The sequence below is a fragment of the Dermacentor variabilis genome, chromosome 9 (genome assembly GCF_050947875.1).
Source record: "Dermacentor variabilis isolate Ectoservices chromosome 9, ASM5094787v1, whole genome shotgun sequence".
Classification (NCBI taxonomy): Eukaryota; Metazoa; Arthropoda; class Arachnida; order Ixodida; family Ixodidae; genus Dermacentor; species Dermacentor variabilis.
In genome coordinates this window covers 32,105,838-32,177,926 of record NC_134576.1, presented here as the reverse complement: position 1 = coordinate 32,177,926, position 72,089 = coordinate 32,105,838, and the positions used below count along the sequence as shown (strand labels likewise).

Genomic DNA, 72,089 nt, shown 5'->3' with positions numbered 1-72,089 from the left:
CATTTGCAGGGTACCTTATTCGATTTTGTTACTGTTTCTTTTTTTGCAATGGGCCATGGGACGATTCATTTGCAGGGTACCTTATTCGATTTTGTTACTATTTCTTTTTTTGCAATGGGCCATGGGACGATTCATTTGCAGGGTACCTTATTCGATTTTCTTACTATTTCTTTTTTTGCAATGGGCCACGGGACGATTCATTTGCAGGGTACCTTATTCGATTTTCTTACTGTTTCTTTTTTGCAATGGGCCACGGGACGATTCATTTGCAGGGTACCTTATTCGATTTTGTTACTGTTTCTTTTTTTGCAATGGGCCACGGGACGATTCATTTGCAGGGTACCTTATTCGATTTTGTTAGTTTGTTTTTTGCAATGGGCCACGGGACGATTCATTTGCAGGGTACCTTATTCGATTTTGTTACTGTTTCTTTTTTGCAATGTGCCACGGGACGATTCATTTGCAGGGTACCTTATTCGATTTTGTTACTGTTTCTTTTTTTGCAATGGGCCACGGGACGATTCATTTGCAGGGTACCTTATTCGATTTTCTTACTGTTTCTTTTTTTGCAATGGGCCACGGGACGATTCATTTGCAGGGTACCTTATTCGATTTTGTTACTGTTTCTTTTTTTGCAATGGGCCACGGGACGATTCATTTGCAGGGTACCTTATTCGATTTTGTTACTGTTTCTTTTTTTGCAATGTGCCACGGGACGATTCATTTGCAGGGTACCTTATTCGATTTTGTTACTGTTTCTTTTTTTGCAATGTGCCACGGGACGATTCATTTGCAGGGTACCTTATTCGATTTTGTTACTATTTCTTTTTTTGCAATGGGCCACGGGACGATTCATTTGCAGGGTACCTTATTCGATTTTGTTACTGTTTCTTTTTTGCAATGGGCCACGGGACGATTCATTTGCAGGGTACCTTATTCGATTTTGTTAGTTTCTTTTTTTGCAATGGGCCACGGGACGATTCATTTGCAGGGTACCTTATTCGATTTTCTTACTGTTTCTTTTTTTGCAATGGGCCACGGGACGATTCATTTGCAGGGTACCTTATTCGATTTTGTTACTGTTTCTTTTTTTGCAATGGGCCACGGGACGATTCATTTGCAGGGTACCTTATTCGATTTTGTTACTGTTTCTTTTTTGCAATGGGCCACGGCACGATTCATTTGCAGGGTACCTTATTCGATTTTGTTACTGTTTCTTTTTTTGCAATGTGCCACGGGACGATTCATTTGCAGGGTACCTTATTCGATTTTGTTACTGTTTCTTTTTTTGCAATGGGCCATGGGACGATTCATTTGCAGGGTACCTTATTCGATTTTGTTACTATTTCTTTTTTTGCAATGGGCCATGGGACGATTCATTTGCAGGGTACTTTATTCGATTTTCTTACTATTTCTTTTTTTGCAATGGGCCACGGGACGATTCATTTGCAGGGTACCTTATTCGATTTTCTAACTGTTTCTTTTTTTGCAATGGGCCACGGGACGATTCATTTGCAGGGTACCTTATTCGATTTTGTTACTGTTTCTTTTTTTGCAATGGGCCACGGGACGATTCATTTGCGGGGTACCTTATTCGATTTTGTTACTGTTTCTTTTTTGCAATGGGCCACGGGACGATTCATTTGCGGGGTACCTTATTCGATTTTGTTACTGTTTCTTTTTTTGCAATGTGCCACGGGACGATTCATTTGCAGGGTACCTTATTCGATTTTGTTACTGTTTCTTTTTTTGCAATGGGCCACGGGACGATTCATTTGCAGGGTACCTTATTCGATTTTGTTACTGTTTCTTTTTTTGCAATGGGCCACGGGACGATTCATTTGCAGGGTACCTTATTCGATTTTGTTAGTTTCTTTTTTGCAATGGGCCATGGGACGATTCATTTGCAGGGTACCTTATTCGATTTTGTTACTGTTTCTTTTTTTGCAATGTGCCACGGGACGATTCATTTGCAGGGTACCTTATTCGATTTTGTTACTGTTTCTTTTTTTGCAATGGGCCACGGGACGATTCATTTGCAGGGTACCTTATTCGATTTTCTTACTGTTTCTTTTTTTGCAATGGGCCACGGGACGATTCATTTGCAGGGTACCTTATTCGATTTTGTTACTGTTTCTTTTTTTGCAATGGGCCACGGGACGATTCATTTGCAGGGTACCTTATTCGATTTTGTTACTGTTTCTTTCTTTGCAATGGGCCACGGGACGATTCATTTGCAGGGTACCTTATTCGATTTTGTTACTGTTTCTTTTTTGCAATGGGCCACGGGACGATTCATTTGCAGGGTACCTTATTCGATTTTGTTACTGTTTATTTTTTTGCAATGGGCCACGGGACGATTCATTGGCGGGGTACCTTATTCGATTTTGTTACTGTTTCTTTTTTTGCAATGTGCCACGGGACGATTCATTTGCAGGGTACCTTATTCGATTTTGTTACTGTTTCTTTTTTTGCAATGTGCCACGGGACGATTCATTTGCAGCGTACCTTATTCGATTTTGTTACTGTTTCGTTTTTTGCAATGGGCCACGGGACGATTCATTTGCAGGGTACCTTATTCGATTTTCTTACTGTTTCTTTTTTGCAATGGGCCACGGGACGATTCATTTGCAGGGTACCTTATTCGATTTTGTTACTGTTTCTTTCTTTGCAATAGGCCACGGGACGATTCATTTGCAGGGTACCTTATTCGATTTTGTTACTGTTTCTTTTTTGCAATGGGCCACGGGACGATTCATTTGCAGGGTACCTTATTCGATTTTGTTACTGTTTCTTTTTTTGCAATGGGCCACGGGACGATTCATTTGCAGGGTACCTTATTCGATTTTGTTACTGTTTCTTTTTTTGCAATGGGCCACGGGACGATTCATTTGCAGGGTACCTTATTCGATTTTCTTACTGTTTCTTTTTTTGCAATGGGCCACGGGACGATTCATTTGCAGGGTACCTTATTCGATTTTGTTACTGTTTCTTTTTTTGCAATGGGCCACGGGACGATTCATTTGCAGGGTACCTTATTCGATTTTGTTACTGTTTCTTTTTTGCAATGGGCCACGGGACGATTCATTTGCAGGGTACCTTATTCGATTTTGTTACTGTTTCTTTTTTTGCAATGTGCCACGGGACGATTCATTTGCAGGGTACCTTATTCGATTTTGTTACTGTTTCTTTTTTTGCAATGGGCCACGGGACGATTCATTTGCAGGGTACCTTATTCGATTTTCTTACTGTTTCTTTTTTTGCAATGGGCCACGGGACGATTCATTTGCAGGGTACCTTATTCGATTTTGTTACTGTTTCTTTTTTTGCAATGGGCCACGGGACGATTCATTTGCAGGGTACCTTATTCGATTTTGTTACTGTTTCTTTTTTTGCAATGGGCCACGGGACGATTCATTTGCATGGTACCTTATTCGATTTTGTTACTGTTTCTTTTTTTGCAATGTGCCACGGGACGATTCATTTGCAGGGTACCTTATTCGATTTTGTTACTGTTTCTTTTTTTGCAATGTGCCACGGGACGATTCATTTGCAGGGTACCTTATTCGATTTTGTTACTGTTTCTTTTTTTGCAATGGGCCACGGGACGATTCATTTGCAGGGTACCTTATTCGATTTTCTTACTGTTTCTTTTTTTGCAATGGGCCACGGGACGATTCATTTGCAGGGTACCTTATTCGATTTTGTTACTGTTTCTTTCTTTGCAATGGGCCACGGGACGATTCATTTGCAGGGTACCTTATTCCATTTTGTTACTGTTTCTTTTTTGCAATGGGCCACGGGACGATTCATTTGCAGGGTACCTTATTCGATTTTGTTACTGTTTCTTTTTTTGCAATGGGCCACGGGACGATTCATTTGCAGGGTACCTTATTCGATTTTGTTACTGTTTCTTTTTTTGCAATGGGCCACGGGACGATTCATTTGCAGGGTACCTTATTCGATTTTCTCACTGTTTCTTTTTTTGCAATGGGCCACGGGACGATTCATTTGCAGGGTACCTTATTCGATTTTGTTACTGTTTCTTTTTTTGCAATGGGCCACGGGACGATTCATTTGCAGGGTACCTTATTCGATTTTGTTACTGTTTCTTTTTTGCAATGGGCCACGGGACGATTCATTTGCAGGGTACCTTATTCGATTTTGTTACTGTTTCTTTTTTTGCAATGTGCCACGGGACGATTCATTTGCAGGGTACCGTATTCGATTTTGTTACTGTTTCTTTTTTTGCAATGGGCCACGGGACGATTCATTTGCAGGGTACCTTATTCGATTTTGTTACTGTTTCTTTTTTTGCAATGTGCCACGGGACGATTCATTTGCAGGGTACCTTATTCGATTTTGTTACTGTTTCTTTTTTTGCAATGGGCCACGGGACGATTCATTTGCAGGGTACCTTATTCGATTTTCTTACTATTTCTTTTTTTGCAATGGGCCACGGGACGATTCATTTGCAGGGTACCTTATTCGATTTTCTTACTGTTTCTTTTTTTGCAATGGGCCACGGGACGATTCATTTGCAGGGTACCTTATTCGATTTTGTTACTGTTTCTTTTTTTGCAATGGGCCACGGGACGATTCATTTGCAGGGTACCTTATTCGATTTTGTTACTGTTTCTTTTTTGCAATGGGCCACGGGACGATTCATTTGCAGGGTACCTTATTCGATTTTGTTACGGTTTCTTTTTTTGCAATGGGCCACGGGACGATTCATTTGCAGGGTACCTTATTCGATTTTGTTACTATTTCTTTTTTTGCAATGGGCCACGGGACGATTCATTTGCAGGGTACCTTATTCGATTTTGTTACTGTTTCTTTTTTGCAATGGGCCATGGGACGATTCATTTGCAGGGTACCTTATTCGATTTTGTTACTGTTTCTTTTTTTGCAATGGGCCACGGGACGATTCATTTGCAGGGTACCTTATTCGATTTTCTTACTGTTTCTTTTTTTGCAATGGGCCACGGGACGATTCATTTGCAGGGTACCTTATTCGATTTTGTTACTGTTTCTTTTTTTGCAATGGGCCACGGGACGATTCATTTGCAGGGTACCTTATTCGATTTTGTTACTGTTTCTTTTTTGCAATGGGCCACGGCACGATTCATTTGCAGGGTACCTTATTCGATTTTGTTACTGTTTCTTTTTTTGCAATGTGCCACGGAACGATTCATTTGCAGGGTACCTTATTCGATTTTGTTACTGTTTCTTTTTTTGCAATGGGCCATGGGACGATTCATTTGCAGGGTACCTTATTCGATTTTGTTACTATTTCTTTTTTTGCAATGGGCCATGGGACGATTCATTTGCAGGGTACCTTATTCGATTTTCTTACTATTTCTTTTTTTGCAATGGGCCACGGGACGATTCATTTGCAGGGTACCTTATTCGATTTTCTTACTGTTTCTTTTTTGCAATGGGCCACGGGACGATTCATTTGCAGGGTACCTTATTCGATTTTGTTACTGTTTCTTTTTTTGCAATGGGCCACGGGACGATTCATTTGCAGGGTACCTTATTCGATTTTGTTAGTTTGTTTTTTGCAATGGGCCACGGGACGATTCATTTGCAGGGTACCTTATTCGATTTTGTTACTGTTTCTTTTTTGCAATGTGCCACGGGACGATTCATTTGCAGGGTACCTTATTCGATTTTGTTACTGTTTCTTTTTTTGCAATGGGCCACGGGACGATTCATTTGCAGGGTACCTTATTCGATTTTCTTACTGTTTCTTTTTTTGCAATGGGCCACGGGACGATTCATTTGCAGGGTACCTTATTCGATTTTGTTACTGTTTCTTTTTTTGCAATGGGCCACGGGACGATTCATTTGCAGGGTACCTTATTCGATTTTGTTACTGTTTCTTTTTTTGCAATGTGCCACGGGACGATTCATTTGCAGGGTACCTTATTCGATTTTGTTACTGTTTCTTTTTTTGCAATGTGCCACGGGACGATTCATTTGCAGGGTACCTTATTCGATTTTGTTACTATTTCTTTTTTTGCAATGGGCCACGGGACGATTCATTTGCAGGGTACCTTATTCGATTTTGTTACTGTTTCTTTTTTGCAATGGGCCACGGGACGATTCATTTGCAGGGTACCTTATTCGATTTTGTTAGTTTCTTTTTTTGCAATGGGCCACGGGACGATTCATTTGCAGGGTACCTTATTCGATTTTCTTACTGTTTCTTTTTTTGCAATGGGCCACGGGACGATTCATTTGCAGGGTACCTTATTCGATTTTGTTACTGTTTCTTTTTTTGCAATGGGCCACGGGACGATTCATTTGCAGGGTACCTTATTCGATTTTGTTACTGTTTCTTTTTTGCAATGGGCCACGGCACGATTCATTTGCAGGGTACCTTATTCGATTTTGTTACTGTTTCTTTTTTTGCAATGTGCCACGGGACGATTCATTTGCAGGGTACCTTATTCGATTTTGTTACTGTTTCTTTTTTTGCAATGGGCCATGGGACGATTCATTTGCAGGGTACCTTATTCGATTTTGTTACTATTTCTTTTTTTGCAATGGGCCATGGGACGATTCATTTGCAGGGTACTTTATTCGATTTTCTTACTATTTCTTTTTTTGCAATGGGCCACGGGACGATTCATTTGCAGGGTACCTTATTCGATTTTCTTACTGTTTCTTTTTTTGCAATGGGCCACGGGACGATTCATTTGCAGGGTACCTTATTCGATTTTGTTACTGTTTCTTTTTTTGCAATGGGCCACGGGACGATTCATTTGCGGGGTACCTTATTCGATTTTGTTACTGTTTCTTTTTTGCAATGGGCCACGGGACGATTCATTTGCGGGGTACCTTATTCGATTTTGTTACTGTTTCTTTTTTTGCAATGTGCCACGGGACGATTCATTTGCAGGGTACCTTATTCGATTTTGTTACTGTTTCTTTTTTTGCAATGGGCCACGGGACGATTCATTTGCAGGGTACCTTATTCGATTTTGTTACTGTTTCTTTTTTTGCAATGGGCCACGGGACGATTCATTTGCAGGGTACCTTATTCGATTTTGTTAGTTTCTTTTTTGCAATGGGCCATGGGACGATTCATTTGCAGGGTACCTTATTCGATTTTGTTACTGTTTCTTTTTTTGCAATGTGCCACGGGACGATTCATTTGCAGGGTACCTTATTCGATTTTGTTACTGTTTCTTTTTTTGCAATGGGCCACGGGACGATTCATTTGCAGGGTACCTTATTCGATTTTCTTACTGTTTCTTTTTTTGCAATGGGCCACGGGACGATTCATTTGCAGGGTACCTTATTCGATTTTGTTACTGTTTCTTTTTTTGCAATGGGCCACGGGACGATTCATTTGCAGGGTACCTTATTCGATTTTGTTACTGTTTCTTTTTTTGCAATGGGCCACGGGACGATTCATTTGCAGGGTACCTTATTCGATTTTGTTACTGTTTCTTTTTTTGCAATGTGCCACGGGACGATTCATTTGCAGGGTACCTTATTCGATTTTGTTACTGTTTCTTTTTTTGCAATGTGCCACGGGACGATTCATTTGCAGGGTACCTTATTCGATTTTGTTACTGTTTCTTTTTTTGCAATGGGCCACGGGACGATTCATTTGCAGGGTACCTTATTCGATTTTCTTACTGTTTCTTTTTTTGCAATGGGCCACGGGACGATTCATTTGCAGGGTACCTTATTCGATTTTGTTACTGTTTCTTTCTTTGCAATGGGCCACGGGACGATTCATTTGCAGGGTACCTTATTCGATTTTGTTACTGTTTCTTTTTTGCAATGGGCCACGGGACGATTCATTTGCAGGGTACCTTATTCGATTTTGTTACTGTTTCTTTTTTTGCAATAGGCCACGGGACGATTCATTTGCAGGGTACCTTATTCGATTTTGTTACTGTTTCTTTTTTTGCAATGGGCCACGGGACGATTCATTTGCAGGGTACCTTATTCGATTTTCTCACTGTTTCTTTTTTTGCAATGGGCCACGGGACGATTCATTTGCAGGGTACCTTATTCGATTTTCTTACTATTTCTTTTTTTGCAATGGGCCACGGGACGATTCATTTGCAGGGTACCTTATTCGATTTTCTTACTGTTTCTTTTTTTGCAATGGGCCACGGGACGATTCATTTGCAGGGTACCTTATTCGATTTTGTTACTGTTTCTTTTTTTGCAATGGGCCACGGGACGATTCATTTGCAGGGTACCTTATTCGATTTTGTTACTGTTTCTTTTTTGCAATGGGCCACGGGACGATTCATTTGCAGGGTACCTTATTCGATTTTGTTACTGTTTCTTTTTTTGCAATGTGCCACGGGACGATTCATTTGCAGGGTACCTTATTCGATTTTGTTACTGTTTCTTTTTTTGCAATGGGCCACGGGACGATTCATTTGCAGGGTACCTTATTCGATTTTGTTACTGTTTCTTTTTTTGCAATGTGCCACGGGACGATTCATTTGCAGGGTACCTTATTCGATTTTGTTACTGTTTCTTTTTTTGCAATGGGCCACGGGACGATTCATTTGCAGGGTACCTTATTCGATTTTGTTACTGTTTCTTTTTTGCAATGGGCCACGGGACGATTCATTTGCAGGGTACCTTATTCGATTTTGTTACTGTTTCTTTCTTTGCAATGGGCCACGGGACGATTCATTTGCAGGGTACCTTATTCGATTTTGTTACTGTTTCTTTTTTGCAATGGGCCACGGGATGATTCATTTGCAGGGTACCTTATTCGATTTTGTTACTGTTTCTTTTTTTGCAATGGGCCACGGGACGATTCATTTGCAGGGTACCTTATTCAATTTTGTTACTGTTTCTTTTTTTGCAATGGGCCACGGGACGATTCATTTGCAGGGTACCTTATTCGATTTTCTTACTGTTTCTTTTTTTGCAATGGTCCAAGGGACGATTCATTTGCAGGGTACCTTATTCGATTTTGTTACTGTTTCTTTTTTTGCAATGGGCCACGGGACGATTCATTTGCAGGGTACCTTATTCGATTTTGTTACTGTTTCTTTTTTGCAATGGGCCACGGGACGATTCATTTGCAGGGTACCTTATTCGATTTTGTTACTGTTTCTTTTTTTGCAATGTGCCACGGGACGATTCATTTGCAGGGTACCTTATTCGATTTTGTTACTGTTTCTTTTTTTGCAATGTGCCACGGGACGATTCATTTGCAGGGTACCTTATTCGATTTTGTTACTGTTTCTTTTTTTGCAATGGGCCACGGGACGATTCATTTGCAGGGTACCTTATTCGATTTTGTTACTGTTTCTTTTTTTGCAATGGGCCACGGGACGATTCATTTGCAGGGTACCTTATTCGATTTTGTTACTGTTTCTTTTTTGCAATGGGCCACGGGACGATTCATTTGCAGGGTACCTTATTCGATTTTGTTACTGTTTCTTTTTTTGCAATGTGCCACGGGGCGATTCATTTGCAGGGTACCTTATTCGATTTTGTTACTGTTTCTTTTTTTGCAATGGGCCACGGGACGATTCATTTGCAGGGTACCTTATTCGATTTTCTTACTATTTCTTTTTTTGCAATGGGCCACGGGACGATACATTTGCAGGGTACCTTATTCGATTTTCTTACTATTTCTTTTTTTGCAATGGGCCACGGGACGATTCATTTGCAGGGTACCTTATTCGATTTTCTTACTGTTTCTTTTTTTGCAATGGGCCACGGGACGATTCATTTGCAGGGTACCTTATTCGATTTTGTTACTGTTTCTTTTTTTGCAATGGGCCACGGGACGATTCATTTGCAGGGTACCTTATTCGATTTTGTTACTGTTTCTTTTTTGCAATGGGCCACGGGACGATTCATTTGCAGGGTACCTTATTCGATTTTGTTACTGTTTCTTTTTTTGCAATGTGCCACGGGACGATTCATTTGCAGGGTACCTTATTCGATTTTGTTACTGTTTCTTTTTTTGCAATGGGCCACGGGACGATTCATTTGCAGGGTACCTTATTCGATTTTGTTACTGTTTCTTTTTTTGCAATGTGCCACGGGACGATTCATTTGCAGGGTACCTTATTCGATTTTGTTACTGTTTCTTTTTTTGCAATGGGCCACGGGACGATTCATTTGCAGGGTACCTTATTCGATTTTGTTACTGTTTCTTTTTTGCAATGGGCCACGGGACGATTCATTTGCAGGGTACCTTATTCGATTTTGTTACTGTTTCTTTCTTTGCAATGGGCCACGGGACGATTCATTTGCAGGGTACCTTATTCGATTTTGTTACTGTTTCTTTTTTGCAATGGGCCACGGGATGATTCATTTGCAGGGTACCTTATTCGATTTTGTTACTGTTTCTTTTTTTGCAATGGGCCACGGGACGATTCATTTGCAGGGTACCTTATTCAATTTTGTTACTGTTTCTTTTTTTGCAATGGGCCACGGGACGATTCATTTGCAGGGTACCTTATTCGATTTTCTTACTGTTTCTTTTTTTGCAATGGTCCAAGGGACGATTCATTTGCAGGGTACCTTATTCGATTTTGTTACTGTTTCTTTTTTTGCAATGGGCCACGGGACGATTCATTTGCAGGGTACCTTATTCGATTTTGTTACTGTTTCTTTTTTGCAATGGGCCACGGGACGATTCATTTGCAGGGTACCTTATTCGATTTTGTTACTGTTTCTTTTTTTGCAATGTGCCACGGGACGATTCATTTGCAGGGTACCTTATTCGATTTTGTTACTGTTTCTTTTTTTGCAATGTGCCACGGGACGATTCATTTGCAGGGTACCTTATTCGATTTTGTTACTGTTTCTTTTTTTGCAATGGGCCACGGGACGATTCATTTGCAGGGTACCTTATTCGATTTTGTTACTGTTTCTTTTTTTGCAATGGGCCACGGGACGATTCATTTGCAGGGTACCTTATTCGATTTTGTTACTGTTTCTTTTTTGCAATGGGCCACGGGACGATTCATTTGCAGGGTACCTTATTCGATTTTGTTACTGTTTCTTTTTTTGCAATGTGCCACGGGGCGATTCATTTGCAGGGTACCTTATTCGATTTTGTTACTGTTTCTTTTTTTGCAATGGGCCACGGGACGATTCATTTGCAGGGTACCTTATTCGATTTTCTTACTATTTCTTTTTTTGCAATGGGCCACGGGACGATACATTTGCAGGGTACCTTATTCGATTTTCTTACTATTTCTTTTTTTGCAATGGGCCACGGGACGATTCATTTGCAGGGTACCTTATTCGATTTTCTTACTGTTTCTTTTTTTGCAATGGGCCACGGGACGATTCATTTGTAGGGTACCTTATTCGATTTTGTTACTGTTTCTTTTTTTGCAATGGGCCACGGAACGATTCATTTGCAGGGTACCTTATTCGATTTTGTTACTGTTTCTTTTTTGCAATGGGCCACGGGACGATTCATTTGCAGGGTACCTTATTCGATTTTGTTACTGTTTCTTTTTTTGCAATGTGCCACGGGACGATTCATTTGCAGGGTACCTTATTCGATTTTGTTACTGTTTCTTTTTTTGCAATGGGCCACAGGACGATTCATTTGCAGGGTACCTTATTCGATTTTGTTACTATTTCTTTTTTTGCAATGGGCCACGGGACGATTCATTTGCAGGGTACCTTATTCGATTTTGTTACTGTTTCTTTTTTTGCAATGGGCCACGGGACGATTCATTTGCAGGGTACCTTATTCGATTTTCTTACTGTTTCTTTTTTTGCAATGGGCCACGGGACGATTCATTTGCAGGGTACCTTATTCGATTTTGTTACTGTTTCTTTTTTTGCAATGGGCCACGGGACGATTCATTTGCAGGGTACCTTATTCGATTTTGTTACTGTTTCTTTTTTGCAATGGGCCACGGGACGTTTCATTTGCAGGGTACCTTATTGGATTTTGTTACTGTTTCTTTTTTTGCAATGTGCCACGGGACGAGTCATTTGCAGGGTACCTTATTCGATTTTGTTACTGTTTCTTTTTTTGCAATGGGCCACGGGACGATTCATTTGCAGGGTACCTTATTCGATTTTGTTACTATTTCTTTTTTTGCAATGGGCCACGGGACGATTCATTTGCAGGGTACCTTATTCGATTTTCTTACTATTTCTTTTTTTGCAATGGGCCACGGGACGATTCATTTGCAGGGTACCTTATTCGATTTTCTTACTGTTTCTTTTTTTTGCAATGGGCCACGGGACGATTCATTTGCAGGGTACCTTATTCGATTTTGTTACTGTTTCTTTTTTTGCAATGGGCCACGGGACGATTCATTTGCAGGGTACCTTATTCGATTTTGTTACTGTTTCTTTTTTTGCAATGGGCCACGGGACGATTCATTTGCAGGGTACCTTATTCGATTTTGTTACTGTTTCTTTTTTTGCAATGGGCCACGGGACGATTCATTTGCAGGGTACCTTATTCGATTTTGTTACTATTTCTTTTTTTGCAATGGGCCACGGGACGATTCATTTGCAGGGTACCTTATTCGATTTTGTTACTGTTTCTTTTTTTGCAATGGGCCACGGGACGATTCATTTGCAGGGTACCTTATTCGATTTTGTTACTGTTTCTTTTTTTGCAATGGGCCACGGGACGATTCATTTGCAGGGTACCTTATTCGATTTTGTTACTGTTTCTGTTTTTGCAATGGGCCACGGGACGATTCATTTGCAGGGTACCTTATTCGATTTTGTTACTGTTTCTTTTTTTGCAATGGGCCACGGGACGATTCATTTGCAGGGTACCTTATTCGATTTTGTTACTGTTTCTTTTCTTGCAATGGGCCACGGGACGATTCATTTGCAGGGTACCTTATTCGATTTTCTTATTGTTTCTTTTTTGCAATGGGCCACGGGACGATTCATTTGCAGGGTACCTTATTCGATTTTGTTACTGTTTCTTTTTTGCAATGGGCCACGGGACGATTCATTTGCAGGGTACCTTATTCGATTTTGTTACTGTTTCTTTTTTTGCAATGTGCCACGGGACGATTCATTTGCAGGGTACCTTATTCGATTTTGTTACTGTTTCTTTTTTTGCAATGGGCCACGGGACGATTCATTTGCAGGGTACCTTATTCGATTTTGTTACTATTTCTTTTTTTGCAATGGGCCATGGGACGATTCATTTGCAGGGTACCTTATTCGATTTTCTTACTATTTCCTTTTTTGCAATGGGCCACGGGACGATTCATTTGCAGGGTACCTTATTCGATTTTCTTACTGTTTCTTTTTTTGCAATGGGCCACGGGACGATTCATTTGCAGGGTACCTTATTCGATTTTGTTACTGTTTCTTTTTTTGCAATGGGCCACGGGACGATTCATTTGCAGGGTACCTTATTCGATTTTCTTACTGTTTCTTTTTTTGCAATGGGCCAAGGGACGATTCATTTGCAGGGTACCTTATTCGATTTTGTTACTGTTTCTTTTTTTGCAATGGGCCACGGGACGATTCATTTGCAGGGTACCTTATTCGATTTTGTTACTGTTTCTTTTTTGCAATGGGCCACGGGACGATTCATTTGCAGGGTACCTTATTCGATTTTGTTACTGTTTCTTTTTTTGCAATGTGCCACGGGACGATTCATTTGCAGGGTACCTTATTCGATTTTGTTACTGTTTCTTTTTTTGCAATGTGCCACGGGACGATTCATTTGCAGGGTACCTTATTCGATTTTGTTACTGTTTCTTTTTTTGCAATGGGCCACGGGACGATTCATTTGCAGGGTACCTTATTCGATTTTGTTACTGTTTCTTTTTTGCAATGGGCCACGGGACGATTCATTTGCAGGGTACCTTATTCGATTTTGTTACTGTTTCTTTTTTTGCAATGTGCCACGGGGCGATTCATTTGCAGGGTACCTTATTCGATTTTGTTACTGTTTCTTTTTTTGCAATGGGCCACGGGACGATTCATTTGCAGGGTACCTTATTCGATTTTCTTACTATTTCTTTTTTTGCAATGGGCCACGGGACGATACATTTGCAGGGTACCTTATTCGATTTTCTTACTATTTCTTTTTTTGCAATGGGCCACGGGACGATTCATTTGCAGGGTACCTTATTCGATTTTCTTACTGTTTCTTTTTTTGCAATGGGCCACGGGACGATTCATTTGTAGGGTACCTTATTCGATTTTGTTACTGTTTCTTTTTTTGCAATGGGCCACGGAACGATTCATTTGCAGGGTACCTTATTCGATTTTGTTACTGTTTCTTTTTTGCAATGGGCCACGGGACGATTCATTTGCAGGGTACCTTATTCGATTTTGTTACTGTTTCTTTTTTTGCAATGTGCCACGGGACGATTCATTTGCAGGGTACCTTATTCGATTTTGTTACTGTTTCTTTTTTTGCAATGGGCCACAGGACGATTCATTTGCAGGGTACCTTATTCGATTTTGTTACTATTTCTTTTTTTGCAATGGGCCACGGGACGATTCATTTGCAGGGTACCTTATTCGATTTTGTTACTGTTTCTTTTTTTGCAATGGGCCACGGGACGATTCATTTGCAGGGTACCTTATTCGATTTTCTTACTGTTTCTTTTTTTGCAATGGGCCACGGGACGATTCATTTGCAGGGTACCTTATTCGATTTTGTTACTGTTTCTTTTTTTGCAATGGGCCACGGGACGATTCATTTGCAGGGTACCTTATTCGATTTTGTTACTGTTTCTTTTTTGCAATGGGCCACGGGACGTTTCATTTGCAGGGTACCTTATTGGATTTTGTTACTGTTTCTTTTTTTGCAATGTGCCACGGGACGAGTCATTTGCAGGGTACCTTATTCGATTTTGTTACTGTTTCTTTTTTTGCAATGGGCCACGGGACGATTCATTTGCAGGGTACCTTATTCGATTTCGTTACTATTTCTTTTTTTGCAATGGGCCACGGGACGATTCATTTGCAGGGTACCTTATTCGATTTTCTTACTATTTCTTTTTTTGCAATGGGCCACGGGACGATTCATTTGCAGGGTACCTTATTCGATTTTCTTACTGTTTCTTTTTTTTTGCAATGGGCCACGGGACGATTCATTTGCAGGGTACCTTATTCGATTTTCTTACTGTTTCTTTTTTTGCAATGGGCCACGGGACGATTCATTTGCAGGGTACCTTATTCGATTTTGTTACTGTTTCTTTTTTTGCAATGGGCCACGGGACGATTCATTTGCAGGGTACCTTATTCGATTTTCTTACTGTTTCTTTTTTTGCAATGGGCCAAGGGACGATTCATTTGCAGGGTACCTTATTCGATTTTGTTACTGTTTCTTTTTTTGCAATGGGCCACGGGACGATTCATTTGCAGGGTACCTTATTCGATTTTGTTACTGTTTCTTTTTTGCAATGGGCCACGGGACGATTCATTTGCAGGGTACCTTATTCGATTTTGTTACTGTTTCTTTTTTTGCAATGTGCCACGGGACGATTCATTTGCAGGGTACCTTATTCGATTTTGTTACTGTTTCTTTTTTTGCAATGTGCCACGGGACGATTCATTTGCAGGGTACCTTATTCGATTTTGTTACTGTTTCTTTTTTTGCAATGGGCCACGGGACGATTCATTTGCAGGGTACCTTATTCGATTTTGTTACTGTTTCTTTTTTGCAATGGGCCACGGGACGATTCATTTGCAGGGTACCTTATTCGATTTTGTTACTGTTTCTTTTTTTGCAATGTGCCACGGGGCGATTCATTTGCAGGGTACCTTATTCGATTTTGTTACTGTTTCTTTTTTTGCAATGGGCCACGGGACGATTCATTTGCAGGGTACCTTATTCGATTTTCTTACTATTTCTTTTTTTGCAATGGGCCACGGGACGATACATTTGCAGGGTACCTTATTCGATTTTCTTACTATTTCTTTTTTTGCAATGGGCCACGGGACGATTCATTTGCAGGGTACCTTATTCGATTTTCTTACTGTTTCTTTTTTTGCAATGGGCCACGGGACGATTCATTTGTAGGGTACCTTATTCGATTTTGTTACTGTTTCTTTTTTTGCAATGGGCCACGGAACGATTCATTTGCAGGGTACCTTATTCGATTTTGTTACTGTTTCTTTTTTGCAATGGGCCACGGGACGATTCATTTGCAGGGTACCTTATTCGATTTTGTTACTGTTTCTTTTTTTGCAATGTGCCACGGGACGATTCATTTGCAGGGTACCTTATTCGATTTTGTTACTGTTTCTTTTTTTGCAATGGGCCACAGGACGATTCATTTGCAGGGTACCTTATTCGATTTTGTTACTATTTCTTTTTTTGCAATGGGCCACGGGACGATTCATTTGCAGGGTACCTTATTCGATTTTGTTACTGTTTCTTTTTTTGCAATGGGCCACGGGACGATTCATTTGCAGGGTACCTTATTCGATTTTCTTACTGTTTCTTTTTTTGCAATGGGCCACGGGACGATTCATTTGCAGGGTACCTTATTCGATTTTGTTACTGTTTCTTTTTTTGCAATGGGCCACGGGACGATTCATTTGCAGGGTACCTTATTCGATTTTGTTACTGTTTCTTTTTTGCAATGGGCCACGGGACGTTTCATTTGCAGGGTACCTTATTGGATTTTGTTACTGTTTCTTTTTTTGCAATGTGCCACGGGACGAGTCATTTGCAGGGTACCTTATTCGATTTTGTTACTGTTTCTTTTTTTGCAATGGGCCACGGGACGATTCATTTGCAGGGTACCTTATTCGATTTCGTTACTATTTCTTTTTTTGCAATGGGCCACGGGACGATTCATTTGCAGGGTACCTTATTCGATTTTCTTACTATTTCTTTTTTTGCAATGGGCCACGGGACGATTCATTTGCAGGGTACCTTATTCGATTTTCTTACTGTTTCTTTTTTTTTTGCAATGGGCCACGGGACGATTCATTTGCAGGGTACCTTATTCGATTTTGTTACTGTTTCTTTTTTTGCAATGGGCCACGGGACGATTCATTTGCAGGGTACCTTATTCGATTTTGTTACTGTTTCTTTTTTTGCAATGGGCCACGGGACGATTCATTTGCAGGGTACCTTATTCGATTTTGTTACTGTTTCTTTTTTTGCAATGGGCCACGGGACGATTCATTTGCAGGGTACCTTATTCGATTTTGTTACTATTTCTTTTTTTGCAATGGGCCACGGGACGATTCATTTGCAGGGTACCTTATTCGATTTTGTTACTGTTTCTTTTTTTGCAATGGGCCACGGGACGATTCATTTGCAGGGTACCTTATTCGATTTTGTTACTGTTTCTTTTTTTGCAATGGGCCACGGGACGATTCATTTGCAGGGTACCTTATTCGATTTTGTTACTGTTTCTGTTTTTGCAATGGGCCACGGGACGATTCATTTGCAGGGTACCTTATTCGATTTTGTTACTGTTTCTTTTTTTGCAATGGGCCACGGGAAGATTCATTTGCAGGGTACCTTATTCGATTTTGTTACTGTTTCTTTTTTTGCAATGGGCCACGGGACGATTCATTTGCAGGGTACCTTATTCGATTTTCTTATTGTTTCTTTTTTGCAATGGGCCACGGGACGATTCATTTGCAGGGTACCTTATTCGATTTTGTTACTGTTTCTTTTTTGCAATGGGCCACGGGACGATTCATTTGCAGGGTACCTTATTCGATTTTGTTACTGTTTCTTTTTTTGCAATGTGCCACGGGACGATTCATTTGCAGGGTACCTTATTCGATTTTGTTACTGTTTCTTTTTTTGCAATGGGCCACGGGACGATTCATTTGCAGGGTACCTTATTCGATTTTGTTACTATTTCTTTTTTTGCAATGGGCCATGGGACGATTCATTTGCAGGGTACCTTATTCGATTTTCTTACTATTTCCTTTTTTGCAATGGGCCACGGGACGATTCATTTGCAGGGTACCTTATTCGATTTTCTTACTGTTTCTTTTTTTGCAATGGGCCACGGGACGATTCATTTGCAGGGTACCTTATTCGATTTTGTTACTGTTTCTTTTTTTGCAATGGGCCACGGGACGATTCATTTGCAGGGTACCTTATTCGATTTTGTTACTGTTTCTTTTTTGCAATGGGCCACGGGACGATTCATTTGCGGGGTACCTTATTCGATTTTGTTACTGTTTCTTTTTTTGCAATGTGCCACGGGACGATTCATTTGCAGGGTACCTTATTCGATTTTGTTACTGTTTCTTTTTTTGCTATGTGCCACGGGACGATTCATTTGCAGGGTACCTTATTCGATTTTGTTACTGTTTCTTTTTTTGCAATGGGCCACGGGACGATTCATTTGCAGGGTACCTTATTCGATTTTGTTACTGTTTCTTTTTTTGCAATGGGCCACGGGAAGATTCATTTGCAGGGTACCTTATTCGATTTTGTTACTGTTTCTTTCTTTGCAATGGGCCACGGGACGATTCATTTGCAGGGTACCTTATTCGATTTTGTTACTGTTTCTTTTTTGCAATGGGCCACGGGACGATTCATTTGCAGGGTACCTTATTCGATTTTGTTACTGTTTCTTTTTTGCAATGGGCCACGGGACGATTCATTTGCAGGGTACCTTATTCGATTTTGTTACTGTTTCTTTTTTTGCAATGTGCCACGGGACGATTCATTTGCAGGGTACCTTATTCGATTTTGTTACTGTTTCTTTTTTTGCAATGGGCCACAGGACGATTCATTTGCAGGGTACCTTATTCGATTTTGTTACTATTTCTTTTTTTGCAATGGGCCACGGGACGATTCATTTGCAGGGTACCTTATTCGATTTTGTTACTGTTTCTTTTTTGCAATGGGCCACGGGACGATTCATTTGCAGGGTACCTTATTCGATTTTCTTACTGTTTCTTTTTTTGCAATGGGCCACGGGACGATTCATTTGCAGGGTACCTTATTCGATTTTGTTACTGTTTCTTTTTTTGCAATGGGCCACGGGACGATTCATTTGCAGGGTACCTTATTCGATTTTGTTACTGTTTCTTTTTTGCAATGGGCCACGGGACGATTCATTTGCAGGGTACCTTATTGGATTTTGTTACTGTTTCTTTTTTTGCAATGTGCCACGGGACGAGTCATTTGCAGGGTACCTTATTCGATTTTGTTACTGTTTCTTTTTTTGCAATGGGCCACGGGACGATTCATTTGCAGGGTACCTTATTCGATTTTGTTACTATTTCTTTTTTTGCAATGGGCCACGGGACGATTCATTTGCAGGGTACCTTATTCGATTTTCTTACTATTTCTTTTTTTGCAATGGGCCACGGGACGATTCATTTGCAGGGTACCTTATTCGATTTTGTTACTGTTTCTTTTTTTGCAATGGGCCACGGGACGATTCATTTGCAGGGTACCTTATTCGATTTTGTTACTGTTTCTTTTTTGCAATGGGCCACGGGACGATTCATTTGCAGGGTACCTTATTCGATTTTGTTACTATTTCTTTTTTGCAATGGGCCACGGGACGATTCATTTGCAGGGTACCTTATTCGATTTTGTTACTGTTTCTTTTTTTGCAATGGGCCACGGGACGATTCATTTGCAGGGTACCTTATTCGATTTTGTTACTGTTTCTTTTTTTGCAATGGGCCACGGGACGATTCATTTGCAGGGCACCTTATTCGATTTTGTTACTGTTTCTGTTTTTGCAATGGGCCACGGGACGATTCATTTGCAGGGTACCTTATTCGATTTTGTTACTGTTTCTTTTTTTGCAATGGGCCACGGGACGATTCATTTGCAGGGTACATTATTCGATTTTGTTACTGTTTCTTTTTTTGCAATGGGCCACGGGACGATTCATTTGCAGGGTACCTTATTCGATTTTGTTACTGTTTCTTTTTTTGCACTGGGCCACGGGACGATTCATTTGCAGGGTACCTTATTCGATTTTGTTACTGTTTCTTTTTTTGCAATGGGCCACGGGACGATTCATTTGCAGGTACCTTATTCGATTTTGTTACTGTTTCTTTTTTTGCAATGGGCCACGGGACGATTCATTTGCAGGGTACCTTATTCGATTTGGTCACTGTTTCTTTTTTTGCAATGGGCCACGGGACGATTCATTTGCAGGGTACCTTATTCGATTTTGTTACTGTTTCTTTTTTTGCAATGGGCCACGGGACGATTCATTTGCAGGGCACCTTATTCGATTTTGTTACTGTTTCTTTTTTTGCAATGGGCCACGGGACGATTCATTTGCAGGGTACCTTATTCGATTTTGTTACTGTTTCTTTTTTTGTAATGGGCCACGGGACGATTCATTTGCAGGGTACCTTATTCGATTTTCTTACTGTTTCTTTTTTTGCAATGGGCCACGGGACGATTCATTTGCAGGGCACCTTATTCGATTTTGTTACTGTTTCTTTTTTTGCAATGGGCCACGGAACGATTCATTTGCAGGGTACCTTATTCGATTTTGTTACTGTTTCTTTTTTGCAATGGGCCACGGGACGATTCATTTGCAGGGTACCTTATTCGATTTTGTTACTGTTTCTCTTTTTGCAATGGGCCACGGGACGATTCATTTGCAGGGTACCTTATTCGATTTTGTTACTGTTTCTTCTTTTGCAATGGGCCACGGGACGATTCATTTGCAGGGTACCTTATTCGATTTTGTTACTGTTTCTTTTTTTGCAATGGGCCACGGGACGATTCATTTGCAGGGTACCTTATTCGATTTTGTTACTGTTTCTTTTTTTGCAATGGGCCATGGGACGATTCATTTGCAGGGTACCTTATTCGATTTTGTTACTGTTTCTTTTTTTGCAAATGGCCACGGGACGATTCATTTGCAGGGTACCTTATTCGATTTTGTTACTGTTTCTGTTTTTGCAATGGGCCACGGGACGATTCATTTGCAGGGTACCTTATTCGATTTTGTTACTGTTTCTTTTTTTGCAATGGACCACGGGACGATTCATTTGCAGGGTACCTTATTCGATTTTGTTACTGTTTCTTTTTTTGCAATGGGCCACGGGACGATTCATTTGCAGGGTACCTTATTCGATTTTGTTACTGTTTCTTTTTTTGCAATGGGCCACGGGACGATTCATTTGCAGGGTACCTTATTCGATTTTGTTACTGTTTCTTTTTTGCAATGGGCCACGGGACGATTCATTTGCAGGGTACCTTATTCGATTTTGTTACTGTTTCTTTTTTTGCAATGGGCCACGGGACGATTCATTTGCAGGGTACCTTATTCGATTTTGTTACTGTTTCTTTTTTTGCAATGGGCCACGGGACGATTCATTTGCAGGGTACCTTATTCGATTTTGTTACTGTTTCTTTTGTTGTAATGGGCCACGGGACGATTCATTTGCAGGGTACCTTATTCGATTTTGTTACTGTTTCTTTTTTTGCAATGGGCCACGGGACGATTCATTTGCGGGGTACCTTATTCGATTTTGTTACTGTTTCTTTTTTTTGCAATGGGCCACGGGACGATTCATTTGCACGGTACCTTATTCGATTTTGTTACTGTTTCTTTTTTTGCAATGGGCCACGGGACGATTCATTTGCAGGGTACCTTATTCGATTTTGTTACTGTTTCTTTTTTTGCAATGGGCCACGGGACGATTCATTTGCAGGGTACCTTATTCGATTTTGTTACTATTTCTTTTTTTGCAATGGGCCACGGGACGATTCATTTGCAGGGTACCTTATTATATTATTGCGGTAGCAATTAATGGACACTCCAGGCGCATTACTGCCATCGCCGTCGCCCTGATGTTCCGTATGAAGTCGAAGGGCTATAACATCGTGACCGCGCGCGGCGTGCTGTATGTACGAGTGAAAGCGTAGGGGGGGGAGTGGCATGGATGAGCCGACGATGGTGACTCGTATTGCGTGCTTAAGGAAGAAAAGCGGGGAGGAAGCACGCCGCCTTCTGTCGCGCACGATACAAGGTCGATCCAAATAGGTCGCGAAGCTCCGGACGAAAAGCGGTTCAATACAGATTGTCACCGACATCAGCAAGGGGGGTTATGGGAGCAGCGATTGAAGCGCGACTATATTTGGAGGGAACAAACATTGGGAAAAAAGCGTCTTTTAATTCAAGCGAGACACAGTTAGATTCCTTCAACGAAAATAATATTCCTGGTCAACGTTATATATTCGTGACGAGTTAAGAAAATACAAGTGTATTTAATTTTATTATTACTAATAAATGCATTTATTTTCGGCACCCATCGTTACAGGGGTCGTTGTCGCCACTATCACTCGCAATGCAATGCACGTCTTGAAATTGGCAGAAAGACGCACTCGTAAAGTTCACCTGTTGAAATACACCCGCCTCACAGTTTTTGCTTTCTTGCTTGTCGAAGTTTGTCTGAATTTGGTGACGCGGGTAGCTTCATCGCTTCTTAATCTGTTCATTCAAAAGTAGTGAGTTACGGCCGCCAGATAATTGTGTAGTTGTTTCCGTGCGACTGCGCTGGCCGACGGGCTTGGCATCCGACAATAGGATCAGCACTCTGCACCTAAAGCTTTCGTCGGCCTCCAAAGAAAGTATGTTCTGTGCAGGGGTGTGATTTCGGCAACCGTACCGCTGGCTTTTCCTGCATCGCTTTCCGCGCTGAAAGCATGAAACGCCCATCAAGTCGAATGGCGGGGCATTTGAATATATAGCTCTAAAAGCAGGCCAACAAAGCAAATTTCGCACCTTCGAAAACAAAATGACGTCACTTCTGCTTTTAACGGACATGGCGTCACATTATTTTTTCTTCCACCGGAAGTGTTCCCACCACATACAGATGGCGCTAAGCCCCATGAACCGCCGATGGACCGCCATGTTTTGAACGTATGGGCTCCTACGGAAGCTTCGTTATCAGGTATATTTACCTTGCGCGATACATCAGGTTGAGTGGAGGGAAGGCGGGCTGCGATCTGTGGTTGCGCAACATGTTTATTAGCCTTGTTTGGCGCATTAAACAGATTGTCCCACATAACTTGAGCCAAAGTTTTAAATATGAAAGGAACTTTGGACGTGAGTTGAACCGAATGCATAATGTTTACACTGGCCTATAGTTAGGTTATTTTTTTAATTTCCCCTTAACTAACGAATTAGTTGTTTAATTAATCAACTTTTTAAGACCCGCCGTGGTTGTTCAGTGGCTATGGCGTTGGGCTGCTGAGCACGAGGTCGCGGGATCGAATCCCGGCCACGGCCGCCGCATTTCGATGGGGGCGAAATGTGAAAACACCTGTGTGTTTAGATTTAGGTGCACGTTAAAGAACCCCAGGTTGTCGAAATTTCCGGAGTCCTCCACTACGGCGTACCTCACAATGAGAAAGTGCTTTTGGCAGGTAAAACCCCATAATTTAATTTTTAACTTTTTAAGTATTGGCTGCAGATCCGAAGTGTGAAACGCAAAGTTGTAGAGCGCCTTGAGAAACCTCTCAATAAATTGTTTCCAACAAGATATATCTCACGTGGTCCTTTCTTCCACGTTCTAAAAAAGCCCGCAAAATATCTAAAATAACACGTGAGGGGGCGATTGCGCACTATTATTGTGCTGCTCTCAAGCGTGCGATGGTTGAACAAGGTCGGCTGCAGCGAGACTGGCCCGCGTCAGGGCGTTTTGTCTGGTGTAGATATCTGGACGTGCGGCTTTTATCGCATGAAGGCGCAAATGCGTGCTGCTGAACCATGGCCGAGCGGTGCTGATGCGATAAAGCGTCCAAGGAGACGAAAGAGAACGAGAACGTAGCTTTATTTTTTTTTATTCTTGAAATGGGGGGGGGGGGGCAAGAGCTGGCAGCCTGCCGACGGAGTGTAGTGGGGTTGGCAGGGGAGGCGGCGTTAGGGAACGGAATGATTTTCCAGTGACCTTCAATACAAAGAGCGCCCTTTGATTATAATGCTTGTTCGAAGAGGTGCACCATCTGCTGCAATGCACATTTGGCTTCTCATAGGCACATTTCCCGAGGCGTTCTTGAGCATGGTATCAAGGATGGAGTTGCAGACTTGTCTTACTTTTTCTTTTAGGTTCTCTGATGTTGTGGTTTATGTCCGGTATACTTGATCCTTGACGTAGCCTCAGAGAAAGAAATCGAGGTGAGTTAAATCTGGCGACCGTGCCGGCCGAGCAATGGGCCCATGTCGTCCAATCCAGTGCTGCGGGAATAGTTCATGCAGCCATTTGCAAGCTTTGCGGCTGCCGTGTGCGGGAGCACCATCAAGCTGATACCAAATATCCTTGATCCTAGCCTATGGAACTTCTCAAAGCAAATCCTCAAGCGCCCTGTCAAGGATTTCGTTGACGTATCTTTCGCCTGTAAGCATGTTATCAAAAAAAAAAAGAAAACACAGGGCCAATGATAGTGCCATCGTAAATTCTACACCACACATTAACAGACCACTGATATTGGGGATGCGTCTTGAAAGCCCAGTGAGGGTTTTCGTCGCTCCAATAGTGAGCGTTGTGGATGTTCACTTGGGCATTACGTGAGAAGTTAGCTTCATCAGTCCACAGTATTTTGTTGACAAAGCCTGCGTCCTCTTTCGTCTTGATTATAATCCAGTTTGCAAAGCCCTTAGATTTTGGAAATCGCGGGACTCCGACATCTGGTGCAGCTGCACGTGGTACGGATGAAGTTGCCTTTTCTTAAGTATGCTCTCCACACTGAAGACTGACACTACAGCTACAGCACCCACACTACGAACACTTGCACGTGGGTCTGAAGAAAACTTTGACAGAATACCTGTCTCCACGTCCTCGCCCCGGATTGATGATTTATAACGTTTCTTTGTAAAAGTCCCAGTCTGTCTCCGCGTTTCATATACACGCACAATCGTCATTGAGCTCGGACGCGTACCTGGATGTCAGCGTTGAAACACTGCTCAACTGCGTGCCTACTATGTTCACTTGACGCACCTAGAGCCAAAACCATATCCGCTCTTTCCGCATTGTACTAAGCCATATCTGCTGCTCAACGTTGGTCACAGCCGAATAGCGTTGCTGTGGAGAACACACAGGGATACAGGCGCCTGAAGAGGCCTAGATATATCGCAGTTCGCTGGGATTGGTTCATACGAGGCACATAAAGTATGATCTGCATCCGGTAAACTGTAACAGCCTGCGGGCGCACTCACTCAGGGACTGACGCGCCGGTCACGGTGCGCAAGTGTGAAGCCAGACGCGGCCCCCCGATACTGCGACCACGAAGCGATGCACACGTGCGGGGTGCGAGATAAAAAAAATCGTCTTTTAAAATTGAGGAAGTTTAAAAATTCTTTAAAATTTAACAATTTCAAATTCCCCAAGGATGTATTGCCCAAAGTCAGAAAAAAAATTTTAAATTTTCACTCCGCACATTCGTAGGTGGTAAAAAATGGCATTGCTTTTTCGGTTCTATTTCCGCGCTTTCGATATCCTGTTTTCACAGGAGTTCTGAGAGTTTCTTAAAACAACTGGAGCGTTTGAGAGCGGCAGGTTTTCGAGAGTATGCTATCCGCATGACCGCACAGAAGCTTGTTAAGCGTGTAAAATTAGGCGCACCCACAAGAATGAACAATACAGAGCCTGCCGACAAGAAAAAAAAAAACTGGTTGTAATTCTATATGTACATAAGCTATCTCACAGCCCCAGGAATGTAACAGGCAGGTTTGATGTAAAGGTTGTTTTTTCAGCCCCTAACAAGATGATCAAAATTTGCGGTAAGATTGATAGGAAGTTGGCCCAGGCTGCCTCCACTGATGCTGGGAAAGGCTGCACTGTTAAGCATACTTCCCCGCTTGTGCACTGTAGAATGGGAGTTGTTTAAGAGCTTCCATTTCCCTGCGGTCACGTCTATATCGGCCAAACAGGTCGTTGCCTGAACATTAGATTGCCTGAGCATAGGCGTTCGCTAACGGTTAATACCTACTCACGTCGCGCGGCATTGCTCTGAGCATGGGCGCACTCCAATCTATAAAAACACCACAATACTTCCCGCGCATAGAAATCAGACCATGATGGAGATTATTGAGGCCTACTATATCAGGAAAAAAGGGTCGCCTTGTGTAATCATGCCATCGTTAAATTTGTATGCAGTGAATGTAAATTTTTAAGCCGCCTCATAGTGTAGCATTAGATTACAGGACTTTGCGTTTTTGCCTGCGCACTGATAATGAGGCCATCGATGGGAGAGCTCGTGGCTATGGGTTGTGTACATAAGTTTGTGTATGCCTGCGAATAAAGTTAGTTGTGAGTTCAGCCGCTGTCCTGTGTGTTCCTTCTGCTTTCGTCATATTCCGCTGCCCCTTCAAGATGTTCATAAAGACAGAACGTGAGTTTATTTTCTGACGGAGGTCATCGCGGCAGGGAGAAAATGTTGTCACACGTGACAATGGAGTCCAAAGGCAGTGCGTTACCTCTCCTCAGGGAGCGGAAGTTTGAAAGGGAGCGCCGTTTCACTGTCGACAGGCAGGGCTCGCACGCCATTTTTTCTTCTCGTTAAGAGAAGAAAATCACATCAAAGGTTGTCACCACAGGTGACCACCGTGCTGGAAACTGAAACTGACATAGATGTGACTGCACTAAAGTATTGGTACTATTCAACACTGAGCAGATTACTCCGTATTAGCATTCGGTGACTGAAGTTCAAGTAATTTCGTACATTTTAGTGCGAACGATTACCATGTACTAGAAGGCGTCATGTTTATTGGAGCGGATGTGCGCATTATAAAAACGGATGAGACTTACAGAAGGTGCCAAAACTGCTGCCCGAAACCACTTATTGCGGCACAACTGCAAGGCCTACGTAATATCTGTATGCATTCACGCACTCTTTGCAACCTGCCAAGTAAAACGAAAGGATAATATTTGTTTGCAATACATCGAGTGACTTCCTATCGACTATCAATATGTCAAGCTATCCTGTTTATTTGGTATCTGAACGCTCAATCAACATATTTATATTTCACCAAGTGCCTACGTGGATTTCACCTACATGGACGAGAACGCACATCACCTCGTAATGAACACCTTATATTAACGCTTCAAATGAAAAAAAAAATTCTTTAATGTTGAAATACATATATGAAATGTATGTTACCTTAAATACTGAAAAAATATTTGTACCTCGAAAGGTTAACGGCGCATTTGAAGCAGTGAGCAAGAAAAGAGAAAGAAACCTGTGCAAGTTCTAAGTGCGCGCAAAGTCAACGACATGTGTTGTCAGCAAATAACCAAAATGCTTTTTTTTTTCAATATAAGCTTTCGCGAGCTCACTGGCTGGACGATACTGTTCTGGCTTCGGTGATTGGAAACTATATTTTGATATTGCTCTTTTTCTTTTCTCAGTATCAATACAAAGCATTTTCGAGATCAGTGACTGGAAAATAGCATTCATTCTCGGTTGAACTAAGGTATCACGCATAGCTTTACGAATTGCTTCAATATGCGTAGGTGTACGTTCTTATCGCTCCTTTCTCCGCCCTTCGCAGAAAACACCAACCGCGACTTGTCCAGATGCGCTCACATCCAGATAAACTGGATCCGAGTCGGTCCAATTAACGGGCCTCAAGACGGGATCAGTGCACGTCGTGACCAGGACAAGGTACGCATAGGGTTGCCAACTATCGAGCGGATGAAGTCGGGACGAAAGAGTGGAGAGGGACGCGAGGGGGGGGGGCGAAGCGTCGGCGACTATTGACACCGTCTCAATGCCAGAAACCACTCAGCCTCTCCGTGCACACATATTTTTTTGGGTCCTACCATGTCGCGGTTGACAAGAAAGATGACTAGACAGCTGGGCGAGTTCGAATTCATGCAGTCTCTTAATGAGCGTGAAAGGGGACGGCAACACTAAAAAAAGAAATAGGGCGAGCGCATGCGGCGCTTCTAATGTGTCTTGTTGCCTGGCTGACACTGCTAGTAATACAGATAGAGGTACAGTGAACGGTTAGGCCCCAGAACCAGGCCAGAAACGAAACTGCTTTTACGTTTATGGCAATGCAACACAATGCAAAAGAGAAAAGTGTCTAACGGAGCTGTCAGACTTTATTTGGTCTAATGAACAATGCCCAGTAGCAAAAAAGGAAAAGCCGGTACATTTGGCTCACCCGTACCTCAATGTAGGAAGACAACTACAATGTAGGAACACAACACAACTAACTCACCCCGTACCTCAATGTAGGAACGCAAGAATAACACGGTGCGTAGAGCAGGATAAGGGAAGTAAAGGTCTTTAAAAAATCGCCGCCCAAGCACTCCGTACAGATGGTTAACCAGCGGAGCTGTAACGTGCGGCCCCAGTGTTTATCACTGGGTTAGTCCCGACGGCTCATTAAACGACGGCGTGGTAGGCTGCCGGATCCTCGGTACGCAGTTGCTGATTGCGCTCGGCTGCACGAGCTTGTTATTGTGCCCGGGCTGCACCATCGGCACGGCGTAGACGAGCTCTTTCCCGGTTCTGCTCGCAGCGTTGCTGATCGAAAGCTGCCTGCTCCTCAAGAGTATGTATGACGCGTGGCCTATACCCATTTTGGAGCCGGAGAGAAACTGCTGCGCGCTCGCTCGGCTGCGACGGAGAGCAACGACTCCACTACTGGCGCAGCTAAACGAACGCCACCCAGCTAGCACAAGGACTTCTCACTCCGATCCATGACGTCATGTTACTTGGCCCGACTACCATAGAATCTAATGGGGATGCTCCAGAGTCGGCAACAATGATTTTGACGTCACCGCGGCTTTCACACGCCAGCGTTGTCAACCGAAATTTCGGGTCAGGTAGCGTGATGTCACGGATCGCAGTAAACAGGCCTTGCGCTATGTAGGTGTTGTTGGCTAATCACGCGTCTCGTTTTTCTTTTTCTTTTCGCGCATGCGCGTGGGGTTGCGCCGGATGAGTTTTCGGCGTACAAGCGACGAACAGACAAACGGACGGCCGAATCTGCTAGCCCCCCCCCCCCCCTGCCCCCCCCCCCCCCATGTACAGCTTCGCTGTAAAAAACAACAACGAGTTCATGTGCTAGAAGAGGGACGTTGGTCTATACAAAAAGTAGCGGTGTTATCTGAAAACAAAAACTAATGAAATATACTGTTTCGACATTTAAAGACCGTAGAACATTAGAGAAGATACGCGCAAAAGAAACGAACTACAGAAAGTTGAGCCAATTGGCAGGGATTCATCGTAAAATAAGGTAAGGCGTGCAGACACGGACACATGAGCACCAAACAACACAAACGCCGACTATCAACTGAAGAGCGCACGGTGGCCGAAAAGATAGTATAGACACGAAACTTATCTGCGTATGCTCAGGTATGGCGGATTCACTTGTAAATCAGGCGCGCGTGCGGGCCTACGCATTGTTTAGGCATTTTGCTACTTACTTACGCAAGTTAATCGAAGGCTGGCTCACGCATGTGTTTATTGATACGCCAAACCTCGACCATTAGACGCGTTTCTTCGGTCTTCTGCCTGTGTAAAACAGCGCATTAAACTAATTTTGGCGTGCATTTACGCTCTCGACAGTGCAAAGAAAGGCTACATTGCAATCCTTCGGTTAACGACTTTTATGCTCCAATAATCTTTGAAATTTACGGACTGCCGCACTGGGCTGGTGTATAATATTCCTCTCAGCTGCGGTCGCTTCTACGTAAGGCAGGCAGGAAGTTGTGTTAATCGGAGATTATTGGAGTATAAAAGGTCATCAAGCGGAGGATTGCCATATAATCTGTCTGCCCTGTCGGGAGTGTAAATGCACGCCAAAATTAGACGAATGCGCTCTCTTATACAGGCATAAGAACGAAGAAACGCGTCTAATGGTCGAGGCTTGGCATGTCAGTAGTAATGGAAGCGCATGCGTGAGCCAGCCTTCGATTAACTTGCATAACGAATAAATTAAACGCATAAACAGTTTTCTCTCGCGTAGGTCCGCACATGTGCCTGATTGGCAGGTGGCGCTGCCATCCCTGAGCACGACGTGCGCAGGCATTTGTACCTAAAAAGCGTGGACACTGAATGGAGGAAAAAATTAAGATTAAATTATGGGGTTTTAAGCGCCAAAACCAATTTCTGATTATGAGGCACCCCGTAGTGGAGGACTCCGAAAATTTCGACCACCTGGGATTCTTTAACGTGCACCTAAATCTAAGTACACGCGTGTTTTCGCATTTAACCCCCATCGAAATGCGGCCGCTGTGGCCGGGATTCGATCCCGCGACCTCGTGCTCAGGAGCCCAACACCATAGCAACTGAGCAACCACGGCGGATCACTGAATGGAGGAACAAGTCAAGAAAGTTGTCAACCACGTGCAGGGCAGTTTGAAATTGTAGACAACCACGAGTGATCAGAAAGTGACACAAAAATAGGCAGCGAATTGAATGCAAATAATGGAAAGGAGAAAGACCGTGGAGATTTACAAGAATGAGAAGAAAGAAATTAGAAAAGAAAATATGTACGAAAATAAATATGTACGATAACACAATGGGAAGGGCCCTGCTATTTCAGGCACGAGCTGGATGTCTAAGGAAGAAAACATACCAGAGCAAATATTCGCAATTAGAAGAGGCACGTTTGTGCTGCAGCGAAAATCCGGACACCACTCAGCACGTCGTAATGGAATGCGAAGGGATTCACCCAGCGAGACGAGTACGTAACCTACAGATCTAAGAAAAGCTTGGATTTAAAATAGACGGAAGCATCAACTTTCCAGCAGTCGAGATAAGCAGGAGATGTTGAGAGTACTGGCGGAAAATAAAAGAAGGGAATAGACTGATACGACCGGATCCATTACAGACATAGGCAGAGGTACAAGGTAGACAGACAATATTAAGGAGACGTATACAAGAATGTTAAAAGGAAAAATATTGATAGCATACCTGTGTAACGCAAACAGGCTGGGTGACGAATTATCCTCGCCCCGTTTCAAAGCGGATGCCAATAAAGCAGCATCACCATGCGCAGATAAGTTTTGTGTCTCCTTTCTTTTCCACCGCAGTGCGCCCTTCAGTTGATAGTCGGCGTCTATGTTATGTGGTTCTCTTGTCTTGTTTCCGTGTTTGCACGCCTTACCTCCTTTCACAATGAAAGGATGTTGCGTTGTGTCAAGACGTGTTCAACGAGTTGGCGTGGAGAGTTTTGTCAAAACGTGAAAGTAGGTGCTGCCTTGACAAGGACAAGTCCCCTCGTTGGAACGTTCGCCCCAGCGACCATCCCTTGTTCGAACACTCCAGTACATCCATTCTACGGTGAACGTTTCGCTTGTGAGGATACAAAACGTATTTGTTTAGTCCAAAGTTCAACGGAAGCTCGTTAGGCAAGGGTATTATGTTGTCAAATAAACTGGCACACGCCTAAGGTTCAAAAGGAAATAAAACATAAAATGGATGTTTCGAGACCGCTATGGGTCCCTTGTTCACAATGAAGATGAGCGCAAGAGGGTGCGATTATTTAATCGAGGGGGGCGATAAAAGCCGCTTTGCTGACACATTCACAGCATCCACTGCACTGTTGCAGACAGACGGACCTACGTAACGCTCAGCTTCTCGCCGTGTTGGCTGTGCTACGATATGGCGACTTCGGTGACGCGAGTGCGTAGCCCCGGAAGACGACTCCTCAATAACAAAATATAAAATTACGAACATGACCTGGTGAGGGACGTAAACAATTGTAGTTGATCAATCCGTGAAACTGCATGATTAACACGGCGAAAAAATAACGGACTGATGCTTAATCTAAACCTCCTAATTAGCATTATTGCAGAGCTACATCTGCGAACGCAAAAACTTTTCACTCTGTTATATCAGTTCTGTAGACTTTGTGGTAACAGTTTATTGACATCGGGATTATTGTATTTCTACGTGGAGGCAAACTGTAATATGAGGTCAGCTATTTGTAGCCACATCTATGTTTCTGGGAAAGCATCGCTTTGCGCCCAAATGTTTTCCGCGATGCTTGACCATTTGCACAGATTGCTACATGTGCACTAGCAGCGCGTGCGCAAAAAAATAAAAAAAAATGCCGCAAATGTCGGGTCTGCGGCTTGGCGTGCAGAATAGCCATCTCGTGAGCAACCTGGAAAAATAGGTCAATTAGGTAAATTCAAGGGTTTTTCGTGCCATAGTCATGACATGATTACGAGGCAGGTCGTAGCGGGGGACTTATGATAAATTTCGACCAGGTGGGCTCCTTTAACGTCCACCTTTTTATAAGTACGCGAGCGGCGGTAGCATTTCGATGCAGGCCTAATAGTGTAGGGAATTCTAAGCACACGAGCGCCTTTTCATTTCGCCTCCATCGAAATGCTGCCTCCGCGAACAGGATCAAACCCGCGACGTCTTGTTCAGCGGCTCAACGCCATAAACCCTAAACAACCAGGGCAGGCAACCCAATACCCGGAGTGAAAATGCCCCAAGTGCTAGAAAGGCTCGCATTTGCTAAATAACGAGCTACAGGCCCCGCATTGCTTCAAAGCAAAATCCATCAGACGAATATAGGACAGTGCCAGCGCACTGTGGACTACTAAGTTGTCGAGTTGAGTTATTGCTGCTTCACATGCAGCGAATGAAGCAAAAAAAGTGCCCTTCTTGCGCCAGGAGCGCAGGAAAGGCAGCCTACACTTATGTATGTAATGAAGTTTGAATGATGGTATGTCGCGGTAGATGCCTGACAGGCAAAGCGCGCCGTAGCAGTATCTGCCGCGACGTTCAGCAAACTGTCTTCGATACACTGGCGATGTCGCTTTGGTACTACTGATCTCTTCAGCAGGAGCATTATGGACTGCAGAAGCAGTTTGCTAAAGCTGCCTGATGTCACTACTGAATGCGGTTGTCCTAAAATCATGAGTCATTGTACTCTGTTAAGGTGGTTGACCAGCGAAGCTGTTTAGAAGACGACACAGAGATGACACATAATTTTAACGTGATAGCGTTAAGAAAACTGTCTGTCAGAAAATCTGGCGTCCAGGGTCCCGCGTCGGACGTCGTACAGGCAAATATATTTTCGAACCACACATACCGAGGCCGTTCATGTGACGCAAGGTATGCACTGAAATAATTGAATTTCTGAAGCTAAAATACCTATAAAAATTGTAAACTACACTTACACAGAACCTACAGACATGATAGCTCTCAGATTGTAGTTAGAATATACGAGAAAGCGTAATTCTGTTACGCGAAGACTCAAACAAACGCTTTTTCCAACGTTTCTACAATGCACAGACCGGAGACGGCGTCCGCCATTTGCGCACGCCGGCACGTAAATAGAGTGCTTTAGTTGAGCGTGTTTACGCTCCGCTAAGCGGAGCGGAAGCGCGAATGCGCATGCGCCGTCCGCTTAGCCGTAAGCGGACTAGCGGAGCGAGGAACACGGTCCAATGAGAAGGGGCCTGAGCGGACGTGCTGCGCAGCTTTTTGGCTAGCGTTGGCGGCAGAAAGGATTGAATTGGATGCAGAAAGCAAGCGCACTGGCTATCACGTGGCGTTCCCCAAGACGGCGCTTTATATTCCATTAGGTAAAATGGACCGGTAACGCATTAGCGCACGTCTAGATACTTCATGGGGAAGTAAGTTATATATACACATATATACGTTTTACTGTATAAAATTGATCAATAGGTGTTTTTATTTTCTTTCATTACCCTGAATTTGGCCAGAGGGCGCTGCAACTACGAAAGGTCCGCTCCGCTACGCTAAACGTACAACTAAAACGTGAAAATCGCCCGCCGCTCCGCTTTGGCTTAAAGCCCCTCCATCCACGCGCCACCGCCGCTTTCTTAAGTAGCGACAACCTTTGTTGCGCGCCGCCTTTTCCCCTCACACGAAATCCGGTTCCGGCATTTCCGATTTAAAAATTTCTGGTTCCGGCGTTTCCGCTTTCTGGAGTTCCGCTGCGGGAATTTCCGCTTTGACTGCTGTTAGACCATGGTGAGACGCCCGCGCGTGCTTAGCAGAGCTGTGGCGTCACCATAAGAAGAATGCAAAGGGGACAAGCTGTTGTATTCCGCTGAAGTAGTAGTTCGCGGTCGCTGTTTTCCGAATGCACGAAAAACGGCAGTAGTCTCCAAGCGCCCAGGCACTACATTATACTGTACGTTGTCGCTCGTGCCACAACCCGTTGTGGTTGACGCGAAGCAGCGAACACGAGCAGATCGCTGGTTACAATAGGCGGTGGTTCTTGGATGGAATCGCATTCACAGTTTCAACCGCAGCTGGTGCAATTAAAGCCTCTCCATCGACGCGAAAGTAAACAACGCTAAAAAATATAGCGTCAATTCCACTCGGAACAGGAAGCTGCAGCTACGTAAGTTCCGCTTGACGCCGGAAGCTAAGGGGGTGAGTGGGAGAGGAACGTGGAGGAGGAGGGAAGGTTGGCGGTACTTAACCTGGTCGGCGGAAACGTGTATGGAGGGGCTTTACTTTGTCTTAGCGGCGCCACTCGGAGCGGAGCGTACCATAAGGACGCTCAACTAAAACACTCTAATATCTGAGTCCACGGAGCGGCGCGTCCGCTTCCTTGAAACACTTCGAGATGGCGCTCGCCTCCACCGCTTCACAGTAAAGGGGAAGAGAAATGCAGCCATAATGAAGCACAGAGCGCTATGGGGATACAATAGGTACGAGGTCCTCCGAGGTATGTGGAAAGGTGTAATGGTTCCAGGACTTACTTTTGGAAATGCGGTTGTTTGCTACAAATCAGGGGTACAATCAGGACTCGGCGGGAACCAAAGGTCAGTGGGTCGCCTCGCAATGGGCGCTCACGGGAAGACTACAAATGAAGCTGTGCAGGGTGATATGGGCTGGACTAGTTTTGAAGTGAGGGAAGCTCGCAGTAAAATTGAGTATGAAGAACGGCTGAGGAATATGGAAGAGAGTAAATGGGCTGGGAGAGTGTTCAGGTATCTGTACAGGAAAAACTTTGATTCACAGTGGAGGAAAAGAACTAGGAAGCTTACCAGTAAGTATGCGGCCTGTAGGGTGGACAACACAGCAACAAAGAAGGTCAAGCGGAAAGTCAGAGAGGCTGAATTAATCTCATGGGTGGCGGCAATGGAAAAGAAACCTGCCATGAGTAACTACTTAAGAGGAAAAAACGAAATCAGGAAAGAAAACATTTATGATAACTCAAAGGGAAGCTCATTACTTTTCGAAGCGAGATCGGGATGCGTTAGAACACACACCTATAAAGCGAGATATAAGAAGGAAGAAGCATGTGCTTGCTGCGGTAAAGCTAGTGAAACTATGGAGCATGTTTTGTTAGAATGTGAAGACGTCTACCCAGCGGTCGATTTAGGCACCACTGGCCTCCTTGAAGCCCTTGGGTTCAGAGCAAGCAGTGGTAAAGCAAACATGTCCGCAATAGACATTAGTAAGAGGCGACTTGAGGAATAATGGAGAAAAAGTAGGGAAACGACAAAAGACGGAGACGTACAAAAGCACAGTTCGCAATAGGGGATCAGAAAATTTGGGCGTGGTAGTTCATAGTGTTTTTTTCTTTTTTCATTGTTTAACCTAGGTAGGATATTAGGCAGTATAGTAGCAAGAGCTTGGTGGCGCAACCCACCGCCCCGTTCCAAAGGGGACGCTCATAATATCCATCCATCACGAATGCAAGAGGCCGCGTTTCGGCTAGAACGCCCGCCCTCGTGCGCACCGTTCGCTGTGAGCGTTTCCTTATAAACTTTACGGTTACATACGCTGCAGCTGCCGGGAAGCGTGAGAAGCAGTCAGGGATCTTTGAATGCTATTGGCGTTCCACTCTTAAAGGCGAAGCTAAGCGTCCTCTAAATTTTAACGCGAAAGCGTTAAGGAGCTCGTGTCGCAGAAAAGCCGGTGTCGTCGGCGTCGGTGTCAGCGGCGTTGGCCGTGAGCGATAAATCCCGGGAGACACTTCATAAATAAAAAACAACTTGCAAGATGGACTGGGTGGGAATCGAACCAGAGTCTCCGGAGTGTGAGACGGAGACGCTACCACTCAGCCACGAGTTCGCTGCTTTAAAGCGGTACAAAAGCGCCTCTAGTGAATGTGGTGTTGCCTTAGAAACGTGCCGTAGAAAGTTATACTGCGGTCTATATCGGTAATTATGAGCCTGTAACTTACAAACGCCGCAGTTACAAGAGTAGCGAAGTACGTTTCCGCTACATTCCTTCTCCGCTCTGCGCACACGCAGAGCCATCTTGCGGCAAACACAGAAGACCCCCTCCTCGCAATGTGCGGCGCTGCCCCGACACGTGGCGCGCCATTCGCCCGCTTCTCCCCTTCGGGCCGTGCGGGGACCGGTGCGAGGATGCCCCACTACCCTTGCGTTTAATAAGTTTTCTCGCTCTCTCCCCTTCCAACGTCCAGCGTGCGTCACTCAAATCCTCGTGTTTAGGCGACGCGGCTCCTCTTTCCGCTCACAGTGCGATTCTTAGGTGCAGCGTTCGATGAGGGGCGCCTCTGACGCGATCGCTGCGCCGTAGCGCTTCTGGTGGGAAAGCGTCCCCTGCGATGTGTGCCGAGCTGCTTCCGAGGAGTCGTGCGCCTGCGTGGTGCTCCCAAGCGAGATAGAGAACGATCCCATCGAGGCGTCAGCCCCATTGATCGCGTCGGCCTTCATGGCGCGTCGCGGCCCGGTTGTCCGTGCCGAACACGACGTTTGGCTGGCGTAGATCGTTTCTCCTTTCAAGACACCGAGTTCTTTGGTTCGTTCCGCTTGCTCAGGCGCACGTTTCGTTGCTGCGCCGAACGCTGCGTTGCTCGGCGCTCACCGCATGATTGGTGGATGCAAAGTCCGATGCGGGGCGCCTCGTAAGTGATCGCTGCGCCGTAGCGCATTGTCTTACACCCCTTGGAGGGACGACGGGAACGCTATCGCGTTCCACTCTTGAAGACGAAGCTTAAGCGTTCTCCAATTTTTTGACCAAAGGTACGAATTCATTTATTGTCTTGATGGGTGGTCATCGTGACGAAAGGTACGTACACTCATTTGTTGTCTTGATCGGTGGTCATCATTTCACTCGCAACTGCAATCATTATTTGATAATGTCAAATCGATGCACGTACACCGCTGGGTGGTCGGTTGGGCGAGTCGGTGTGGCATCGCAAGGGATATGTTTGAAGCACGGAACGCGTAAACCGCTCCCGTTTGGGTACCGACACATCCACATTGAAATCACCGACAACAACAGGAATTGTGTCATCTCTGCTAATTCACGAAAAGTGAGTAGGCATGAACCTTACGGGATTATGAGCCATTCCATTTTTTGCTTGCAGAAGTGAGTGTGAATGCTTACGGGGTATGAGCCATTGATAATGATAGTTTTTGTCCACGGAGGAGCAAAATGCACGGAACCTTAGCAATATACAGCTTCGCTGTGGAAAGTGACGTCACTTTTTTGGTGCGCAGACTTTCGCCATGTGGCTGATGGACGAGGAACACTTGGAGGACCATTTGATGTTCGTGACAAGCGTCATCCTCAACGTCAGCCTCGTGATGGTCCTCACGTTCGCCTGGCTCGAAGCCGATCTGGAGTTGGCAGGATTGCCTTGGCTGTTGGCCGGTCTCGTGGCTATTCTGCTTGCAGTGCAGAGCTGCACCTGAATGTCCCTCGCGCTGTACAGTCTGTGGTACGTGCAGCAGCTCAGACACGAGCTGCTAACGGTGGTGAAGTAGGTCACTTTCTAATTATCAGTGGCAGTTTCCTTTCCAACAATTTCTGGGTGAATCGCGAGGTGGTTGCGTGCGACATGGTTTTAGACGCAAAGGATGCTTAAATTAAGAAGACACAAAAAGCACTAAATATATTTTTACAAACGAAGTATTCATTCCTAAGTCGGTTTTTGTTAATTTCGCGCTAAAGTGCTTTACTACTCGAGACAATGAGGACTAAAATTGATTTCTTATTCGCTCCGACACGTAGAGGCCCGTGCGTCGGTGACATCAGCAATTTCAAAGTATGGTCTGGTTTTTGCATCATCGGGGCGCTGTACAAATAAATGTAAACTTGCTACACTCTAAAAACTAGGGAGAGTATCGGAGGAGTGAAGCGGCCGATTTACTCTTCAAAGCGTTGTTTTACTTTCGCAAAATGTCGAGTGGAGTGAAATGCATTGTTCACTCCGTCACAAAGGACAGGGTGAAATGTGCTTTTCACTCTGTCCTTCTGGGAGAGAATAGAATGCCCGTTCTACTCTTGCGGCAATAGAGAACAAAACGTAGGGTAATCTTCTGCTTCAACTGTAGGAGGCTGGCCCCGAACATGGCAATGTATCACTCACGCACACTGAGCAAAAAACACACCATTTTGCTTCTAAGAGAACAGGCAGCCACAGTTCACAGGGACGCGGAGCGAGCGCTCTACTTTTTCACTCGGAGTTGCTCCACCGCGCGCGCGCTCAACATCGCGGAACAGCACAGCACCGGAGAAAGATGATCCGTCCAACGAGGAGTAACGAAGGCCATCCAAGGGAGACCGTGTGTCAGTCAGCGATCTCGCGTCGCCGCGGAAACACGACAGTCGTTCGTCATTCGTTGGATATAACAACAAATCCACCACGGTAAGTGAATGCTAACTTATGTCTAGGGCACATTCTGCGTATATGACATGCTACCGCCAGGAAGTCGTCGCGGCGCTTAGCCGACGCGATTGACAACGCACTAGGCAAGCGCGCTGTGTCTCTCGATGTCAATCGAAAAAGCCAGTCGTCGCGATAACTGCATGTGATTTTAACACTTGCCGCTATCCGTAAGAGCTTTGAAAATGGCAAACGCTGCCAGAACCATGGTATGCTCAATAAGACGTGAGGCGAGAAGACGCTTAAAATGGTTTGTCCACCAGCCCATGATACCGAGCCTATGCGAAGCGTGCGTTTGGTGTGTTTGAATTTATTCAGTTTGGAAGTCTACTGTGTACGGAACGCTGTTAAATTAGGAGTCACATAACAGAAGGCGTCTTTTTGCTGGCGGTATGCTTTCGTTATAAATAAGCCGCACGCTTGTCGGTTTCTCGCCTATGGGCAATCTGCGACCACTGAAGTTACGTGCAGCACCAGTGCCAGTTAGAAACTTTGCCGCAGGCGTTCACCTGCATGATGGAAGAGGTCAATTGTGCGCGTTATCTTGAACTTATTGAAAACGTGTGAGGAATCCATGTTTTATGCTGAATAAATAAACCCCATATAAGCGATCTTGCGCGCGACAGCTACAAGCGATGCGATGGAGATGGCTGTCGCGTTCGCTCGTCGCCTACAAGTCGTACTCCGTGCGAGCGACAATTTTGAGCGACGTCTCCCCGGTGTTGCCGATATCAGGGCTGCAAAGTACGCGTCGAAGCTAGCGTGACGCGTGCTTTAGTAACTGAAGTTGATGCATTTTGCTATAAAAAGTAGCATAAAATATTTCCGAAGGTCTTGCAGTAGGTTGTTATCCTTGCACGTATAAAAATGCAATCGTTTGCTCGTTCCGCGCGACAATCGGTAGCACTTGAGCGATGTACAACCGCGAACACATCTGTGTACAGCGCGTGAGCAGCCGGCCTTGCTCTGCGGGGCAACGCCTTGCGGCAGTTGTGGGGTCTGACGAGGTGTGCCAAGGAGCACGCGCGGCCTAATATACATGCAGATCGGCGCACCCTGCTTTAAACCAGAAATTATGTTGGTAAGCGGACGTGTTTTGCCGGTTCTGCGCGTTACCCGAGGGCGCCGTCTTACTACGCGCGATGACGGGAATTGCGCAGGTGAGTGATAACGCGTGTGATTCTGTCACGGCACTTGATATGAAAAACTATGTTTTCACCAATCCCGGATAATGTTATCGGCCAATGAAATGACAACATCGCATGCGTGCTGCCTATATTAGACATAGAAGTCAAACCTTTGCGCAGAATCTATTTGCAATTAAGGGCTCCCCAACTCACAGCGGATGAACGACGCGCTATTGCTATTATGGTGCGCACAATATCCCAAAGAGCGTTATGCGCAGCTACCCGGCACCCTATGCGCACCGTTAACAGGGTCCTTTAGGCAGTTTATTATGAACGACGAATTATGATGCTCCCCGTGCAAGTCGACAGCGGATGACATCAGAATATGAGGACCGCTTAATCGTGGCAGCAGCTGTGACCGACCTTACCTCAGCGCCAGAGAAATAAGGGACGAAGTTGGACTCGGAAATATAAGCCTTGCGACAATCAAGAGACGGCTTCACGTAGCCGGTATAAGGAGCAGAGTATCAGCGCAAAAAGTGATGCTGGATGAAATACACCGCAATGAGCGACTTGAATTTGCGTCTGCGGTGGAGTCCTGGTGCCCGAACAACTGGCGCGCGATTGTGTTCACGGATGAGGCCTCGTTCTGCACCCGTTGGGACCAGCAGAGGAGGGTGTGGCGTCCGTGCAACTGCCGGTATGTCACGTATTCCTACCGTTGTTACTGGCTGCGAACGCTGGATAGTTCCCTATTTCTTTCAGGAACACCATTGCTTGAAAATTAAAGCGTCTTTTGTGTAATCTCAAGCTTCTAAGCAGTTACGACATCTAATAAGAAAATATTTAACTTCAGCATTGCAATTAATACTTTTCTTTCTTCCTGCATGGTCTCAGAGTTCGCCTTACTCAGCGAAGTTTTAATTGACATTAAGCACTTCCCTTTGTTTTTATTGTAACATGGTCCATTCTGATTTACCAAAGGATGTCAACGCAATAGCCGTTAGTTTAATGCATATGTCGATGACATATCTCCCGCAGGTACGACTACCGCTATGTCTTGGGTACTCGTTCAAGCGGGCGCGCCACTGTTCACGTGTGGGGCGCGGTCAGCCACACAGGTTTGGGACCATTGCATCGATTTTTAGGGAAGATCACCTCTGAAACATACATGGACGTTTTGGAGACAGTGCTCATTCCGCATGTTCTCGATAGCGTCTTCCCGGATGGACATAACTGGCTACAACAGGACAACGCACCAATCCACACATCAAAGGCAGTGCAGCAGACGCTGGACAATTTAGGTGCCGCAAGGCTAAAATGGCCTGCAAGAAGCCCTGATTTAAATATCATAGAAAATGTATGGGGTATGATGAAGTCAAATCTAGCCAAAAAAGCAGGTCTAGCCGCAGTAACCACTGTCGAGCTTTGGTTAGGTATTAAAGATGAGTGGCACCGTCCCCGACAGCTGCCAGATCTTGTGAATCAGCTGTACGACTCGCTTCCCAAGAGGATTGAAACTGTGAAACAGAATCGTGCAGGACCATTTTCTATTAGAAAATAGGCGCTATTTCTCGTTGCATATTCTCGCATAAATAAACGTTGATCTTTTTCTCAGTGTTTCCATGTTTATTTTTAAAAAGTACAAGTCGTCGTGTAACCCTACTGATCCAACGAAGCGGTCATTGCTGCTCTAATGCCTATGGTATTGAGCATAATGCAGTTTTCTCCAAAGAACGACAAGGGAGCCACAGAAAGACGGGGATTCGCAGTAGTCCGCAGCGGCCTAACAAGGGGAACCTCGGGAGGGAGGCAAAGTTTAAACCACGATGCCCCTTGTGGAAGCGTTGTCCGTAGGCTGAAGCTTCTCTTCTTCGGCAATGGCTGAACACACCACGTCCTCTAATAAATAATGTTGAGCCAAAATACAAAATAACGCATTATCTATAAGTCCCAAGGGCAGGCAGAAGACGGCATCAAAAAATTAACGCCTCAGTTTTCTTTTTACGCCGTTATTGGCGTTATCATTTTTTCGTATCACCGCTTAATCGGAACGGCCAGAAAGCACGCATAGCTTGTTGTGAGAGTCAGGCGCGTGTATCAGCTGAAACGCGTAATACTTTGGCATGGCGATACCGAGAGCGCCCTGAGGAAGCGTACATATTCGGTTAAACAACGGCCCTTTTCAACGTTGCGACTCGTGCAGTGCAGGTCTGCATGTATATTAGGCCGCGCATGCTCTTGGGCACAGTGCGTCAGATCTCGCAACTGCCGCACGGTGTCGCCCCGCAGAGCAAGGCCGTCTGCTCGCGCGCTCTACACAGACGTGGACGCGGCTGTACATCCAGTTCCGGCTTCGCGCTATTGGCTAGTCGCTCATAGCACTTCCGGGATACGAGCGACGATTTCTAGATTTCCAGAACCGAGCCATCTGTTGAAGCGACGGCCCGTTTTGTCGCTCGAAGCCGTCGCTCGTCGCCTTCGTGCACTAAATCGCTCTCACGGTGTTTATCCCTAAGACTGAACTGTTTTTGCTGATGTATTGAAATGGTAGGACTATATGTCTGATTTGATGTATCCTGTTACGGTTTTCGAGCACTGTGCGAATCTGAAAGGATGCTTATGTCTACGAACTCGGTGAATTGTCAAGCAGCGAGCTACGCATCCGTATCGAATATAACGGCTGCTGTGTGGAACTACAATTGCAGGGGTACTTTGCATACGCTTATTGTTTTGGACCGGCCTGTGCATTGCTAATTTGAGTTGGCGTTTCAGAGTTATGTCATATGAACAGCTAAATCACCCTTCCTCTGGGGGTTACAAGCGTAATGTGTGCACCTTGCTACTGCATGGCATATCAAAATGTGTTTATCGCTTTAATATCTTAGTGGAGAAATAAAGTATCAAAATAAAGCGTTGCTTTAATTCCATGTTACCAGTCGTCTGTCGTACACAAAACAAAGAGTTGGTCTAATAAACTAATAACTGCGGTCTAACTGCAACTTTTACATGCCTTCAAGAATGTAAAATGCTAGATTTCAAACTGCAGCAGTAGTCGAGTCTGTCAAAAAAACTCCATTGCGCACCTCATAAATGAAAATTAGTTCATGCCTTTTAGTAAGCTTAGATGCAGGCCGCAGTGAACTTTCTTGTTATTATTGAAATGTGAGTAAGCTTGCCATAACAAACCCGCCGTGGTTGCTCAGTGGCTATGGTGTTGGGCTGCTGAGCACGAGGTCGCGGGATCGAATCCCGGCTACGGCCGCCGCGTTTCGATGGAGGCAAAACGCTCAAACACCCGTGTACTTAGATTTAGGTGCACGTTAAAGAACCCCACGGGGTCAAAATTTCCGGACTCCTCCACCACGGCGTGCCTCATAATCAGAAAGTGGTTTTGTCACGTAAAACCCCATAATTATTATATTGCCATAACAAGCCTTGTTGCTCTTTCTTATAGGCACATCCAGTCATATCCACTGAACTGGAGGACCGTATTTTCATCCCTACTGAGCATCATGTTTGCCGATATGATCCTCAAATTATGGCTTGAGCAGTGGCACAACCAGAGATGGTGCGGGGGGCACACTGGTCAAGTGCTTAGGATGTGTCAAAGTGGTGTTTGAAACACACCAGCCTAATGACAGACTTATGACATCTGACAATGACCAATATACTATTTATTAGCAGGAGTATTTTAACATTCGTGCTGAGCGAGGATGAACTGTCGGTTATTTCTTTTTTTATTTAAACCTAGAAATTGAAGTTAGTGTAGCAGTTGACTGTTGCACTCATTTAGATTTTTCGCATGCACTTCAGTAGGAAGACTAAGAGTTAAGGCTATTTTTACTGCCATGACCTTGACTGTCTTGATGTTGTTCTACACCGTGTCCTCGTTTTGACTTTTGTACACAATATTTTTCAGGCACCTGCTTTATGTAACGCAAGAAGGCAACTGCAAGAACACAAGTATGCCAAAGAGCCAGCCCAGCGCGACTTCACGTCGCGGAGAGGAGCGCACTCCAAAGAATCAAACTACATTGCCATGCAATTTGGGCGAGAAAACTAGAATATGGGTACATTAGGTGTACCTTTTGACTAAATGTAAACAAAACTTTCAATATACAGTATGGCACACTAAGATGAAAATTATCACATGCTCTAGGCAGTCATCTTAACATGGTATATTTATGTAATGTCTCTGATGGGAAGGTCAAAATCAAATATGCTCTCCGGAGAGAAACACATAGAAGCAAGTGTCATTGAAAAGTCAGAAATGTGTTAAAAAACAGCTGATTAGTTTTGTGTGAAGGGACTGCTTTTTGTCTTGTCTCTCAACTGACGTATCCATGTGATAAAAAAAAGTTGTGGTACAATGAAATTGCACATTCGTTTAGTGACTTAATACATACTTGCAACGAACACGGTACCTGTGTTCACTATAAGAAGCAACAGCTCATGCTTCGTTAGGTGCTTACATACATTTAACAGATTTAATAGCTTACATTTAACAGCACGTGAATACAAGGGCGCAAATACAAACCATTGTGATTCTGTATTTTATTTAATTATTTATTTACACATACTGCAGCCCCTGCTGGGGCTATAGCAGGAGTGGATAATACAATACAAGAAAGAAATACAATAGGCAACAAAGAAAGTTTAGGCGCAGTGTTGAGGGAGCACAGACAAGAATTCATTTAATGGGAGAGAACGGTTGGTTCCTGGTAGCGAATTCCATGTTTCAATTGTTTTAGGGAAGAAGCTATACTTAAAAATATTAGTGCGTGCAAAAATGGTGTAATGTTAAGCGCGTGATGTCTCCTACTAGAAGAGATTTTTGCAAAGGTGATATATTCATTACTGGAGAGGCGACAAGATGAGTGAATAATGGCATGAAAACATTTTAAAGAATTAACGTGTCGCTGTTCGGCGAGAGAAGTCAGGTTGAGTGAGGACATGACTGACGATGGTGAGAACTGGTGGTCATAACGTCGGTAGACAAATCTAATGGCTTTCCTCTGTATGGCCTCAACTCTGCCTATTTCGTACTGCTTGTAGGGATTCCAAACGATACTACCATACTCAAGTATAGGGCGAACAATAGTTTTATATAACAGTAATTTAGTGTCGCGCGGAGAATTAGAGTACGACGTAAATAACCGAGTTTTTGTAGAGCTTTAGTCGTAATGGAATCAATGTGCTTTAACCAGGACAGGTTAGTGGTGAACGTGAGACCAAGATATCTATATTCAGAAACGCGTTGAATTAAATTATCATTAAATCCGTAGCTGAAAAGGAACGGGTTATCTTTATTAGAGAAGGACATAACGACAGTCTTACGGAAGTTAATATTCATTTGACATGTTTCACACCATTTAGAAAATCTGAAGAATGATTCACTAAGGCGAACATGCTCAGAGGGAGATGAAATGGTGTCATACAATACGCAGTTATCTGCATACATTCGAATTTTGGATGATATCTCGCGTGGCAAATCATTAATATATAGTAAGAAAAGTAGAGGTCCGAGGACCGAGCCTTGTGGGACGCCTGATGACACATCCAGCACCGAAGAATTGATAGAGTTAAAGCTTACGAATTGAGTGCGGTGAGACAAAGAACTTTCTATCCATTTCACTAATTGAGGGTTGTTAAGAATGGCATTTAGTTTGGACAGTAGTTTTGAGTGATGTGCGGTATCGAAACCTTTGGAAAAATCTATGACTATGAATATAGCGTCAATCTGAAATCCCTATTCAGGTTAGAAGCTATGTCATGCGTGAACTCGAGAAGTTGTGTTATGGTGCTAAAACCGCGTCTGAATCCATGTTGTACATTAGAGAGGACGTTATTTGATTCAAGGAATTCCATAATGTGTTTGTATATTATATGCTCTAGTATCTTGCATGAATATAGTGTTAAAGATATTGGCCGGTAGTTAGAAAGATGCTGCTTACTACCTGACTTATGTAACGGAAGCACCTTAGCCATCTTCCATGATGAAGGTACTATGCCGGAAGTTAGTGATTTATTGAAGATAAGAGTAAGGTATCGTGAAGTCCATAAGGCATACCAAACGAGAAACAAATTCGGGATTCCATCAGGCCCTTCACTTTTCTTTGTGTCAAGGTTTAGTATAAGCTTTAAGACACCTTCTGTGCTAACTAAGATATCATTAATGGGGCAAGTCGGATGTATGTTTAGAAAAGGAGGAACAATATCATTATCGCAAGTAAAAACGGACTTAAAGTATGCGTTGAAAGCGTTGGAGATTAATAGTGAATCACTAGTCATTTCGTTCTTCACACACAAGGATGTACAACAGCTGTCACGAGGAAAAATGGATCCCCAGAATTTATGCGGGTTACTTTTCAACAGAAGCGGTAGCTGCACGCTATAAAAAAATCTTTGGCTGATTTGGTTTTTGTACAAAGATCCTCCTTCGCCTTAGCTAACCTAGCAGTGTATACGGGGTTATGGGAGTCCTTCAAGCGTCTAAGCCTGCGAACACGACGTGAAAGATGTAGTATATCTCTGTTCATCCAAGGGATTTTAGTATTTTTCTTTTCTGTTTTGACGGGAATGAAGTGTTCGATACATGACATGACAATATTTTCAAAATATGTCACGAGAACATTCACGTCACTTGATATGGCGAGTGTTTCAAAGGTGTCGAAGGCATCGGCCAATGTATCTAAAATAGAGGTGTCGTCAGCGTGATTGAAATCGCGAAATGTAGTAAGAACGAAGGATGGTTTAGGAACAATGCACGGAAGGGAAACGAGAACAGCCTTATGATCAGAAATGCCTTCTACCACTTCGCAAGTGTAGTCTTTCGCGGTGAGGTTCGAGCTAAGAAAGACCAAGTCGAAAAGAGCATTCTGCCTGGTAGGCTCGCAAGCGATCTGAGTAAGCCCCAAATTCAGGCTAAAATTCAAAAGTTCTTTTTCGAAAGAGCCATCATGACCGCATGTCGATAGAGAGGGCCAATGAATGCCAGGTGCATTAAAATTGCCCAGAGAAATAAAGTTGGAAGGACCTAGGTTGTGCATGTGCATGAACGTTTCGATTGATTGAAGCGAGTCCACCGTTGTTCCCGGGGGGCGATAGAAAGCGCTGATTACAAAATACGTTTTTTCCAAGTAAAGTTTGAACCAGGCCGACTCCGTATCTAGAGGAGCTGGAAGAACGGAAAACCTAAAATCAGACCGAAGCAAAAGGGCGATGTCGCCCCCCCCTGCTGTTCTGTCTGTCTGTGCGAATTGCGTATAATCCGGTGGAGTGAATTCCGAGTAAAAAATACCATTGTGTAGCCACGTTTCCGTGATCGCAACAACGTGAGGACAGTACGAGTGAATAAGAGATAACAAGGCAGGAAATTTATTGGTGATACTTCGTGCATTAAGATTGAGTAAACGAAGGCAATCAAGCGATGTGGGAGCTGGTCAAAGATGCCATGACGGTGATACAGTATGGCTGCTGGCATCGGCACAGTTGTTAACTAAACGCACAGGTGAGGAGCGAAAGGAATTACTGGAAGATTTTACCATTGAGTTAGACAAGTGATCCCAGTCATAGCGAATCTTGTTAATAAAGACATGATCATAGCGCATTTTTACAACAAAACTTGTGTCGCGAAATGAACCGGATGCCTCCCAGAGCTTTTTGCGAACAGATCTCACATTTGAAGACAGGCCATCGGTGAAGCGCAGATCGGAATTTACGAGTTTAGTGGCATTTTTGAAGATCTGAAGCTTTTCCTGGAAATTCAAGATCTTCATTATTACGGGGCGCCGGTGGCCTTCCCGAGGCCGACCAATCCTGTGACACCGTTCAATGGACGGACATTGCATCATCAATGTCTCAGAAAATAGCCGTGAAACATTAGCTAATAATGTTTCGAGAGTTTCGCCAGTCGGTTCATCAAGACCCTGTAGAATTATATTGTTGCGACGGGACCTGTTTTCTAGTTCATCATTCTTGGAAAGTAGCCGTGTCACAGTTGTCGAAAGCGAAGTCACCTCTGCTTGTAGTTTGGTACACAGGTCGTTGATCGCAGGGGCGTTTTCCGCTGCGGTCACGCGATTGTCTAAGTCTTCGAGAAGTGAAGAAAGAGCCTTGAAGTTGTTTTGACTGAGACATGCTTCCAATTCATCATTCTGCGTGACAAGCCTGTTCACTGTGGCTGTTAATGCCAGAATTTTATTTTGCACGTCATCAGAAACAGAGCCAGAGGCCGAAAATGAAGATTCAAGTGAAGCTAGACGGCTTTCAAAGGCCTTGAAACGGGAGTCAACGGAAGTTCTAAGATTAGCAATATCTTGCGCAATTCGGTTCTGGCCAGCGAGGAGCTGAGCAAACATATCACCAATGTTGTGAGTGTCACCAACCGCTGCTGTCGACCTATCGAGGGTAGGGGCGCATCCAGACTGCGAGTTTAGCTCTGTGTTGGCTTGAGGGTTCCTTCTAGGAGGCCCTGGGTTCGTCTCAACATCACCACTTAACAAAAGGCGACTAACAAGATGCATAAGCTCTCTCGAAATGTACGCAAAACAGGAATTGCAGCATCTTGCGCAAGGCAGCAGCAACAAAAAGGGGTCGTCAGATCGAATGCAGTAAGCATTATTGGAGTGACATACCTGCACAAAGAGCAGAATTCGTCTAAGCATGGTTGCGGCGTTGCTGTCACCTTGCCCACTGAAGAAAGCGGCCAGCGGTGCTGCTCTTATAGTCGCAGGCGCTGACGTCACAGCGTTGGATACCAGTAGGATTGGACAGTCCGTGATTACGTAGTCGAACGGAGATAAGTTGAAATCGGCGGTGGTCGGGCCAAGGCTATCTTCACCAAAGAAGACAGGCTGGCCAGGCACGGGCGAGATGAAACCTGTATCCGTTGTTCCGGAATCGACGGACCGCCGGAGGGGGGCCCGCAGTAGCAAGGAACCCGAAGAGAAACTGCACAAAGAGCAGAATTCGTCTAACCATGGTTGCGGCGTTGCTGTCGCCTTCCCACTCTGTAGGCATTGTAGGCATATCTGTAGGCATTTTAAATGCTGACATGAAGTGACAGCTTTTCATGTCTTAATTTTTATCTATTTTTTACACCTAAATTTAGAAGTATGGCTTCCTTTTAGGTTACAGAAAGGGGAAATATTGGGGGAAGAGAATGCTTTGTTTAAGAAATCATTATCGTTTACATGCATGCTCACGAAACCAGTTCATTAGAACCGTTCGTGCCTCCCGAAGCGAAAGCAAGGAGCAATTAAGGCCTTTAACTGTGTACACCGTGGTGCACACCTTACGTCTTAAAAGCCGGAGAGTCACTTAGAATTAAAAATTATTTTAAAAATGTTAAATTGTGCTTTCTCGTTCTGTGAAATAGTCATATGATAGCTTCTGGCAGGTATTTTATATTTTGATTACGGTGACTCAATGTACTTGAAGACTAAGTATGCTAGTGGAGGTAGAGATGCGTTCAATACAAAGAACTGAGAGCATCTGAGTAGAACACTTGTTCATCAATTGGTGGACGTGAACATATAGTGTTAAGCAAAAGCCCCTTAGTTTCATGGCTTCTGTATGCATAATTTTTTAAGGCAAAAACAAATTGAAGCATTTTTGCGCATAGTAAATTTCTAGACTTAAGGTAGAGTGCACAGTCAGGCGATGTATTAATCTGCCCAGACATATATGTACTTGTTTTGAGACGAAGATTCTGTGAATCGCGATAATTGTTCTTACTTTAGCGCATCTTAACCACTTCAGTAGAAAAAAAGCTTTGGTTTTAGGTAGTTGGTTCATTGTGCAAGTATATGCATAGTCGCATGCAAAATCCACGTGCATGGGAAAGTTATGTGAAACAGGATGTTGTCATTCTTAATTTATGGTTTGCTTCTTTGTCTTTCTTGTGCACTTCCCTGCCTGTACTAATACTTATGTCGCCTTTGATGCATCATATTCATCGCATCTGATTTTTGGTTCACATCTGAAGCCGTGCTATACTTTAGTTCGCATATTCAACGAGTCACAATAATTGATCACGTAATTATGCAAGCTGCTCCTCAGAAGTATAGCGTTATTACCGTAATGGGATTGAAAAGCTATCATATATGACAAGAAATTTGATGCACAAGATTTTAATGCCAATGCTCCTTGCAGTTTTATACTCATTTGCTGCACACTAGCTAATATTTTAAATTTAATTTTATTTGTGAGAAAGTGTAACGGATGAATCCCAACAGCACCAGGAACCTACTTTCGTGAGGAGGCCAACCGAATAGGAAATACAATAGGCCTCTGTACCGCTTTGAGACCGTGCAGGATATTGCTGTAGGACGACGACAACACACTCTTAGAAACAATGGAGTGTAGCCAATACATGAATAACTTTGTGAAATATAAGCAAAGCTAGCTGGACCTGCGGCCTCACATGAGAATATACAACACATTTTTAAATACACTGTACTCTCAGTCAGGAACGTCCCTATGATGTATATGACGTTATCAAATGAGCTGCTGTCTTAGAATATGGCACACGAAAAAGTTTCTTGCACAATTTATCTACATTACCAGCCCCATGCTTAGCAGCTCATTTGGTAAACTCTGTCATATAAGTGCACGCGTTTTGTGCCAGAAATGCGTTTTCTGGCCGTTAATGCGGCGTATATTTCTCTTCGATCGTAGAGTCAATACTTTGTGAGTTGGCACACGTTTGTTCTATGTTTAACTTTCCATTGTATACTTTATTTTGGAAAAGAAAAAGCCAATTGAAATTAAAGGATATTTCTACACTGTAATACTGCTGAAACTTTAGAAAGTATGCTTATGTTTTATTACAAGATGTGTTCTAAAGTTCATGGGCACCATTGTAATCTGATTTTATGTGTTTGTTAATATGTTTCTCAAGTTATTATTCAGTTTGTCTTGTGACTGATGAATAAAGATTTTGACCTTTTAAGAGAGACAATGTTTTATTTAAGTAACTCGGTGACTGCGGATTACATCCCATTCACCAAGCATAATTGCAGGAGCTGCTTATGAAGGAATCCAATATTCTCCACACGTAAGTATTGCGAATCCCTTCTAACGTGACCATGGATATACATCGTGCTTTCACACTATTACTTTGTTCTGAAGGAGTACAAGCACTCGGTCTGGGGGGGTAGAAACACTCGGCTTGGAGGAGTAGACGTACTCGGTTTGGAGGAGTAGAAGCACTCGGTCTGGGGGAGTACTATTTACCCCTGTGGGGAGAGTATTAGCACTCTCTTGCGGTGGAGTAAGAAAACTCTGTCGGGAGGAGTTCACCTACTCCCTCTTAAAGAGGGTCGATCTACTCTCAAAAAGTGAAATATGGGACAAGGAGATACTCCCTCAGAGAGAGTGCCCGGAACTCTCTTTGTGTTTAGAGTGTAAGTGCGGTCTGTATTTAGAACATAATATACTTCTTGAAGCGGCAAAAGAAATAGCTGGTTTTCAGAAGACGCCGCCGAAAGCCATGACATCAAGGCCAGCTGGATCGCGATGTTGAAGCCGGCTTCGCCACATTTATTTTCTACATGCGTCTTTCCTGGCTTATGAATTCTCCTATGGTCAGAATGACTTTTCTTGATATTGGAGAAGGATAAGTAACAATAGAACTCAACATAATTTTTCTCTCTAGTGTCCTTTTAGCAGCGAGCGTACACGCCTTTTGATTGAGAAAATTTTAAGGGAACAACGATGCGTACCACATCGATTTTGCTACGAGCTGCGCGCCGACAATTTCAAAGGTCGGGATCAGTAAACAATGCCACTCATTACATGGAATTTCGTTGAGCTGGCGTCATGAATATGTAAATCACTGGCTTGAAATTTTTATCATTCTTTCTATAGTCTACTCGCTTACGGACGGCCAAAATGAGAGCGCCATTTTGCTGTTAATACAGCTTTCTAGACATATGGGTGCTCAAAAGCGGAAAACTAAGCTATAATACAGGGCTCGTTTTGCGGTTAGTGTTTTTAAAGAGGAGTAATGGTTTCTGCTCGACAAGAGCATCAACGCGACAAGCGTATCGAAATCAGAGATTCATGATCATCAGCCTATTTCATGTCTACTGCAGGACGAAGTCCTCTCCCTGCGATCTCCAATTACCCCTGTCCGGCGCCAACCGATTCCAACTAGCACCCGCAAATTTCTTAATTTCGTAGCACCGCCTACTGCCGTCCTCTACTGCACTTCACTTCTCTTGGTACCCATTCTGTCACCCTAATGGGCCAACGGTTATCCAATCTGCGCATTACATTACCTGCCCAGCGCCACTTTTTTCTCTTAATGTCAATTAGAATATCGTCTATACCCGTTTGCTCTCTGGTCCAAACAGAAATGTACTTGGCGTTTCAAAGATTGGACGTTTCAAACAGACTATTTCAAAAATACTTTGCCGCAAGAATTACTTCAGTGCATTCAGCAGAAGAATTGTTGGCAACCAAAGATACCGTTCGCAGTGCGGCGGGTCCTTCTTCAATGCCTTGCACTGCGAAAGCTGCAGCGGAGCGGGGAGTGCCCACAACACTCCGCCTGATGCAAATCACTGTGGCGTGCAGTTCAAATTTGGTTTTGGATGCAACTACTTCTGATTTTCGCACTTACGGCGTACCAAACACGGAGAATATCACTCAGATTGTGGTTTAGTTCCCGGGGTGCTATGCATGATGCGCCGAGTTTCTCGTTCACTCGAGTTTTACCCGGGTTTGCTCGACGGCAGTCAGTGAACGGAGAGAGCGCGGGACGCGCAAAACCTACAGGCAAAAAATATGTAGACAAAATCCGCGTATGACAACATGAGCGCAACCTGCGCGGCACGCTGCTTCCATGTTTGAAGCGCAGAAGGCTGCACAACGAAACGCGCCAGCGCCGCGTATTATTATCAACGGATTATTGCAACTTAGCAATACACAGTGACTGTCCCGCTGTATGTCTGCACACTTGCCGTGAGCCGCTTGCCACGACTTTCCCTGGCGCGTCAAGGGCATGCCTCCTCTTTCGGGCACTGTCTTTCTATCCTCCCTCGAATGCGAACAGGGTACATGCGGCGCATTCTTGCACCTACACTTTCACTCAAACGAATACGTTAAAATACAACAAATAATTTAACGAACATTTTTATTTCCTTAAGTATCTATTTTTCGTTTTGAGTGCTAGAAATTTCTGATGACAAACGGAGATCGAGCAAATTATTAAATTTTGCACTTCTTGCCGCGAGTAGCGACAGTGAAGCGAAAGCTTAGAAGCCGATACATTGAAGAGGGTCGCACGCACGAGGGAGTTCATACGGTGAGAAGTCACCTAGGGGCGCTGCAGTGCTATTCTCAATAAAGTCACTCATGACCCAGGGAGGGTCATGATCAGTCTTTCTCTATTAGGGGAATAGAAACGCAGCGCCGCGGTATGGCTGTTCATCGCAGGCATTTCACTAGGCTATTAAGGCCCCCGCTTTACCAACTAAAAAGGACACATTAGTCATAGATACGGGAGCAACGGCTGTAGCCTGTTTCACATGATGCGATTTTCGACGCACCGGAAGTGCGATTTCCGTCGTTTGCGATGAAAATCGCAGTCGCAGTGCCGACCCCCCGATTTTCGGCTGCGACCAACCGGTTGGTCGCACAGTCGCACCAATCGCAGCGATTTTCCGTCGAAATTGCGCGGAGAGCTGTCAACGGAGCTATTCCGCCGGTTTGTTTTGGAAAATGGCGTCTCGCACGACAAGTGCAATGCGCGGAGACGTGGATCGTCGAATTCGGTACGTACGCGAATGGAGAATAAATAACTTGTACCGCATATTCGGTTCTCCCATTTATGTCCGTTTGTTGACACGTTACGCAGCAAATAAAGTGCATTTTCACGTTTGCTTCCTACGCCTTTGCGAGTTGTCAATGCTAGGAGGTGTTCGATCCCCAGCAGACGACGAGGTCGTCACAATTTTCTTTTGTTGAGTAGCATGCAAAAATCGCGCTTGCGGAGCAGCTTGAATTATTTCAACCTCGGCAAAGGCAAATGACAAGACAGCAAAGTACCCGAAGTTTCAGCGTTGCGCTGAACAGCGGTACCGTTCAGTTGCATTTTCTTGTCGGTTTTCAAGCGTGAATTTCCCGATAAATCTTGAAAGCTTCTCTTACCTCTTATTAAATTTAAAAGCGTAGGCTATGGTAATGAATTTGCTACGATAGCATTAAATCCGTGGCTTGAATAAAATATTACATGCACGTTAAGTTGCACCTCTTCCCTGGAGAATTTTTTTTCTTGCACAGAAACGAATAAACATTGACTATGTTGCGGACTTTGTATCCTTACTGCATCTGCATTAACACTTGCTTTGAAAGGTAATTAACTCTAGAGCTACTAGATTAAGTAAATTGCTTGCTATAGTGGCACAGTGACAACGTACCCTCCTGCAGAATCATGTAGAACTCGTGCAACAATGCGAAAAGCAGGCAAACGGCCTGTGGGGATAAAACAGTATAAAACGACACGCTGAAGAAAAGTAAATCAAAACTGTGCAGTGAAGTCAGCCAGTTCAGCCAGTACAAGCAGTTCTTGCACGTTCACAGCTGATCAAGTGTACAGAAACATTCATGCCTTACATGTTTCTAGTAAGTTTCTAATAAGTTTGTGATCACTTATATTAGTGTGTAAACCCATATAACAATATCCGCTGCGATTACTATCTTTATAAGTAATGAAATACTATGCTACTTTCAAGAACATATATCACCCGAGGATTTTAGAACAAATTTCTGCGTTTCAACTATACACAATATGTGGTTTATTCAATAAAGGACCACAAACTGGGCTTTTTTGCAATGACAAACTTATTCCAAACTTTACTTACATACAGGCAAGGAAAGAAAATTGTAGACAGAAATATTGTTCTTCAATTTGTTCACCTGCCACTGTGGCTATAGCATTCTGCTACTAACACAAGGCAAGGGGTTGATTTTGCAGCCATGGAAGTCGCATTTCGATGGGAATCATGGGTAAAAAAAACTCTTGCACTTAGATTCAGTTCATCACCTTTTATTGAACCCTTAAACTTCAAGATACTATTGCATAGGGGGGCATGCTTATGCAAAATCTAACACCACTAGAAAGAAAAGGGCAGAATTGTAAAACAACCATCTTTCGTGATAATTCGAGTGTGCAAATATTCACTGCATCAATATGTATTGTTCAACGCACTGCACAAATAAGCATGATCAGGTATAGCAAGTACGCTGTCAGGAAGCTGGTTCTACAGATGTATAAATGTCAAGGCATGAATGCTCATACTACGTCGCACACATAGCACAAAGAAAACCTTTTTCAAGAGTTGGGGTCCCTTCTGGCAGATATGAGTGGGCCATAAGCAGCAGAAACTTTATTGCGGGACATTGTGTAATACCGCTTATGAAAGAATGAAGAGAGTGAAGAGGCTTTTCACAGCAGTACTGCCTCATGCTAATCTAATAAGAGGAACGATGAGCAAAAAAATTTCTGGTAGAGCACTTAAACAGTAACTTTCTGAAAGACAGAAAATTCCAGGTGAGAGTTGGAGGTACATTTGGCCCACACACACCAACAACACGGGCATACTACAAGAAACACTATAGCCTATCGTGTATTACAGTCTATGGGAAAGCTATCTTCTATAGAAATCAAGAATGATGCAACAAGTCCTCGACAACACTGCAAACTTTCTTGGCCAGCCTAGCCTCTCGCTTTCTGATAAGTCAGCTCATATTGACGTCGAAAAAAAAGACTAGAATCAAGAACTACCCCAGATTGCACATTGTGATCCACATAGCTGGACAAATATGCCCGCAAGTCAACATCCACAAATCCTCGGCTATTGTAAGCCCATGACGGCACGTGGGTGAAACAATTATTCAATGCTTGGACGCAACTTCCACACCTGGTGAAAAGAATAATCTCGAAATCATGGGGTTGGGCGAGTGGATACTATGGAAAATCGCAGATGCTGTGCTTGTGTCCAAGGTATGGTACAGTATGAATTACCAGCAGCACACAAAAAAGACAACTCATCGAATACAGGCATCGGGTAGTAATAACAGGTCTTTCCAACTTTACCATGCTTGAAGACCTCTATGAGAAAGAGCTAACGAACAAGCACTTAGACAGAGTACAGTTGCAGCCTGCAGCACAAATTCTTTGTCTCAAGAGCTCAGAACCTCGTCCCAAGATACTATGCCAGCTAGCATGTGAGATGCAAAGACGACTACCCCTCCCTTCAGAAATACAACCTCGGGAGTACCTGTACTTGAAACACAACAGGCCCACACCGTGAAATATGGGGGCGAACAATTAGGCCAGGAGACTATATGCAACTGCCAAACACACAGAGGAGGTTGCTAATCATGAAGATGCAAGCAAACATAAGGCACATATAATATGTGCACTGATCTGGCAATAGCAGTGTAACAGTAGTATGACACTACATAAAACTAAACCCCATATAAGTGAGTACCATTCCAGGTCATCCTACACCTAGAAAAGCTGAACTGAAAGCAATCAAAGCAGCACTTATAGTGCAGATTACACCCTGCACAACACCCTGCATGGGTTCACCAGAAGCTGTCTGGGCCTGCACATCACACAAGGTTTTCAGGAAAATCAAGAGATTGACACGCGACTTGTAAGCACATGGCCAGAAATTAAATTACAGGATACATAGCCATGCAGATATTCCAGGACACAAGAGGGCTTATAAGCCCGACATAATAACTGAAAACTAGATGAGTTTGTGTGTATTCATTATTAACCAAAGTGCAACAGATAGGCAACAGACAAGAACGAAGCGCTCTGTGTGTTCACTTCGTTCTTGTCCATCGTATTTCAGTTGCAATATAGTTAATGAATTCACGAGGCTGCACAGGAGAAGAATGATACCTCTGTCCAAGGGCCCGATTTCACATCCAAATCCACGCGTGCGCGCGCGCGCGCAAACACACACACACACACACACACACACACACACACACACACACACACACACACACACACACACACACACACACACACACACACACACACACACACACACACACACACACACACACACACACACACACACACACACGCACGCACGCACGCACACACACACGCACGCACACACGCACACACACACGCACACACACACACGCACGCACGCACGCACACACACACACGCACGCACACACGCACGCACGCACGCACGCACGCACACGCATGCACGCACACACGCACACACACGCACGCACACACAAATGTTGCAAGAGTGCATAGCACGAAGCAGTATCAACAGGATGACACTAGAGATGGATGAGGACTAACTTTCAACTGAGGTTCATTTGTAAAAATGTGGCGAGTGATACGAATTACCAGAAAAAAAGGACGGTGAGCAAAATGAGAACAAGGTGAAAGCAGGAGCCAACGTTTCCACAAGTGGACTTGTCTTCTTCAAGGTCCACTCGTGGAAACGTTGGCTCCTACTTTCACCTTGTTCTCGTGTTGCTCATCGTCTTGAATTTCCATCTCCCGCCTTCTCCGAGTTTTCCCCAGAAAAAGAAAGACATCTTTGAAGGATAGATAAAAATTGGTGCTTGATGCAGCCAAACATAACTAAAAATGCTACAGAAAGAAAATAGAGAAAAATTCAAAGTGAGGGAGAAAATCCTTACAATTGCCAATCCTGCATGCCAGCACCTTTCAAGAAACACTGTTGTTATTCCAATAGACAGACTGACAGCTTGCTTATGCAAGCACATTCTTCCAGTTCCATGCCATTAGGAAAAAAATGAGTTTCCTGGAAGGTATCCACATGCACACTTGGTGATCACAATGTTTCTTCCCCTGGACTTGTATATCTATAGATATTTTCTCCCTTTCCTTCTTTTTTGTTTGGTTTCATTAAGCACTAGTCTTTATCAGGTTTTATTGCTGTACTAATCTCTGGTAACCTTTATAGATCACTGCATTTTCACAATAAACCTCTTAATTAGAAGTTAGCGTACCCTGTTCTTATGGCTTCACATTATACATTCTTGCTACATTGGCGAAATAAAAGATTTTATAACGTGCACAGAAGCATCATAAGGGCTATTAAAGTGACTTGTCGCAGTCTAAAAAAATGAATAGCCTGACTGCAAATGGCACCAGAGGGCAAACAAGAAAACCGAGATGATCTAACAACCAAAAGTTTAGTGTACACACCGAGTAAATGCTCACTGACAAGCGATAGACTGGACATACACAAAAAGGAGAAGCAAAAATGCATGAGCATTTCCTGACAGGAAACGCATCCATTTCTAACAGAGGCCATGCTGACAAGATTAACCCAGCATTTTTAGATCTACAGCTTCCGTAATTTCTCTACGCAGCCGATCTGCACAGAATGCTAGCTTCTTCCTCTACAATGCACGCTCAGATGTGGAGAATGCATTGTAGAGGAAGCTAGCATTCTGTGCAGATTGGCTGCCTAGAGAAATTATGGAAGCTGTAGATGCAAAGACACTGGGAGAATCTTGTGTCAGCATGGCCTCTGTTACATTTTCAGAGATAAATGCGTTTCTTGTTGGGATCTATATGGACACACATCAGATCTTGCTTCGGCTTTTTGTGTAATTTCGATTTATTGCTTGTCGACCAACATTTACTCGTCATGTTCAATAAACTTTCATTTGTTAATACACCTCATGATTGTCTTGGTCTCTAGCAGAAAGGTGTTCATTCTTTTTACAGTGAAGCTGTATATGCCTAGCGAAACACTCGTGGTCCGATCACAAAAACCCTAGTGTGGGGGTGTGAGCCATCGCATTCGTCTTGCATTATGGACGGAGAAATTTCTTGTTGGGTAGACATAGAAATGCTTATGCATTTCAAACATACATTTATCTACGTATTATTGCAGGGAAGGGACACAGAGGGGGATGGGGTTAAGACAAGATCATGATGTCATTATTATCTCGCAGCAAAGGTGTGGTGGGCCATTGGCCACAGCGATAGTGACGTCGTTTCTCTAGCAGCAGAGCGCGCGTGCAGCAGTCTCTCTCCGACTTCCCGATAGGTTCAAAAATGTGTCCCTGTGTTTAATTAAATGAAATGTGCAGCACCGGTGTGTCACTTGGTAACTACAGTGCATAACTGAGTCATAAACATTATGATTAACGCATTACAAAACACAAGTGCGTAACATAATTCAGAAAGACTTTGATGGACCCGCTGGATTAACACAATGAACCACTCATTGCACTTTCCATGATGGTGATCTTGCAAAGTGCGATGTGTGGCATTACAAATAAACACTGTGATAAACCCAAGCCAAGCATGTGCATAACCTCATCAAGAAACACGGACATAACCAATAATATAGAAAGACTTGAATAAACCATTGGAATTAACCCAGTAATAAACACCGGGGCCGCACATTTCAGCTTCGCTGGTTTACCGTCTGTACAGGGTGCATGGGCAGTAACTTTTTCTGTTATTGTTTGTTAAGTATTGTATAATGTTGTGCCAGTAAAATATGTTGGGCTAGTTGGTGCAATGTATTGGTACTGCTTTTTTTGCTGGTTTTTTTCTTGATGTTGTGCCCTTCTTCCTTTTGTAACAACTTTTTTATTCCCCCTCGCCTAATACTCCAACCTTGCAGCCCTGCGAGGTATATAAATAAATAAGTACATAAGCACGTCATTCATTCATCTGCATACACCTCGCACCATTCCTTGCTCAACAAACGTCACTGTGTTGATGTCTCGCAGCGTGCATCTACTTTAACTGCCATTTGCGTTTAGGTATGGTTTGTGAACAGTGTAATTCATAAAGATTACATCACATTAAGGTTGTGACCGATACGGTGCATAAGCAAACCTTGCAAAAGATGACATGTTCGATTGTTGAAATTAAGACAAATTGTATACATCGCTGTTACTTTAAGAGCATTTAATTGACCACTTGACAAAAACTTCACTTCGCATAGATTCCAACACGTACACTGAATCTGCAGTTTTTTTTCCTTATTAATGTAGTCGTTACTGCATGGCCGCATTGTAGATTTGAAAACAAAGTGAACTAAATTTGTTTGTTGCAATATAACAATATGTGTAGATCACTGCGATAGTAACCCCAGAACTTGATACAAACATGCACACTATAGGATGCAGACAAATGCTCAGGACAAATTTCAGAATGTTTGCATCCTGATACTTATGAAAGTGAACGGTTTCATTCCATGGCTGTCAATGAGAGGGAGAGAGAAGACTTAATTGTGTTCGTGGAACAAAAACGCATTGATAAGCTTAGACATATAGTCATTGCTTAACACTTTCGAAATGAATAACTATAGCTTGCTATCGACATTGAAGCAGCCTTTCGACAGCAAGAAAAGGAATCAGTTTTTCCAGCTCTGAACATTGAATTGCAGGAAATGCAAGCAGGCATAAAATTCTGCCAATGTAATCTGTTTAGGAATACCAAATTGGAATAAACATTGAGACTTGCATTTGTACTTTCGCTGGCTGAGCAATCTAGTTTGAAATGACTCCCATATGCATGTCATAACAATGTTGATCTAATACAGGTTAAATGCATGACTAGCTTAAGAAATCTGGATGATTGCTATAAATTACAGTGAAGAAACTATAATATCTAATAACATTAATAATATAATAATATAATAATAATATTTATTTCCACAAAACAGGCTAACCGTGAGAGGCGTGCGAGGCTGAGCAGAAAGCTGAAAAATTCTACGGCAAGTGCGCCTGCCGTGGGCCTACGATCCTGCATTATGAATAGCCCGTATTGATATGGTCTTCTTGTTAAAAGTTCCGAGTATACTACCAGCGCGAGACACGGGACAACAAAGTGGACGAGAAGCGTGTCTTTTAGAATGCTATGTTACAACGTACAGGTTTGTACAAAAGTGACGGTAGCTGCTCGAAACATTTGATGCATCGGCTTTTGCGCCTTTAGAAATATTTAGAGGGGGCTCCCATATATATATTCGCAGCGCAAGCACGGCGATGGACGAACCAGGCTAGCGCTAAGGTTGAATTTCACAACACAATTTTCATTCCACGTCGTAATCACACAGATCGCTTGGGGCTTCGTTCAGGGGCACACGCAGGCGTTCGGGTTGGTGCTTCTTGTTGCGTTTGGCGTAAGAATATGGCTAGGAGCAGGCACCACATATGCACAATGACGGGCAATATACACGCATGATTTCTCCAGAAGCTGACGCCGAGCACGGGTAGCGCGAGGATCTTGTTGGGCTGACACGACAACTTCGTGGCAGCCGAATTCCGAATACTGCGTATGCGATGAGGGTAGCTATATGAACTTGTCGATAGGTCATCTTGTAGATTGTTGTAGCGCAGGCAGAACGAAACGGTCATAGAAGGTAGATAAGACAGCACACAGCGCTGAACCATAGAATAAAGAACCGCTGAACCACCTGCGAACAGCTGTTTACTTGCGCGATGTCGCACTGAGCTACAGAAACCGCCGTCGCGCACTCCAAGACAAATCTTAACTAACGTTTTTAAATTAGTAAACGTATATATTATTTGCTTCTATTCAAGAGAAGTCAATAATATTATAGAGTAAACGTTTTATTCACTACAATAGAAGAATTATGCAGCGTGTGCCTCAAAACCTGACAGTAAGCAACCCAGGGCGTCGCACCAGTCGCATTGTTGAAATCGCAATCATGTGAAATGAGCCCTCTAAAAATCGCATTGCGCCGCGTGCGACAGCACCGATTTTCGTCGTTGCAGTCGCAGCATGTGAAACAGCCTTGTCGCTGCAAAATGGCGGTACGTTATTTTAGGGCCCGTAGTTACACAGTTCAGGGAAAATGTACCAGTTTATCTCTGTGCGCGAAGCCTCTGCGATACATTGCGAAGAAGTGCGTGCTTCCGAGCGACACGATTCATCGCTTGTCATCGCTTGCGCAGTGAAGGTGCCTCCGAGCGCATGTACGCAGTATTTGGGTGCGTTGTGCAGTCCGAGGTGCTTGCGGATTACCTCTGCTGGAGCCAGCAGCGATCGCTGATGGATATCGTAACGACACCGCAGCAATCGCATTTTGGCAGGTGAGGGCTCTTGTGTGGCGTTACGAAATGAGACTTCGAACGGAGAAAGGTGTTGGAACTGTTGAGTGCGCAGTGCTTGTGATGAAGAAATACAATTGCACTGCGTCTAGAAGAGCGAGCGATTCTCGGACGCTGATTGTGTTTACGACGCTGTGGCTCCGATGCATCACCGATGACAGAGCAGCCATCTCAAACGACTGCTGCGATACGCACTCCTTAGCATCGTCGTCCCCCTCGGTGCATCGACGCCTTGCAAGCAGCTACAGTGACGTGCCGATAATTATTTACTGTGCGCTACGTCGCCACAATGCAGGCAATGAAACCGTGTTGTGGGGCCATCGTAGCCCGAGATGTATGCATAAGCCAGCGACACTCAACGCTTTGTTTTTGATAGTGGTGCTCAGTACATCACTGATGACAGTGCATCGTGGGTGTTTTATGTCCGCGGTCAAGGTTGAAGCCTCTCAGCTCGACACCGCGTCGCTGTTGCCGAAAGATAGGTTGGGCTTAGCCCAAATGTGGTGGGAGCGCGCACAAGAGTTACATGCCTTGCGCGGGGCGTGACCTCTGGTTTTGATTGACAGGCGAACTCGTGCTATACTCGCACATAGCGAAACCCCCTCCGAGTTCAACTCGGGAATATGGCAGCGGCAGCAGCAGCCTGTGTCATTGCATCCAGCGGCAGCAAGCGTCAGTATGACCTTCTGGACCCGTTCACCTAAATGACCGACGAGGAGTTTCAGCGTCATTTTCGCCTGTCGAAGATTCTCGTCTGCGGAGACAGCGTGGCGGGCTTCATTCGCTCACCGTCGTAGAGCAAGTCCTCTGCGCCCTCCGTTTCTACGGGAGTGGGAGTTTTCAGGGAAGCGTCGGCGCCGAGCGTTACATTGGACGTCATCAAACTACTGTGAGCCTCTGTGTCAGAGATGTCTGATGCGCTTATTGATGCGGCAGTGCGGGAGCGGTGGCTGGCTTTCCCGAAGACAGCGGCTGAGCGGGCATATATAAAAGAACGCTTCCTACTTCGCGGGAACATTACGAACGTAATCGGGTGTGTGGACGGAAAGTACGTAGGAAGTAAGGCGTCTTCAATGTCAGCGTTACTGTGATTAGCATTGAAGCAATGTCTAGACACGCTATATTGCCAAATTTGTCACTTCTGTCTGGCCGACCTAAATTTTGTGTTACCTACATCTCACAAGCGGCTGCCTGTGATAGTGACTTTTTCGCTGGTTGCTGACTTTTTGTCGATTGTTGTACTTGTCTGTCAGGGTGCCTTCTAAATGGCTCACTTCCTTGGGAAAGAGGTTAATTAAGTATAAATAGATAAATGGATATCACAAATTGTTTGAAGTAACCTAGGAATGCTAATCTCCTAAAGAACTTGGGGTTCTTCATTGGTGAAGTTCTTAGTACGCATAATGCTGAATTTTGGTCATGCGTCATCTCTCGGCTGCACTATGAAACAGCGAGGCATTGCACAATTTGTTGCAGCGCGAGATGTGGATGTTGCACCAAGCCGGTTGTGCCTATGCATTTGTGGCGAAAAGAGAATGCATTGAGAATCTTAGTGTGCTGGCTTGCATGAAGAAAATACTTCAGATTGTTTGCTCTATTCACTGTTGATGCAAACCTCGAGGGGGCAAACCTCGAGGGTGTGCAACTCGTCAAGCAGACGACGTGTTCATCAGATGTTGGCACTCTGCTGTTGTCTTCAGCGAGCCGCAGGGGCTCAGCCAGCGCACTCGTAACGGCACACCGCGGGGGCCGCGGTCTCTACGCTACTCTGCAGACGCAACTACGTGCAACTGTATTGACTATGTGCACGGCAGGGCTGGAGCACGCGCTCGCGCTCACATACTCCAATCTGGCCGTGCTGACATTCACCAGCTTGACCAGCAAATTGTAGTAGCCACGTCCAAATTGCAAATTTTGCGCCTTAGCTCAATACAAAGCGAAGTCTGCCAAGGGGCATAGCCAGTAGCGGCTGAGGCGGAATCTTATAACAGTTCAGAAGGGTAACCTTTCACTTGGCGTCACCTGATTGGTCAAACATTTGCTTGTGTCAGCGAGCTTCAGAGGCAGTGGGGCGGGACCGCAAATTATGATCACGTCACGGATCTGTCAATCGTCTTCAAAGCGAGCCCATCGTTGGCTAAGAGCGGAACCGGCGAACAGTCCGCTTTGGGTTCCGTTGCTGTGGCTTGGCTTTTGGCTTGCGACCCCGGTGTAGAGTGTACTATAATAGGGGAGTGGGTTCAACGGAGGCCATGGCCAGGGGCGAGAAAAATAAATTAAAACTAAATTATGGAGTTTAAGTGCCAAAACTAATTTCTGATTATGAGGCACGCCGTAGTGGAGGACTCCGGAAATTTCGACCACCTGGGGTTCTTTAACGTGCACCTAAATCTAAGTACACGGTTGTCTTCGCATTTCGCCTCCATCGAAATGCGGCTGCCATGGCCGGGATTCGATCCCGCGACCTCGTGCTCAGGAGCCTAACACCATAGCCAATGAGCAACCACGGCGGGTGGCCAGGCGCGGGAGTGAAGCAAAAAAAAAAAACGTTGAAATTTGCGGCGGCGCTGCCGTCGCCTTCCTCTGAAGTTCCGGCCAGTCCGGTGACTCGGCGGCCCGGCGGTATAGTGCTTAGAATATACTGGCTAGTGTGCTCAGCGCGCGCCCCGCACTATGCGAGAGGATGGCTCCTTCCGTGATGCCTGCCCGCTACTGTCAATAGAGGGCGCTGCTCCTCGGGAGGGTGGAAATTCCAATTCAATTGAAAAGAAGTATAGTGTGGAACTATACCGATACTGGAAACAGCAGATCAGGAAGGAAGCGTTTTATGATAACTCGAGAGGCAGTGCCATACTCTTTGAAGCTAGATCAGGATGTTTAACGAAGAAGAAAACACATGTACTGTGTGTGGTAAATATGTAGAAACAATGGAATACCTCATACTAAAGTGATGGTATCAATCCCGATGTCGATGCGGCCACAGTCACGCTTCCTGAGCCCCTAGGGTTCAGAGATAATAATAGTCATTTAAATAAGTATGCGGTGGAAATGAGCAAAAGACGATCGAAGGATTGGTGGCTCAAAAGCAGAGAGGTGACATAAGGTTAAAAGGGTAGGAAGACGTATTTAAAGAAAATCGAGAATTTCAATAACTCACAACACAGATAAAAATAAAAGGCAAAATAATTATCTGAGCATGGTGGCAACTGCCATCACCCCGTTTCAAAGGGAACGCTCCTACCTTCCATCCATCCATCCGTGCCACAGTCGCAGCTCCGCTCGCTGCGCAGACTGGTCGCCGTCGGTTTTGGCGCGTGTATGAGATTTCCGCGTGTTTCTTGAGTGGTTGTTTTGCGGCCTTCCTACTTCTGTGCGTGTCTTGTGGCTGCTCTGTCATGAAGCGCGAAGTTTCGTAAGTTCACGAAACAAATGCTAGTGGCGCGGCACGATGTCAAAGGCAAAGCGGCAGTGCAAGGAAAAGACGTGTTTCGTGCCGCTTTGTCGGAGTGGTTACAAGTCGAACAAAGAGCGTGTCTCGATGTTCACTGCTCCAAACGACCCTGCGAGGCTCGCGGAGTGGGAAAGGAAAATCAAGAGAGGGGACAGAAAGTTGACGCCGTGAGCTGTGGCGAAAAACACTTCGAAGACACCTGCATCGAGCGGTCGTTCAAGGTAACCGTTAACGGCGTTCTTAATGAGATTCTCCGAGAGAAACCCTGTCTAAAGCGCGATGCTGTCCCAACTGTTTTTGAGAACTACCCTCCACACCTTGCACCCAAGACGGCTCCAAAAAGGAAGGAAAGAAACTTATGCGAGCAGCAACCAGCTCGTAAACGCCATAAGCGGGATACAGGGACTGTACTCGGCAAATCGGGCTCGGAAATCAACGAGGACTCCTGTTCTCTCGAAGCAGGCTTCCAAGAATGCAACGACTGCTCCGGTTCCAGTGAAGCCGGCACTGTGAGCGACTCTGCAACACCGCAGACATCTAACCACCACGGAGGCCGTCATCCGTTTGAGGACATTCTGATTCCGGTTACATGGATGCGGATACCTACAGTGGACGACAGCCTAGCTTATGCTTGCTACGAAGCACAAGCAAATAATTTTTCAAATTTGTTCGTGGAAAGAATAGTCAGGTTTGGAAACCCTTCAGCTGACGAAGGCTTGGTCGTGGCCACTGTTTATTTAAGAGGCTGAAAGAAGGGGAAGAAAGCTGTAAGGGCACTGAATGAGGGGGAAACTTTGATTGGAGATGTTAATTTGAAATACCTATGTGGTGGCTGCGGTATGAAGCCTACCTCAAAAAAGTATGCTTCATACCGTGATATGTATTTTGCCGAGAGGTGCCTCCTCACAACTCCATCTAGAGGGGAATCATGTGTGCACGGCAAATATCAACGCAAGCTTGCAGAAAATCAAATGCGCAGAACAAAGAAAAAAGTGCATGCGATGAAAAGAAAAAGTCTAAGAACATAATTCGCAATTTGGCCAGAACACGAAAGAGGCTTACCAGCGCACAAGCCCAAATTTCCCAGATGAAAGAACGCAACGAAGCACTAAGTGAACAGGAATTTGAGAGAAGAATCCAAGCACTCCCTCGCAAGCAGCAGCTGGCGGTGAAGAACTGTTTTCTTGCTGCTAGGAGGAAATCAAATAGAGGCATGAAATACGATGACGAGTGGATTGTCGAGTGCCTGCTGATGAGGATGCGAAGCCCACGGCTTTACGAGCACCTAAGACGAGAAGGAATAATGATTCTGCCTGGACGTCGTTGTTTGCAAAAATACCTTCAGCGTTTTAAGGGTGGTTTTGGCCTCAACGCAAATATATACACAGCTTTGCGTGAGAAGACTAAAAACATGGACACATTCAGCTTCCATGGAGGCCTCGTCATCGACGAGATCAAGTTGTCAGAAAACCTGAATGTAAAGTCATCGGGTGAGTTGTTGTCTTATACGTTCATGCAGCTAGGATGACATCCAATAAGCTATGTTTTGCATAAGTTTAAAAGCGCCCGTTGTGTTTGTTTTGCAATGCAGGTGAGATCGAAGGCTTTGTCGACCTCGGTGACCACACTTCTGACGAAAGCAAGATAATTTTGGCCAACCACGGAATGATTGTATTGTTTCAGCCGTTCACTGGTAAGTTGCGTTTCCACAATGCGCTGTAAAAAGTTATGCTATCAGGAATAGCTTTGCTTCACGCCAAACTCTTCTTTTTCTAGGCAACTGGACACAAATACTTGGTGTCTTTGCTTCAATAGGAAATGTCAAAGCACATACATTAGCCAAGATAATTTTGGAGAGTATTGTGCTCTCCGAACAAGCTGGCTTGTACGTCGACTCAGTTACCTGTGATGGTGCGAGTTGGAATCGAAGCATGTGGCGACGTTTTGGAATCCAAGGTAAGATTATGACAATGCAATTATAATCCACTGCTGTATAAAGCATATCGGTGAATAACCTTCAATTGTTTTGTGCCTGTTGAATGTCACATAGTTTAACATTACGTTGGAGCTACTTTACGATAGCATGTAGAACATAGTCGTTTGTAGTGTTTAGATCTGAACTAATTGACATTCTGTATTCGTTCCATAGGATCAGCTGGCCATGTGAAGTGCAGCGCTAAGCATTCAGCGGACACGAACAGGAAACAGTTTTTCGTGTCAGATTTTCCGCATTTAATTAAGAATGTTCGGAATGCATTCGTTTCCAAAGGATACCTCACGCCCAGTGGCCATGTTCATAGCGGCATCATTCAAGCCGCTTTAAATGCGGACCGTGAAAATGTCACCATTAAGGCAATGCCGAAAATAACAGATGCACACAAAAGACCCAACAATATTGAAAAGACGAAGGTTGACCTCGCATTTCAACTTTTTGGAGATGAGGTAATTAAGGGGCTTTTTCTACACCGCCGGCATGTGGAGACTATAAACACTCCGGCGCAACCAACAGAAGACTTTGTCAAGCTAATCAATAGTTTGATACGAGTAACGACCTCCAGAGTAACCAACCGTGCACTTAAGCTAGGAAGCCCGGACATGCGTTTCTTGGAAGACTCTTTAGGATAACTGGACAAGTGGGAAGAACATGCTAAACCAGCTGGAGGTGGTTTTCTATCAGAAAGTACAGCTGCTGGGTTAAGAGTGACACTAGCGAGCACTCTAGGCTTGTTTTCCTACCTAAGCACCAATGTGGGTTTCAAGTATATATTAACATCCCGTTTAAGCCAAGACAAATTAGAAAACCTCTTTGGGATCATTAGACAATCGTCAGGATGTAACGAACACCCACCTGTCTCACAGTTCCTGGTGACTGTCAATTTGATGGCATCTTACAACCTTGCTAAGTCGCCACGAGGGGGCAACTGCTCCCAAGATGTTGGACAAGCACTGCTGAATCCAAGCGACACCAATAAGACATCTGTTAAATATGTTTTAGATTATATGGACAGCTTGATGGACCGAGGAAGGGTCGATGAGGCCGAGGATGTAATTGACACTGGTTGCAGAAAGTGACCATACAGGATACACAGAAAAGCAACAGCGCCCTACTTTACTATGTAGCGGGCTATGTGGCGAGAAAAATTATTGCAAAAACAGCTTGCCCCAGTTGTGCTGCTCAGCTTTGCATAAGCAATGTTGAAGCAAACGCAAATGCGGATGCATATTTCACTACCCACTTTGACAACGGCGGGCTCATTTATCCAAGTCAAGCGTTATCGAGTGTTGTAAAGCTCACGGAAGATAGCTTTGCATCATTTTTGAGCAAGAACAAGTTGCACATGAAAAGCTTACCTGAGTTTGCCAGCCTTTTACTTTCTCTAACGTTTCCAACTCTTGGTTGCCCCGAGCTTCAGAAGCAAACACTATCAGCTGTATTGAATTTCTATGTTCTGTTGAGATTTAGCTTCTTTGTCAAGGGTCTTAACAAGGAACGAGACGGACAGCGAGAGAGACTAAAACTTCTAAAGCTGCGCCACTGCAATTGAATACACGCTTTTCGCAGCTTGTGTTCGCCAAAAAGCATTACCCTCCACTCGCACTGGCCCCTATGATTAAACATGCTGTATTCGCTCCATTAAACCAAATCTGTGTTTCGTTGAACTTGTGTTTCTTGTGTTTGGATTACACCAACCGTTGGCGCTCGCATGTGCGTTTATATGGTTAGCGTGTGGTTCACGTACTGAGCTTTCATGCTCCGGAAATCTGTACGAAGCAGGCTAAAACGTTACATTATTCAGAAGTTCCTGAAATGGATGTAAAGCAAAGTATTAAACGGGAGCCGAAGCTACGCGCAGCGCACTTTCCAACTCTGAGCAGCGCGGCGCAAAACCGTCTCGCCCCGCTGCGCGCGCTCACCCTACACCCTCACGTACCACAGCGCCGCCTTGCGGCCGCCGCCGGCAGGCATCACCTCTGGGGCCACCGCGCCGCTCGCGCTGAGTACACTAGCCAGTATATTCTAGGCACTATACACTCTTAAGAACAGTTTACACCCTTTGGCGTGCCCCTACTGCCACACAACGATAATGGTCATCTTCCTTGATGCGTTTCCTTTTTTTAACGCTGCGAGCCCGGAACTTTCCAGAAACGAACGGCACGCGCGTTATCAGCATAGAACAGTTTACACCCTTTGGAGTGCACTCTAAGAACAGTTTACACCCTTTGGCTTGCCCCTTCTGCCACACAAAAATAATCGTAATCTGCCTTGATGCGTTTCCTTTCTTTATCGCTGCGAGCCCAGAACTTTCCAGTAACGAATGGCACGCGCGTTATCAGCATAGAACAGTTTACACCCTTTGGAGTGCCCCTTCTGATAACGCGCGTGCCATTCGTCACTGGAAAGTTCCGAGCTTGCAGCGATAAAGGAAACGCATCAAGGCAGATGACGATTATTTTTGTGTGGCAGAAGGGGCACGCCAAAGGGTGTAAACTGTTCTTAGAGTGTATGGACAAGAACGGCACCGAGAGCGGCGCTGCTGCGCCGGCGTTGAGAGCGCCGCATGCGAAGCAAAATTCCATTAGCGGGTGGTACCCCCTCCCATCTCTCGTTCGCACCGCCTTGATTGCCTCCTGCACTGCGCGTGTTTGGGCACGTTTCGTGCCGCGCGCGGTGTGTGCCTACGTGTGTGCGCGTGGACATTTCTTTCGAAGGGCGATGTACAGTCTGTTTCACATTTAGGGGAAAAGTCGGAGCGCATTGCATTGCGATGCGGCGAGCGCTTGAGTCAGGCGGCGGCAGTAGCTCGCGCAGGTGCGCGAGGGGCGGGATCTTCAACGGCGTCGTCTGCTACGGCGGCGCGCGCTGGCCGCATTGTCGGGAAACGTTCTACTGCCAGTTGCAGGGCGCCGATCTCATAGTTACTGCGTGAAATGAGCCGTTATTCTTTACTAAGCGTTGTGCGATGCCCACTGATACGCCTAGAAATTAAGTTCATCGCTGCAGGGAAGTAATAGACGACGTACTCATTTCATACATTCTTGAGGGCCCGTTTCTGGAAGGCAACTATATATTCTAACGCGATAGGTCGCCGATCCACACTGCTCGTGTTGTGCAAGAACTGCTGGAAGAGTGCGCAGTCACTCTCTTGGAGTGGCCGCCTCAATCCCCGGGCGCCAGCATAATTTAAAATGTCTGGGGCTCGTTGAAAGTATCACTCCCGCACCATCCCCTCTATCAGTCGCCAGAGGATAGGCTTCGATCCACCATCGTCAGCGACTGAGACGTGCTGCGAACGAACACGTCCCTGATCAAGTGATTCTACACTTCACTGCCTTCCAGGATGAGCGCTGTCATCGCTGCCGCTGGGGACATGACGAGATACTAACTGAAGTTCCGAGCGTGACGTGTCCAATTCTCCGCCGGCGGGCAGGGTCTGTCTGGTGTAGTGAATGATTGTCGAGAAAAATCACTTCCAGCTCATTGTCTTAACCTAAAACATTCCTTTAGTCGTATCCGTTTGTTCATCGTGTTCGACCCCCATAGTTATTGTTGAGTGCTTCGTTTTCCTTTCGAGTCAAACAAAGACTGAGCACGTTGCGCGCACATCTTGGTGCGTCTTGTCGCTGCTTATTACGGTAGCACACACAGTGAAGAAATATGCGTGCACGCGCTCAGTACCCCGGCCTTTCGAAAGAACAAACGAAGCATGCTGACAAAAGAAGTTTGTGGAACCCTATTATCGCCAATGAAGGCTCAGAGTTTGGCGACGCGCAACGTTTAGTAAAGAATATCAGCTCAGTTCCCGCAGTACCGATGAAGTCAGTGCACTGCCCCTGACAGTAGCACGCTTCCCGACAATGCGGCCAGCGCGCGCCGCCGTTGCAGACGACGCAGATCACGACTTCCGCCCCTCGAGCGTCTGCGCCTGCTCGAGCTGCTGCCGCCGCACGACTCCATTGCTTGCCGCATCGCGATGCGATACTTTCCGAGTTTTCCCCTAAGTGTGAAACAGACTGTACACGCTTCTATTTGCCTTTAAGAAGAACGGTACGCTTGACAATTATTTTCATGGCTGCAATGCGGCGAAAGGGCAGCGTCTTCTTAATTATGTAAGTGACGTTGAGCAGGTAATTGGAAACGACATCGTAAGTGCCGCCGGAAAAATCGTCAGCACATACGATGCGGCGCATACATACGGCACAAACGAGCTAAAGTCATTTTTGCAGTTTCTCACAATATGTTTGCTACAAATCCGTGTTGTCTCTGATGGCGACAACGGACTTCCATCGACACTATATATATATATATATATATATATATATATATATATATATATATATATATATAGGGGTTTTCTTCAAAGTTCAGCACGCTGGACCCGACGTAAAATACGCAGGAAAGAGACGACGAACTTTTTGGGAGACTTCTTTTTCTTACTTAACGTTTTCGGCTGGTGGACCAGCCTTCGTCAGAGTACAGTGACTCAGAGTACAGTGAGTCAGTACAGTACTGTACTCTGACGAAGGCTGGTCCACCAGCCGAAAACGTTAAGTAAGAAAAAGAAGTCTCCCAAAAAGTTCGTCGTCTCTTTCCTGCGTATATATATATATATATATATATATATATTTCGCTGCATAGCACAAGTACGACAGGCGCACACAACTGTAACTAGTACGTCCCCTACAAAATGGAATAGAGGCACCAATGTAGACAGCTTGGCCATTTTTTAACAGTGCTCAAGAGACGGAAGTTGAAAGTATTAGTAATCATTCCTGCTTCAGCAATGCCGGCGCGACCAAGACGCGGGCGTGTATCGTCCGGTAACTCGATCGATCTGTGCAGTGGTGAAGCGGGAATGAACTCCGGTCATGTTCAATACATCGTGCACATATTCA

General features: G+C 44.5%; 1 pseudogene; it reads left to right on the top strand.

The window, feature by feature from the left end:
• Positions 1-37,329: 37,329 nt before the first annotated feature.
• On the top strand, positions 37,330-68,267 carry LOC142558289 (uncharacterized; annotated as a pseudogene).
• Positions 68,268-72,089: the final 3,822 nt, after the last annotated feature.